Genomic DNA, 70,521 nt, shown 5'->3' with positions numbered 1-70,521 from the left:
GTGTCTGGTGCCCTCATACAGACCAACAGCTCCAGGGAGCCTTCCCAAGCCTGGTCCTGCTCATCAGGAAAACTCGCCTCACACTCAGCTTCCCGGGATGCTGCAGGACATCAGACATCAGGGCTGCGATTGCCTTTTCCCTCTAATCCCCACTGATGTAAAGGTGCTTCACTGATGGATCTAGACCTTCACCCCACCAACCCCATGTTCCCTGCAGTGCCTGACCCACAAGGACCCTGCAGGGCTCACACCCCGAGTAACTCACAGGGGACGGGGCTACCTGAGTACTTAAGCACCTCATTACATGGCTGAGCTAATCCTCAGTGTCAGATGTACCACCCCACATCTGTGCTTTAAGCCAAGTGGCCCCGCTGGCGATCCATGCACCGCATCGCACCAGCTCTCCGGAGCCCAGAAGGAGCCTGCCAGGGGCTTTGGATCAGAGCAGTTCTTGTGCTGGGCTGCTATAATGAAGTGCCTGGGGAGAGGTACATGAAACACGGTGTAGCTCATCCGAGCAGCACTGGGAGTGTCTGTGCAGAGTAATCATGCTGCTGATAGCAGGGCTTTCGAATGAGGGGTTTAACTCAGCAGAGGTGCACAGTGCAATCCAAGAAGCTCTAGGGGACCAGAGACATCTCCATGGGCCTGGCAGATGTGACACAGGATCTACAGGAAACCTGTGACCTTCTGTCGTGACAGATGGTGGCCAGGTGGGGTACCCATGGGTGTCTTGTATGGCACTGGGTGTCAGAGGCACGATGCTAAGGGACACACCTACACACACAGATACCTGATACACATGTGCCTATACATGTGCATGTGCTATAGACATCTGCCTCTCTGTGCCTCAGGTTCAGAGGAGGCCACGGAACTGCTGCGAGGGCTGGAGCAGCTCTGCTCTGGAGCCAGGCTGAGAGAGCTGGGCTGGGGCAGCCTGGAGAAGAGAAGGCTCCTGAAGGGGAGACCTTAGAGCAGCTCCAGTGCCTAAAGGGGCTCCAGGAAACCTGGAGAGGGGCTTTGGACAAGGGCCTGTAGGGACAGGCCAAGGGGAATGGCTTTAACCTGCCAGAGGGGAGATTGAGATGAGCTCTTAGGCAGAAGCTCTTCCCTGTGAGGGTGCTGAGGCGCTGGCACAGGGTGCCCAGAGAAGCTGTGGCTGCCCCATCCCTGGCAGTGTTCAAGGCCAGGTTGGACACAGGGACTTGGAGCAACCTGCTCTAGTGGAAGGTGTCCCTGCCCGTGGCAGGGGTTGGAACTGGATGAGCTTTAAGGTCCCTTCAACCCAAACCAGGCTGGGATTCTGTGATTCTATGAAAATGTGGTGGGAGCTGCTTGCCCTGACTCTGCAAAGGAGCTGGGGCACGTGGGGATCTTCCCAGCTTTGCAATAAGTTACTGTCTCCCCGTAGGTCTCCCCGTGCCTCAGTTTCCCCACCTGCATGAAGCCTGCAATGAACAGTCCCGAGGGAATGGGGGTGGTTCCTGTAGCTGTAAAGTCCTTGTACCAGACAAAGCTGCATTTTCGTGAGCCCAAGGAACTGAATGATGAAGAAGTGGAGGTGAGACAGGGAGATCCATCAGCTGCACAGAAACGCACTTGGTGGAGGAGTCAGCACTCCAGGCACGGGCAAACCCATCACTGGGACTGGACTGATTGAAGCCCCTGAGAAGAGACTCATGTGCAGAGGGATGAGAAAGCCTTGTGGTGAGACCCGCAGTGCCCAGCTTATCAGAGGCAAGACTGAGAAGTGTTTTGATTGCAGCATGTAAGTGCCTTCATGGGGATAAATCCCAGGTACTAAAGGGTCTTTAATCTAGCGGTGAAAGACAGAGCAAGAACCAGCAGCTGGAAACAGGAGCAATGGGAGTTGTATTTAGAAAGGAGGCACATTGTTAATGGAGGTACAGAGAGGGGATGCAGTGCCCAGGGGTGACTTGGACCCAGGCTGGACCCTCCCTGGCAGGGGAGTTTCACTGAGCGTGGGGCCTAAGAGCTCATCTCAATCTCCCCTCTGGCAGGTTAAAGCCATTCCCCTTGGCCTGTCCCTCCAGGCCCTTGTCCAAAGCCCCTCTCCAGGTTTCCTGGAGCCCCTTTAGGCACTGGAGCTGCTCTAAGGTCTCCCCTTCAGGAGCCTTCTCTTCTCCAGGCTGCCCCAGCCCAGCTCTCTCAGCCTGGCTCCAGAGCAGAGCTGCTCCAGCCCTCGCAGCAGCTCCGGGGCCTCCTCTGGCCTCGCTCCAGCAGCTCCACGTCCCTCTTGTGCTGTTGCCCCAGAGCTGGATCAGGACTGCAGGGGGGGTCTCCCCAGAGCGCAGCAGAGGGGCAGGATCCCCTCCATGACCTGCTGCTCTCGATGCATTTGATGCAGCCCAGCACACGGGTATCAATGTTCTTACTTTGTCATTGAACCAATGAGCAAAATATGGTTTTCTTGGAGGAGGGAGAGACTCAGCAATGAGAACCTCTGCCTCTGCCAGCTGCGGGCACAGGAGAAGGGAAAGGCAACGATGGAGGTTGCCTGTCTCCGAAGGAGGGGATGCTGGCCAGGCCCAGGAGGACCACAGACCTCTTCTGCACCTCCTCCTTCCCTCCCCCAGCGCATCCTCCCCCAGGGCAGCCATCACCCACCCTGTCAGACACATCTCAGTGCCTCTCTCCCCGGTGAAGGGTGCCTTGCACGCCGCTGTGTGATTGACTTCTTTAGATATAAGAAGTCAAAACAACCAAAGGCTGCCCATGGAAAGCTGCTTTCCAGCTCCTGACAGCCCGCACAGCCTCCTCCCAGCTCATCAGCAGGGCACAGCTCCCCCTGACATGACACTTCTCTTTCTCTGTCAGTTGGCAGAAGTCACCTCCCCAGGTCCCCGATGGGGAGGGGGACCAGGATGCGAATGGGTTTGTTGCTGCTTCGCAGATGAGCATCAATCTGGATGAGGCTGAGCGTGCCCCTGAGGTGAGAGTGCGCCAATGGCTCAGCATTTGATGGGTGGCTGGGGACGTGCCACCTCTGATGGAGACATGACAGTGTGTGCTGCTGTCACACAGGGGAGAGAAGGAAGGATGCGAGACGAGGGACCATGGGTATCTCCTGCACAAGCATCCCAGGCACTGCAGCCTGCCGGGAAGAAAGGCAGTGAGGGTAATGCACTGGGAGGGGGTCTTGAGGGGATTTGCAGGTTTGGTGGTGCTGGAGGTTGAAGCATGGGGACAGGGAAGCAGTGGGAAGTGAGGATGTATCGACTGAGTGAAATCCACTGCTCCCGGAAAGGGAGATCGCTTGCTTCAAACCCATGGGGTGACCTTAACTCTGCCCCTGGGCCACAGTGGCACAGCCGTGGTTGCCCCTAAGACCACGATCACACTCACAGTGACTGGGGGGCTCAGGCAGGCTGGACACAGCACCTTTCTGCCCCAGGGACATCCCTAACCTCCCCAAACATCCCTTCTCCATGCAGTTTGCTGCAGTGTGTCTCACCAAGGCCAGGATGAGCATCTGATATCCACCTATATTGCCGGGTGAGGAGAGGCTTGTGCAGGAACAGGGAGGACCTAAGCCTACTATCTGCAGAGAGGAGGTCTTGCTTTGGCTACATGATCTTCTGGATGGTCATCCCATACATCTGGTCAGTGTGGGGCCCCAGGGAGTCTTCTGTGCCATGGGCAGAGGTTCATTCTTGTCTCCAGCAGATTAGACCAGAAATAATGGCAGAGCAATTACTGTGAGGAGACAGGTACCAGACACCCTCCAGGCAGAGACCTTGCACCCTGTCTGCAGCCTCAAAGGCAAATGAAGGAGCAACTATTCACAGCAGGTTTTAAAGCAGCTCAGATGTGCTGGAGCAGGGTCAGCAGCTTCTGCATAAACTGTTCTTCATTCTACTCCTACATCAGCCATGTCACAGGGGTGTCAAGCAGGGGGTGACTACCTTGGAAGGGTCTGTGATTGCAGTAGTCACCCTCTAAAGTCACAAAGGTTGCAGCCGGCATCTTTGAAGAGCTGCCAGAGCAAGGAGCCCTCACCTCAAATAGCACAGTGCCTGGGCCAAGAGTTTTCACAGCCCTTTATGCATAGTCAAGAACTGAGAAGCATTTGCGACCCATCGCCTTCACCTCGCCCTGGCAAAATAGCATAAGATTGCCCATGGAGAACTGGCAGCTACCCAACAAGAGGGGACAGATCTTGTTGAGGAAGGTGTTCAGCAATCTCCTCCATAAGACTTTGGTCTGGGAAACTTTGGTTCTGACGTTAGAACAGGTTGCCCAGAGAAGCTGTGGCTGCCCCATCCCTGGCAGTGTTCAAGGCCAGGTTGGATGCGACTTGGAGCAACCTGCTCTAGTGGAAGGAAAGGGCAATGGCCAGGGCTGTTGGAAGAGGTATTTCTGAGCTGCTCAAATACAAGTGACTGAGTGAACCCCCTGAGAAGGCTCATTGACATTGGTAGGAGTTTATTCCTTCCTACATGTGTGTGTACAGCAAATGTCAATGCAAGCAGCATCTCAAGATAAAATCGGTGTTAATAATAATGATTCTGATAATGCTGCCACCAAGAATAACTGTGCAAGCACTGAAAGAGCAAGGGCAGGGAAAGCCCAGGCTCCAAGCAGTGTGCACAAGGAGAGCTGCAGCAGGACAATGGGTTTAGGCTGGGACTGTCTGGCTGGGGGTCCATGCACACACACCTCAGCCACCCAGTATCCACAGCACTTGTGGAGGGCTGGGAACAGGCAGAAGTTGTGTCGGCAGCTCTGGAAACCAATGGGGTTGATCTCAGGGTCCCAGTGCAAGTGCTGAACTGGAGATGGGGTGAAGGCAAGAGTTGTGCTGGGTCACTTGGGGCTGTCTGGGGGTCTTTAGTGCCGGGATGGGGGAGTATGTGCATGTCATGCAGCAAAAGGAGGGGTCTCGCTCCATTTCTTTCTACTGGAGCCCCACTTGCCCTGTTCCTCCCCGTCACGGGTGATGTCCTTGCTGTTGTTTCCCTCTCATTACTACCCAGCGCAGGAGATGGAAGATTTTCTGCCATTGCCTTGGAGCAAGTGTGCTCTTAAGTTTCTTCCAAGACTCACACCAGGGCCGCATCTCTGCATGTGTGGTCTCTTGGACTGCGCAGCGCTCATAAATAAATAAGGAGAAAAGTTCTTAATCTTCATTCGAAAGCTCCTGGTATCACAATGCTGCTGCACAAAAGCCATCTTATTAGCCCCAAGTGCAAAATGCTGCCTTTTCTTGCAGAAGCTCATTAATTGCAGGTCACCATTCAACAAGAAAGATGAGGCACTTGAGTTCTTCAGGCTCTCATTAGCCACAGAGCTGAACAGTATGTGTGAAATTAACAGTCACCTGAGTACCTCTATAATTTCATAATTATTAGGCCTAATGGGTTAGTCTCTGCCAAATGGTTTTAACTCCTTCCCAGCCGGAGCAGGGAATCGCACGCCATGCCAAGGTTGGCGGATTTTGCGAGGTTTCTAACCATTTAACAGCTTTCCTTGTGGAAATAATAATAAGGAGAGGAAGTTTCCAGGATCATGTACTGTTTGCATGGTCTAGCATATGTTTAGCTTTTAATTATTCATATACAGCGCGCCAAGGAAGCAGATAGCCTGTATCCCAGAGAGTGGGTGAAAGAGCTTTCTCTGCAAAGGGATTTTAATTGGTTTTAAAACGTGTTCTGTATGTGTGTGTGTGTTTGTATTTGCGTGTGTGTGTGTGAGAGTTGAGCCTTTGGTTTCTCTTCTCCTTGATGATTACATTACATTATTTCCCGTCTCTTACATTTTTATTTATCTTAGGCTTAAAAAGCAGAATCAGAGCTGAGATTTCGGTCTCTGCTTTTGAACTCAAGGATCTTGGTAAATGGCACTGCTTTTTAATGGGGATTTTCTCCTACTTGAAACCAGCTTAGATGGAGAGCCAGAGGGGAAGGCTGCCTCTCACCTCCAAGTACTTCATTGTTTTCCTTGTTTTTCTCTTGCAGTCCAGGTAGGAATGTGCACAGCATGGCCCCCACCGAATTGGGGTGACCAGGTGGGGGGCTCTGTCCCCTGGCACTCCATGGGGAGGCACTGGGCAGCCCTCCTACCTCCACAGCCTGAGGAAACAGCCCCTGCCCACCCCAGCACTGCCCATGCTGCTGGGACAACCCTGTCCCTTCCCTTTGTCCTGGCAAAGGCTGGATCCAGGCACAGGATGGCCACCCAGGCCAGCTCCAAACACACGGTAGGTTCAGTAGCTATGAATTAAAGTTGCTTCTTAAAATACCTCTGCACCCATCACAGAATGGGTTATATGGGGAATGCTGTGGTCTTCTCCAAGACCCAGGATATAACCCCCTTTCCCGCTGCTGAGCTGAGGCACAGAGTCCAACGTGCTGCAGGAGTAAAACCCTGAGAGCTCTTGTTGGTGAGAAACTGTGACTCCAGCAGCTTCTCTGGCATTAGCAGAGATGGCTGAGCTGCACCAGCCCCGCGCTCTGCCCACCCTCAGCCCGCAGCCTCCCCACTCTTTGCCTCCATCACACTGTACAGGTTTAGGGTTGGTGGTTTTTGGCTGATGCTGCCCTGACATTGGTTTTCGTTGTGCAAGAGCTAAGGAAGGGGGTTTTGGTGCTTGAAGCATCCCTGGGGCTGCAGTGGGGGTGAGCAGTTGATATGTCCTCACAGCGTCTGTGACACAGGGGTGTCCCAGGGCTGGACCAACTTCCACCAGCAGCCCCAGTGCCAGGGTACTTATGGCACCAGTGGGGACCTGAAGATCCCAAAGGTGCTGTCTCCCAGTGAGAGCAGGGACGGGTTCCTCAGGACCCTTTTCAAGACGGGAACCAGTTGAGATACCTGCAGGCCATTGGAAAAGACAGAAGCTTGGATGGAATCCAGCATCAGACCCCATGAGCTAATGTTTTCATGGCAGCGCTCAATTCCCTGCACTGCCTGAGCTGGGAGATCAAGGCTGGGAGGAGGGAGGGTCTTTCTTCACTTAGGTGCTGGAGAAATGTCTCCTTCGATGATATTTCACCTTACCTCTCCTTGCCACATCTGTCAACTTCTGCTAATTACCGAGTTTGCTATCACCCTCTGCACTGATGTGAAGGGTAGGGAAAACAGAAAAAGGAGGTTAAGGGATTCTACAATTATAAATGATGTCTGGCAGGCTAAGGTACCATATAATGCATTATAAGCACTTAAAAAGCTAACCCGTTCTGTCTTCTTTCTTTGGCATAAATAATGGCTTTTTTATGAATAAATCATGCAGCCAAGGTCTCTGAAAATAGCAGGAACCTGGAGCAGAATGTCTCCATCCTCATTTTTGCTAGGACAGCAGAGAAGTCAGCAATCCACTCCATCACAACCGATAAACCAGGGCGAGCGCAACTCGGTAATGAAATAGGGAGATAAAGTTCGGGGAGGGCAAGCGGGGCACGGGGATGTTTCTGCCAAAGCACCGAGTGCACCCGAGCTCCAAATGAAACATAATGGACTCCAAGGAGATAAGCATTTTTTCTTTGCCCCATGAATAAAGCAAGACCTCGTAACTCACAGAGAGGCAAAGCTGCCAGCGACTTGAAAGCGCTCCCTTCTGCTTCTGGTTTGTGTTTCCTTCTAATGAAGCTCCTCCAAAGCCGGGGGGGGGCTCAGAAGTGGGGCTGGAAGCGAGCCCTGCCTTTGCGTGTGTGGAGTCCGGCGCTGCGGGCGGCGGGAGGGCGGCGGGACCCACCCGGACCTCGGCACAAAGGGCTCGCAGATGCGCTGCGCGCCGCGGGGAGCCGGCCCGGCGGAGGGGGAGGTCCCGCTGGCCTCCGGAGCGGCGGGAGCAGGGGGAGCTCTGCCCGCGCTGAGTGCGGGCACAGCGCGACTGCTCCGCTCCTGCACCCGGCTCCCCCCACACCACAGTCATTGAGTCATAGAACCATAGAAGGGTGTTGTTGGAAGGGAGCTTAAAGCTCGTCCAGTTCCAACCCCTGCCACGGGCAGGGACACCTTCCACTAGAGCAGGTTGCTCCAAGCCCCTGTGTCCAACCTGGCCTTGAACACTGCCAGGGATGGGGCAGCCACAGCTTCTCTGGGCACCCTGTGCCAGCGCCTCAGCACCCTCACAGGGAAGAGCTTCTGCCTCAGAGCTCATCTCAATCTCCCCTCTGGCAGGTTAAAGCCATTCCCCTTGGCCTGTCCCTGCAGACTCTCTCCTCCCCGTGGAGTTGGACACCCCTTACAAAGGGTCCTTCCCTGCTCCCTGGTCTGGCTGGAGATATTCCACTCCAGCCACCCAGAGTGACCACATCAGGACACATCTGCAGGTTTGGATGCTGCCTGTCAGGGCACAGGTGGCCCAAGCAGAGCCAAGCACCCAGGGCTGGGACAGGATGCAGAGTGCTGTGCATAAGGAGCCTGGCCCCACAATGCAGGGAAGGACCCTTTGTAGGGGGGTCATCTGTGTGTCCACCTCCACCCCAGAGAGACTCTACAGGGTCAGGCCAAGGGGAATGGCTTTAACCTGCCAGAGGGGAGATTGAGATGGGCTCTGAGGCAGAAGCTCTTCCCTGTGAGGGTGCTGAGGCGCTGGCACAGGGTGCCCAGAGAAGCTGTGGCTGCCCCATCCCTGGCAGTGTTCAAGGCCAGGTAGGACACAGGGGCTTGGAGCAACCTGCTCTAGTGGAAGGTGTCCCTGCCCGTGGCAGGGGGTTGGAACTGGGTGAGCTTTAAGCTCCCTTCCGACACAAACCAGGCTGGGATCTATGATTCTGTGATTATGCCATGCAATGAGCCATCTCCCGTGGGGTAAGCGGCAGCTCCCTGTGCATATGTCCAGCAATCCTCCATCCAGTTATTCTGCGGGACTAGCTCAATGAGAGCTCAGCACACATGGTCACATCCCTGTGCCCACCACTGGGCTGTGGCAGCCACCAGCACGGGTGCCAGCAGGCTCTGTCTGGAGCTCGATTCCCTTTGAGCTGCCTTCGGACCTGGCTGCTCAGCAAAACCCCTTCTTGGGGCTGTGAGATTCAACACAAGAGCCCCCCAGGTGTGTATGTGTGTGTGCAGCTCATTCACACCCCGTTTGCACAACCTCTGCTCCTGTGACACATACCCCAGCAGACCCCAGCCCTCACACCCGCGCTGGGGTCCTGTGCTGCGCTCTTTGATTCTCCTCAGATCTCCATGGCTTTCCCAGCAGATCCTTCCCTTTCCTCTTGCTGCAGGGAGATGAAAGTTTCCTGGGGACAGCACATAAAGGAGGCTTCTCGCTGCTCCTCCTCCTCCTCCTCAGGGTCTCCCTGCACACACTATGCAGTGCAGCCCATGTCGAGGAGGGATGGTGGAGGATGTGGAGCAGGGAAGATGCTCACAGTGCCCTCATGCTGTCTCATCATGCAGGCAGCCCCAGGCCAGGTGGCTGGGCTCCTTCCTTGGGCTTCATTCAGCAAAAGCAGCTTGTGCTGTTTCTCCTTCTCCCTGGGGTGGGCTGCTCATTTTTGCCCTGTAAGACAATGCCCTCTTTCAAAAACAAAGAAATTATAAAGTACATATGAACATATGGTAACATATATTCTGGGCTGCCTATGTGGCCAATTTTCTGTATGTTACCATATGGTGCCGCGTATTTAGCAAAAATATAACTTGACTGTTTCTCTTTCCATATGGGGATTCTTTTGCCTTAATTAATAACATTGAGCAAAAACTCTTTCTAAGGTTTCCAAGATTTCTGCAAGGGAATATCTTATGACAGACACATGCTCCTGAAGGCTTTCCTCCTTGTTTGTCTATAGCCTTCTGTCCTCATCCTCTTCCGTGTGCTCCAAGGGCATCCGTGGATACATCTACCCATGGGACCACAGGGAGGGAGATGCTGCACTCGTCAGATCCCATGGGACCTCCTGTCCCCTCCCTGGGACCTGACCTTCAGCTGGATCCCTCCAGCTCATCCAGGAGCTTTGAGGAGCCGAGTTAGGGAACACAGGGCCGATGGGGACACCGCTGGCGCAGTATTCATGGCCACGCAGGGACTGCTGCCTTCAAAGGAGTAGGAAGCAGCAGCACACTTCCGCAGCTCTCCAATTAAGCCTCTCAAGTGCCTGTTATCTCATAGAACAGCAGAATGTGTCAAAGTGTCCTCTCAGGACAAGCCTGCAGCCAACAGCACTGAGATGAAACCAGCCCTGGCTCTGCTGCGGTGCGATGGAGTGGGAAGGGTCAGAGGCACGGCCCCACTGCTGGGCTCCATCCCGCTCTCCTGGTCAAAGCCTATCAATGGACAAGCCTAAAGACAAACCCAGATGTGCCCCTTGGTCCCACGGGGATGCCCCTGCCCCACAGGCAGGTGAAGGCAGTGGGCAGAGCAGAGCTGGATGGGGACGGAGAGTGGGGACAGCAGGAGAGACGCTGGATTCCCACCTCTTCCCATTCCACGGGTCTCGGTGGGGAAGCTGATCCCTTCTTCCTCCTCCTGCACATGCAGGGGGTGGGAAGGGACACGGGCAGTGCCTGAAGTGGTTCAGCTTTGCTGTGGGATGAACCTGTCCCTCCTCTTGCTCAGCCAGCAACTGCTCTCCATGGGGTTGTCCCTGCTCCCTGCCTCCCACCAGCACACAGGCCCCATAGGATGCTTTGCTTGAGTGGTCTCAGCCTCTCTCAGCCCCAAAATCCTCTTTGTATTATAAATGATGAACTATCTAAAATTGTAAATTATAATACAAAATACTATAAATTATATTACAAATGATGAATTATCTAAAACTGTACATTGTAATGCAAAATACCCATAAATTAAATTACAAATGATGAATTAGCTAAATTATCTAAATTATTATAATTTATATAATTTTTTTATATTTCTATAATATAAATTTACATGTATAGATGATGTCCAAAGGCCTGTGTCCAGGTGGGACTGCACGGACACCCCCACAGCCCAACCGTCCCCATGCTGTGTATAAGACCAACCACCACACCTTCTCCTTGGTGGCTCTCCCCAGCTTCACCCATCCAGCCCTGTCCCTCCCATCTCAGCCCAGAGCCACCCACACAAGCACAGGAGGCGGCGACCCAGCCTTGTAATATTTAAAACAATTTTATTCATGAAAATATGCTGTACAATGCACTATACACAGTTCTTTACATTGCCACATACACAAACTCTAACAGCACAACCAAGAAAGTTACCATTGCCTACGATAGATGCGTGGTGAGAGATGACGCCTGTCAGAGACCCTCCCCCCCAGTCTGTACAGTTATAAATACGAGGGAAAGGACGGAAACTGCTGTATGAAGCCAACCTGTGGGGCCCCTCGCTCCGGGCAGGGCTGGGACTGGGAGCACAGGATGCTCCTTGCCCCCAAAGGCTGCCCTGTGGGGCAGGAGAGAGGGAGCGATGGAGCAGGGAGGTGGGATGTGAGGTGGGGAAGCTGCGTCCAGAGAGGGAACCCGGAGCCTTGCACATGAAATGAAGCCCTGGTTTCCCACCCCGGCCACCCCCAGGGCCTCCCTGCCCCACGGCACGGAGCCCCGACACCCCCTTTCCATCACCACCACCCATCCTGGGTACCCCCACATCCTTCAGCTCCATGGCGGGACCAGCCCGTGTCGCCTCCCCCTCCGGCCACCCCCTTTGCCGGGGTCCCAGCCCGCGGGGGGTGCCTCCCGCCGTCCCTCGCACCGCACGACGACTGCACACACGACGCTGCACCAACACGACTCCACCGCACACACGACAACCCCACGGTCACGGAACCACAAAGACACCTTCGCAATGGGACGTGCCCCGGGGCAGCGGGGCAGGGGGAGGCGAGCAGGATGGGGGGGGGGGCTTCTCTGCTACTGCTGGTGCGGCTTCCCCTGCGCCATGGTGGTCATATCGGTGACACCCAAGAGGGGGGTTTTGGGGGTCCCTGTGCCTGAGCATCCCATCTGCAAATGCTGGTGTGCTGCTGGATGTGTGCCTACAAGAGCCAGGTCCCCTTCCCTTTCTCCCATGCTTGGGGGGCAGAGCCCCCCCTTTTCCTCCCCAGCTGCCCTCCCTGCCTGTATTTCACACCCCACGTGCAGAACTGGGGTGCCGGGGATTTAAATAGCCATTTGCAATCGGTTTCCAACCGTTTTAACTATGCCTGACACGAGAGGTGGTGTATAAAAGGAATGTGGTAATGCTCCTGACCCTAAAGAATAATCCTTTTTAAAAAAGCATTCGAGAAAGATTATATATAATAGAATATATTAAATTCTGTACATGATCAAATAATGTAAACATAATGAATTAACTTGTAAGAACATCTTTAGAGACTCTGCCAAGGGCGAAGGTGAGCGCTGGCACATGGGGCTCCTCTCTCACACCCATGGGTCAGGAGAGGAGCAGGAGGTGCCCACCCATGGGTCCCACCTTGCCCCACTCCGAGCTGTGCTTCCCCTACGGCTCAGTGGGACCCAGCGCCTGCACCGTGGTAGAGGACGGACAGAGGGAGAGAAGATGAGCTGGGCTGGGACAATGTGCTGGTTCAGTGGATTAACCCTTGCTGCAACATAGGGTTAGAGACAGCCCATGGTGTGCAGAGAGCCCCATGGGACAGAGCAGCAGCTCCCACAGCCTCTCCTCCCACCCCTCCATCTCCTCTGGGCCAGCCCACAGAGCAGTGGGGCTGGTTTGGGCTCCTGACACACCACAGGACCATGTGTGGATGGTGGTCCCTGTCCCCACGGAGCACCAGCCCCTGGCAGATGGGTGCAGGGCTGACCCCTCGTGCTGTCATCCCCCCCGGCGAGCAGCTCTCCCAGCATCCCGGGGATGGGCGGGAATGCTGGATGCTGCCTGGAGTCACTCCTGGCACCAGGATTGGCCCCTGGGAGCCCTGTACCACCTCCCTGAGCAGTGTGAGTCACCGCAGGCCTGGCCACCGCATCCCTCTTCCACCCCATCACTCAACACTCAAAGCCGTGGCCAAGCCAAGATGAGACGTGCGATGGGGCGCAGCCATCAGCGTTACCCACAGCCCCTTTTCCTCCTCTCCCTTTCTTCCTTCCAATGCAAAAGCTCAATGGCAAAAGAGTGCATGAAATCAAATAAATACACCCCCTCCCCAACCCTGCAGCTCCCCCCTGAGCCCCCGGCACAGGGGACCCAGCCCAGCAGCACATCACTCCAGCAGGACCACCCTGGCCTCCATCACCAGCCCCTTCCTCACTGCTTGGAGCCATGGAGGTGGCCTGGGCACGTGGGCTTGGCAGAGCTCAGATCTCCATGGGGATCTAGGGGTGAGGAGCCCCCCATGCCCTGGGGCAGGGTCCCCGCTCCTGACACTTCTACTCAGAGGACTCGTTTCCCGAGGGGGCTCAGAGCAAAGGGTCCCTTTGCAGAGCGGGGTTCCCATACCACCAGCCGTCACCACTCCATCACCCAGCCCAAGGACAAACCAAACTGGCACCATCCCAGCGGGGCACTGGGACTGTCTGGAAAGGCTTTCCCTTCCTGCTTCCCCCTCCATGGACCCGCCTGACTCCGGCTGCCTCTCCTGACTGCCTGCCCCTGCATCCTCCAGAGGATGCTCATGGGAGGACCCAGCAGATTGGGCACGTTTTTGGGCTGGGGGCTCAATATTCGACCCTAGGGTTTGTGTTTCGTGTTCGACCTCAAGCTCAGACCGATGGCTCTAAGCCCATCTTAACAAACAAAGGCAGAAGAGAAAAGGAAAAGAAAACCCAAAAGAAGTTAGTCTCAATGTTCCCCTCGTGGCTTCTCGGTGGCGAGCCCCCCACCCCGGGGTGAGCGTCACCCGGGCACCCAGCTCTGGTTCGTGGGCTGCGGGCCCCCGGGCAGCGCGGGCACGTTGAGCCCGTTCTGCGGCGGGAGAGCCGAGTCGAAGTTGAAGTCCATCTCATCACTGTCCATAAAGTCATTCAGGATGATGGACTCCACATCGCACTCCAGGCTCCCATTGAACATGTCCAGGTCCAGGTCTGCTGGGAACCTGTCTTGGCCCAACACGGGGGGGTGGACAGCCCCCGGGTAGGGGCCCTGCAGCGAATCCAGCAAGCTCATGTGTGCCCCTTGGTTATTAGCGTAGGAATGCAGATGCCCGTGGTGCGGCATGGCCGTCATGCTGCACGTGTCACTGGGCAAGCTCATAAGGCTGACAGGATTAGCTAAGGCACTGGTGTTGACCGCAGGGTGGTGACCGGCTGGTGACGGGTGGTACAAAGCGTTGCTCTTCATGAGAGAGCCCGAGTGGGACGGGTAAGAGGACAAACCCTGCTCCCCGCTCCCGCACAGCAGCGGGTTGTGTCTGTGGCCACGGGCCGGCACCATGGGGCTGGCCTGCGGCACGGGCAGGTCCCCCGGGACCATGCTCTCCTTGTGCGCGTAGGAGATGGAGGAGAGCAGGTCCTGCAGCGAGGCGTTCCTGTAGGAGCTGACGGGCGAGAAGGTGGCTTGCTTGTTCTCCTGGATGGTCTGCATGGGCAGGCGGCGCATGAGGCTCATGGCCGGCTGGCTGTAGATAGTCCCGCAGTAGGTGTTGGTGGCAGCACCCATGGTGGAGCACTTGGAGTTGAAGGTGAAACTGGAGCTCCGCTGCCGCAGGGCGGCCGGGGGGAGCTGCTGTGAGGGGCTCATGGTGTACCCATCCTGCAGGTCCTCCAGCATGCTCTCCCCAAGGCTCTCGTTCAGGCTGATGGTGCCGGTCAGGTCGGTCAGCCGGGGCAGCTCCACGGAGCAGCGGGTGTTGAGGGAAGGAGACATGGTGCTGGAGGGGCTGGGGTACATCAGCGGAGAGGAAGGGGTTCCATCATCCTCCTCCAGCTCATCCGGCTCGTGGTTGGACATGATGGGCGAGAGGCGCCCGCTCAGCGTGCTGGCCGTGGAGTTGGCCCGTGTCCTGAAGTCCGCCCAGGCATCGTACTCATCGCTGGCGTGGGATGCAGGGCTCTCCGACCACTTGGCTTGCTGGGACGAGGGACTGTCCTCCCCGCGCTCCTGCGTCACCTGCAGCTGCTTCTTCTTGCTGGCCTTGCCCTTGATGCGCAGGAACTTGCTGTTGTTGTCCATGGAGACCGCCCGCCGGCGCGGCGTCTTCCCCGTCTTGCCGCCCTCGGGGTTCAGCATCCACCAGGAGCTCTTGCCCGTGCCCTCGTTCTGCACGCGGATGAAGCGGGTGTGCAGGGACAGGTTGTGCCGGATGGAGTTCTGCGGGGACAGCAAGGACAGAGGCACGGTCAGCGGCGGCTGCAGAGGCACAGGCAGGAGGGGGATGCCCGCAGGGCTGGGGGGTACATGGGGCATCATGGGGGACCTGGGCTCCATCCCCTGGGATGGGTATAGGGGCTCGGGGGGCTCATCTGCTGGGTCTATCTCACAGCACTGCTGAGCATTTCACTTGCAGGAGCCCACAGGTTATGGACCGTCGCTGCATCTACCAGCTACCTATCGTTAGAGACATTACTGTCATGGCAGGGAGGGAGGGGTCCTTAGCACATGCCCCAAGGCCATGGGAGGCCACGGAGCTGCTGCGAGGGCTGGAGCAGCTCTGCTCTGGAGCCAGGCTGAGAGAGCTGGGCTGGGGCAGCCTGGAGAAGAGAAGGCTCCTGAAGGGGAGACCTTAGAGCAGCTCCAGGGCCTAAAGGGGCTCCAGGAAACATGGAGAGGGGCTTTGGACAAGGGCCTGTAGGGAAAGGACAAGGGGAATGGCTTTAACCTGCCAGAGGGGAGATTGAGATGAGCTCTAAGGCAGAAGCTCTTCCCTGTGAGGGTGCTGAGGCGCTGGCACAGGGTGCCCAGAGAAGCTGTGGCTGCCCCATCCCTGGCAGTGTTCAAGGCCAGGTTGGACACAGGGGCTTGGAGCAACCTGCTCTAGTGGAAGGTGTCCCTGCCCGTGGCAGGGGTTGGAGCTGGGTGAGCTTTAAGCTCCCTTCCAACCCAAACCATGCTGGGATTCTATGACATCTCTTGCTACTGAGCTGCAGCTCATGGGATGCCACCCCAGCTCCCTGCGCCTCAGTTTCCCCAGGGTCCAGGGGGGAAAGACAAACCACAGCGCCCAAAAAGCATCAGTCCTGGGTGTACAGCCCTGATCCCAGCACTGCCCATGGGCTCGGGGCTGGTTGGTGACTACTGGAGGGAGCAGGCAGTTCCTCCTGCCCTGCCACGCTGCAGGAGGGGCTGAGGGACGGGGAAGGGGAAGAAGCCAAGGTTCTGGGGAGAAAGTTTGGTGCTGCTGCCAGTGTACAGCGGAATACTAATGAAGAGGCGAGTGCGCTCCAGCCTCATCTATCATATTATGCAATGGCTTACTTCTCTGCACTTCATTTATTTGGAGATTGCTCCCAGGCTGGCTCCTCGCCAGCAGCCACCAAATCCAAGTCTACAGAAATCAATCTCGCGCTGACTGATTAAGCCGTGTTTAGAACTAATTGCTCCTTCGTGTGTGGGGAGAATAAATTACGGGCTTTAATTTCACATCTTTAAAATGCAACTGCAGGTATGGGCTGGCCGTTAACCCCTTCCTGCTCATGGAACAGGTTGGGATACATGCTGCCCGTGCCGATGCTCAGCGCCTTCAGGCAGAGCACAGCCAAGACTGTCTGGTGGGGAGAGCAATCCCTGACCCCCCAACATCTCTCCCTTGAGCCACAGCACAACCTAAACTCCCTTCTGCACTACCAAGCCATTGGACAGAAGCAGAGCCCGTGGCCATCACCACGTTTGCAGAGCCAGAGCCACCAGCTTTGCACTAGACAGTCACCCAAGGCAGGGTGTACTGGGTGATGGCTGGTCGCTGCTGGGACCCCCGGTATGGTCCCCATCCTTCCCTGCCTGTGCTCCCTGGGTCTGTTCATCCCAGGATGCAGGCAATGCTGCAGCCCTCCACGGCTGGGACCAAGCTGCCATGCAGACTATGGAGAGAGGGAACAGTGTCTGGGGGGTTGGGAATGCCATGGCTGGATGGGGATGACATTCATCACAGTGCTCCCTCCCGCTCCGCAGCTCCAGCACAGGACACCCAGCAGCAACCCCCCAGCCCCAGGGGGTCAGGCTACCCGAGGGAGGGAGAGGAGGGGAGGGGAGGGTGGGCTGCTGCCTCTTGTGCAGCCGAGCTTCATTAAGAGCCAAAAGACAGCAGCAATTAAGAGCAAGGTGCGGTGAGACCGGCTCTCTCCTCATTAGCACCCTGAGGGGCTCGGCTGGCTGCAGCTCAGGGCGCACAGTGCAGGGCAATGGGCTGCACAGAGGCGGGCGAGAAGCTTATTAACACCAGGCAAGCAGGGACCTGCTTCACACACCAGCACCCCAGCAGCCCCACCAGCACCCCAGCAGCCCCACAGCATCCAGCATCCAACAGCACCTGGTATCCTACAGCACCCAGCATCCCACAGCGCCCGGTATCCTACAGCACGCAGCATCCTACAGCACCCAGCATCCCACAGCACCCAGCATCCTACAGCACCCAGTATCCTACAGCACCCAGCATCCCACAGCACCCGGTATCCTACAGCAACAGGCATCCTACAGCATCTGGCACCCCACAGCACCCGGCACCCCACAGCACCCAGCATCCCACAGCACCCGGTATCCTACAGCATCCGGTATCCTACAGCATCCGGTATCCTACAGCAACCGGCATCCTACAGCATCCGGCACCCCACAGCACCCACATCCCACAGCACCCACATCCCACAGCACCCGGTGCCAAGCTGGCAGGGAGCAGTGGATGATCACAGGGCCCAGGATGTGAGGCTCAGCTCCTGGTCAGCCCCTGGCATGGAGTGATGTGCAGGAGACATCAGGGCTTGGCCCAACCTCACTGACAGCAGCTGCCTTGGCAGGGGTCTGGCAGATTTTGGCAGGGTCCAGGGGGAGCAGGTACCAGCCCCAGGGTCTCCATGATGCCTCCAACACTGCTCTGCCCTGTGACCCAAACCCCTGCACCACTTCTCACTGCAACCTGCACCTTTGCTGGGTCTCCTTCCATGTCCCCATCTGTCCCCACGTCACCCCTGCCCTGTTCATCACCCTGCTCCAACAGCTCAGGCCCCCCACCAAAGCAGAGAGACCCTCCAGCATCCCATCCCCACACAGCACTGCAGCCCTGTGGTACCCAAGCAGCACAGGGCAAAGAGCACTGGTCCCCATTGTGCACCCAGATGGTGCCAAGGGACAACATCCACCACTTCAGGTTCTGTAGAGGGGCAGGGGATGCTCTGGGTAGTGGAGACAAGGGCTGGAGGTGGCACCAGGGACCCAAGCCATGGTTGACCCCAATGGAGGATGAGGCTGGACCCCCTGGTCACCCGCTGCTGGAGGCTTTGCCAACCTGGGAGACCCCAGTGCCATCCCAGTGCACACCTACCAGGGCTGGCCCTGCTGCAGGCCCTGGCGTGGGGATGGGGGGGCTGCTGGGAGCTGGGAGCCTCCTCACCCCCCCCAGGAGCCCTTCTCCACGGTGCCTCATTGTCAGGGGAACCGGCAGTGTGAAATCGGTCTGATTAGCAATTAGTCCCATTGTAAAAGGATTAGCCGGACCCCATTGTCTGCATGAGTGACTCGACTATCAATTTGCATCTGGCAGAGGATGATGATGCTGATGATGCTGCTGCTCCCTGGGAGCTCTCCCTGGTTCCCGTGTCCTCCTCCCCGACAGACGCTGTCTGGTGAGGCTGTGACCAAGGGGTGGGTGCTGGTGGAGCCAGACATGGGCATCGACACCAGGCACAAAGGTGCAGAATCCAAGCACTTCACCAGTCCCTGGGGGTCTCTCCTCTGACCTTGGGGTGCCCACGAGCCTTGGGGTGGAAGGGGGGGATTGACATGTGTGCCCTGAGGAGAGCACGGGGTGGTGGAAACAAGCGCGGTTCAAGCAAGAGGGGTTTTGGACAAGGGCCTGTAGGGACAGGACAAGGGGAATGGCTTTAACCTGCCAGAGGGGACATTGAGATGAGCTCTGAGGCAGAAGCTCTTCCCTGTGAGGGTGCTGAGGCGCTGGCACAGGGTGCCCAGAGAAGCTGTGGCTGCCCCATCCCTGGCAGTGTTCAAGGCCAGGTTGGACACAGGGGCTTGGAGCAACCTGCTCTAGTGGAAGGTGTCCCTGCCCGTGGCAGGGGCTTGGAACTGGAGGAGCTTTAAGCGCCCTTCCAACACAAACCAGTCTGATTCTACGATTGAATACAATGTCTTCGACGGGTGCCCCAGTGACTGTCCCATGGCACCACCACCCCTGCACAGCATCCCCCAGGATGAGGCACCATGGAGACTGTTGCAGCCTCTGCCCCCGGGAACGTTTCCTCCATCGCTGCAATTCTTATGTTCGAGCAGTAAATCAGCATCAATTAACCCCGGAGCCATCCCGGTGCTGCCGGAGCCTCGTTAGTGGCCCTGTCGCTGCTGCCTCCTGGTAACAGCGGGTGAATCTCCGCCAGGTAACAGGCTCATTAGCTGGATGGACCAGCAGACACACAGACACCCAGCCCCGACAGACACACCGACACTGCCCTATAGCCCTCCCACCACCAGCCCCCTGCAGCCCCCCCAGCCCCTGGCGCTGTCTCTCTGCCCCCCGGGGCCTGTCTGGCACCTCCCGCTGGGGCAGCCGGGGCTGTGCCCCCCCCAGCACATCCCTCCCGGGGCACCGCGGGGCTGGGGACGCCGCTCGGGGCCCGGCGCGGTGCGTTCGGGTCAGCGCACCGCGGGAGCTGAGCCGCTCCGACGTGCCGCTAATTGACCCAGACGCCCATTAGCGGCGCGTCGGGCCGCGTCCAGCCCAGCCCAGCGCCCTGCCGCCGGCGGCTGACACCGCGGAGCCTGCAGCACGGCCGGGCTGCAGCATCTCCCACCAGCGCGCAGCTCCGCGCCCCTGCGCACCTCATTAGGAACCGCTAATCACCCCCTCGGCGTGCACTGGGGCTAATGGGGGACCCCATGCTGCAGCCCCACACACTGTGCACAGGTGGGGACCAAGCGGCCTTGCCCTGCCCCACAGATCCACGATGCTGTGGGGCAAAGAATGGGGCCAGGCAAGCTCCATGCTCTGCGGTGCGGGAGTGGAGCTGGGAACCCGCACTGTGGGACCTGATGAGCCAGCACGGGGCTGATGCTTGCCCAGCCCTCAGCCTGTGTCCCTCTGCTGATCCCTGGGGCTGAGTCATGGTGTGGCCAAGCCCAGCCACTCCTGAAAGAGGAGGTCCAGGTGGAAACAGCCACTGTGACCCCAACCCACCGCCAGACTCACCAGCCCCATCCCGAGCCCAATCCAGAAGGAGCCTGGCTGTGGTTGCCTGGGCTTTTGGGCTGGTTTCAGGACAAACAGCGGTGCTGCGGCTGCTGGATGGGTCCCCAGGGTGAAACCCATCCTCTGCCTGGCTCCGTGCTGGCCCTGACCCACCTTTGCCATCCAGCTCCTGGCTCGCAGTGGGTCTGACCCCTGTGGACTTGGCAGCTGAGTTTGTTTGGTGTCTCTCCCTTCCTGACCACGAGCTCTGGATGCGATTCCCAAACCCACCAGAGATGTGACTGACACAAATCAAGCCACACTCTGCTCCCCAAACCCCCCCAGGCAGCCACCCATGCCCAGCCCTTGTCCAAGGGATGCCAGTGGGACATCCCCACTCTGCAGCCCCAGAGCTCTCAGCAGAGAGCCCCACATCATGGTGGATGCCAAGCCATGGGTAAGACCCCTGCACACCTCCCAGCCAGGATGGAGCTAACGGAGCGCAGATCAGCCCCATCAGGAGGCTCCTTATGCCTATTCTTGATGTGCAGGGGTCTCACCAATGGCTTGGCACCCACCATGACACCGTACCCCAAAGCAGTGGTGACAGCCACGGCCGAGCATCCCTATCCCGGCTCTGGTTCCGCTGCTGCCAAACAGCTGGTTCCAGCCAAGTTCTGCATTGGGAGTGCTGCCGTTGCCATGGCAGCCCGTTTATTTTAGCCCCTTCCAAAACCAGGAGCATCCTCACTGCCCCGGCGGGTCCTGCCTTGTCCCCATCCCTGGGCACCTTGCTGAGAGCTGAAGGAGCACCCAGAGCACCCATCCCCTGGGTCTGGGATTCTGTGAACACCACAGCCCATGTTTCACCACCCTCCTTGTAAAGACTCTCCCTCTTTTAGTTCAAACCCATCACCCCTCATCCTGTTCAACAGGCCCTGCTGCAAAATCTCTCCCCATCTTTCTTACAGGCCCCTTTTAAGAACCGAGAGGAGGAATCATCTCAGAGCTGCTGGCCCTGGCACTGCTGCCCGCTCACCCCAGGCTGTGGCAGAGCTGGAGGTGCTGGGCCCTGGGCACATGTCACAGTGCTGCTGGGCACAGGGGACCTGTGCCAGACCCCACTGCTCATCCCTGGCTCCATGGGGATGCTGAGGGTGGGCTGTGGGGCTGGCAGCAGCAGGGGAGTGCTGGGCATGGGGTGAGCATGGAGTCAGCGTACCCCCTTTGCAGCACCCTAGGAGAGCTCCAGGCAGCACTGCTGGATACCATGTCCTCCCCCAGAACCCAGAAACACCACAGCACCAAGCCTTGTGCTGAGAAATGCCCCCAGCGCAGCTCCCACTGAGGCTGAGCCCCAAGAGAGCCCCACAGTGTGGTCGTGCCATCCCCACACACAACCACGGGGTGAGGTCTGGAGCCTCCCTGGAAGGTCCCAAGGGTGCCAGTGAGCTGCGAGGTGCCAGCACAGCCAGGGATGCTCTGCATGGTGCCTGTATCCCACTGAGAGACACCAGCATCCCTGCCTCTGGGGATAAAACATCCCAGCACACCCAGACCCCTCTCCAACATGCAGGAGCAGGGGAGGTGTCTTGGAAAGACCCTCTCCACCATCAGCCACTTAGCCAGTAATGCTCTAATTACACCAGAATAGCTGCAGTAAATCACGCGGAGCTGCCATGTCATTTCTGCATGAAATTACAGCATTTTGTCCCCTGGGTTCAATTTCCTCCACACCAGGTTCTCACCGCAGCCAAACACTGCAAGCAGCTGCACTCCCTTCTCCTCGGGTCCCATTTAGCTCCCCAGCCCTGCCCGTCCCCACGCTGAGCACCCCAGAGCTGCTCCACATCAGCATCACTTGGTCCCCAGCCACACACAGACCCTGCTGGGAGACACAGCGAGACACGGGGGGGACAACCAGAGCCTCCTTGTCCCAAGCATCCTGCGTGACATTGCATCATCCCACTGCATCGTGGATCCCCCCCCAGCTCATGAGCTAAAGTCACAGCAAGGTCACCACAGGGTAGGAGGGATGCTGCTCCCAGACAGGGGAAACTGAGGCACGGAGGGGCCAGTGGCAGAGGGAATCACTGGCTCCACAGCCATGGCTCCAGGAGCCAGCTCTGCCCCAACCATCTGCCGCATCCCAGAGTCCCATCCAGCCCCATCCATCCCACCCTGCTGCCTGCCCATGGAGCTTGCAGGACCCACAGGGATGGCCATGGGGGTGATGGCACCCTGGAGTGCTCTGTAGGTCTCCTCAAAGGGGATGCTCTTAGGAGTCACTGGCACGGTGTGAGGGGCTCATGGCTGGGAGTGGTTCTCGAGCAGGAGAGGGTCCTGGAGGGGGAGAGGGATGGGGGCTCCGTCCCTGATGTCCCCCATGTAGCCCCAAGGAGCACCCGCTGCAGCCAGCGAGATCCCGGGGTCTCCCACTGGACGAGAACCAAAAGCAAATGTGCTCTTGGAGGGGAGGTGGAAAAGCTCCATTTTCCCAAGGGGAGGGGTGAAAGAGAATCCACCACCTCAGAGCTGGAGACCCCGACCACAGGTGGGTCAATCACACCACCCTGCCCGGGATGTCACCAGCGGGGTGTCACACACCTCTCCTGTCACACACTCCTGCTGCAAGGCATGGCCAGCACTGGTGACACTGCTGGTGTCACCCCACAGCATTGTACTGATGTGATGGCACCCTGTGGGTGAGCACAGCCACAGCGCTGGGTTTGGAATGGGGGGACCCCCCTTGGGACATCCAGGATCCCCCTTCTCAGCAGGAAAACACTGCTGGACCCCTCTGGTGCAGGGAGCACAGGCAAGGGCACAGCGAGCAGTGGTCACGCAGGAGAGGGGCTGCTTCCAGCCAGGATGTGGCTCCCCAAAACCCCCAGCAGACAGCCCCCGCCTGTGCTCGCCTTCCTGGGCACAGCACACGGGGCACAGCACAGGATCCATGGGCGAATCCTGGCCATAGCCATGCTGCAGGCTCTGAATGCATCCAAATCCAATCCCCCCTCACTCAGTGCCTGGGGCCCAAGTGCTGGCCCTGGCAGGGATGAGGGCTGCTGCATCAGCGTGGGAATCTCCAGGATCCTGACCCACTGCCACCATCCCAAGGGGCTCCTGACCTTCCCTGCCTGGGACCCATCACCTAACCCTGCTACAGGAACTGTAGCAGTGCCCACCCGGAGGTGAACGCCTCCTCCAAGACCCATTGCTCAAAGGTGACCAGGAAAGGGAATTACCAGTTGTCCTGGACACTTCCCAACCTCCCTTGGCTTTTGTCCCATTGGGAACACCAACTCCCCACAAACCCAGCCACAAGCCCTTTGTGCAGGATGGGGTGGGACACAAGGTGGGTGCGTGTCTCCAAGCTGTGCCTCTCCTCCTGCCCCCAAGCACCCATTCGCTGGGGTCCTCAACACCAGCCGGGACCAGGAGGCACCTTAGGGATGGACTGGGCAGTGTGTGACAGGCAGGGCTGCCTGCTCCCCCAAAGCTGCTGGGCTGTTTGTCTCATCTTCCAACCCCACAGCCCATAAAGAGCACCCCCAGGCCCCGCCAGCCTGTCCCCAAGCTTGACCACAGCCACCCAAGACCACCATGGCCCTTCCACTGGTGCTCTGGTTTCTGGTGGCAGGCAGCCGGGCTCAGCAGAAGGCAGTGGGAAGCTGAGGTCCTCCTCTACCTGCCTGCTGGAGCTGGATGCCGGGTTACCCGGGAAACAGCGATGACATCGCAGGGATGCAGGGAAACTCTGCCCGAGGTGTTCGGGATGCCATCGCCGTTGCCAGGGCAACGGTGGGCGACATCCCGCAGGTAACCTGGGGTGATGGAGCGGGGCTGCACCCGGCATGCTCTGCCTCCTCCTCCTGCGCTGGGTGCCCTGGGGTGGGCAATGGGGTTGGCTCGCACCCTGCCACCCCCCCAGGGTCCTGGCAGAGGCAGGAGGAGGGCACATTCCATGGGGGCATTGCCACCCAACCTGGGGCTGCTCTGCTGTCCCCTCCACCGCTGGCTTTGCCTCCCTGCAGCAATACCCAAGGTCGTGTTCCCCTGCCTGCAGCACCCCAGCCCATCCTTCAGGGCTCTATACCATGGGGCTGGCAGCAATCCCACCCTGGGGAGCAGCAGCCTCGGGATGCCTTTGGATTAATCAGAGTCTCTGCTTTTCCCTCCAAGGGCTCGGAAGCACCAGGGATGCCCCAAGATTTCCCTCCAAGCCCCAAATTTTCCTGGGTTTAAATCTCAGCTGCTCGTCCCCACCGGGGATGCACCACCCTGGGCAGGGTGTCCCCCCTCTCTCTAAGCCCTATTTGATCACACAGGGTGGCAGGAAAGCCACAGCCCACAGTGTGTCTGGGCTGCGCTTCAACACACACAAGCTGGCAAGACACAGGCAGGGATGCTTCCAGACTGTATAAAACCAGCAGAAATAGGGAGAATAAGTCAACAGAGCAGCAGTGGGGACCACTGAGCAGTAGGAGATGTGGGATACAGGCTCTGCCTTCTCAGGACAGCGCTGAGCAGGGATCAGCAGCCCCCCACAGCCCGAGCAGGAGGCAGCAGATTCCCTGGAGGATGCTGCAAAGCAACAGGAACAACAATCCCCCTCCTGCTCGCCCCGGGGGAGCGCACAACCCCCGGCAGAGCAGCTTTCCCTCTAATGGCAAAGATTACATCAGCCAGAGCAGCCGGTCCCGGTGCCACTGGAGGGAGGAGCTGGATCGAACCCAGCACCAGCACAGCCCCACGGGCCGCTGACCCACAGCGACGGGTGCCAGCGGGACTGGGAGAGGGGTGGAGATGCCATGGAGCATCCTCAGGATGTTGTTCATAGAATCAGACTCACTGGTTTGGGTTGGAAGGGACCTTAAAGCTCATCCAGCTCCAACCCCCTGCCACGGGCAGGGACACCTTCCACTAGAGCAGGTTGCTCCAAGCCCCTGTGTCCAACCTGGCCTTGAACACTGCCAGGGATGGGGCAGCCACAGCTTCTCTGGGCACCCTGTGCCAGCGCCTCAGCACCCTCACAGGGAAGAGCTTCTGCCTTAGAGCTCATCTCAATCTCCCCTCTGGCAGGCTAAAGCCATTCCCCTTGGCCTGTCCCTCCAACCCTTGTCCAAAGCCCCTCTCCAGGTTTCCTGGAGCCCCTTTAGGCACTGGAGCTGCTCTAAGGTCTCCCCTTCGGGAGCCTTCTCTTCTCCAGGCTGCCCCAGCCCAGCTCTCTCAGCCTGGCTCCAGAGCAGAGCTGCTCCAGCCCTCGCAGCAGCTCCGGGGCCTCCTCTGGCCTCGCTCCAGCAGCTCCACGTCCCTCTTGTGCTGTTGCCCCAGAGCTGGATCAGGACTGCAGGGGGGGTCTCCCCAGAGCGCAGCAGAGGGGCAGGATCCCCTCCATGACCTGCTGCTCACACTCTGAGGGTGCAGCCCAGCACACAGGGGGGTTCTGGGCTCAAGCACGCACTGAAGCCGGGTCATGGGGAGCTTCTCCTCACCCAACACTCCCAAGTCCTTCTCCTCAGGCTGCTCCATCCAGCGCTGATGAGCCTCTGTGGAGCCAAAGACCCTGAACCTCCACCCTGCTGGGCTCAGCCGGTCACTGCTGCAGGTGCCTGTGGCCCCAGGACACTCCTTGTGTCCACGCTGCCCACGAGGTCTGGTCTTGTTGGAGAAGTCACACTTGGAAGCAAAGCCACCAAAAAACTGTTTCTGAGGTCTGGAAGCAGCGGTACAGGGCTTGGAGCAACCTGCTCTAGTGGAAGGTGTCCCTGCCCGTGGCAGGGGCTTGGAACTGGGTGAGCTTTAAGCTCCCTCCCAACCCAAACCAGACTGGGATTCGATGATTCTATGATCACCATGGGAAGCAGCTGCTCCTGATTCCCATCACCTGGAGGGATTCAAGCACCCGGGTCGTGCCTCAATCCCTCCTCATTTAGAAGGAGTGGGGGGACACCTCCAGCAGCTCCATGGGCTCCCTGCACTGTGGGTGCCCCCCTGGGTGTCACTGCATGCCCAGTGTGGGAGGGCTGAGGTGGGGGGTGGGACGGGACCCCCTCATCCCGCTGCCATCCGGGCTGTATCCCAGGGGATCTGGCAGCCCTTCAGCCATCCCCCCCCCGCTCCCCCTGCTCCGTGACACGGAGCTGTAATTGCATTAGGCGCTGCTGCCCAGGCAGAGCAGCCTGAAAACCATCCCCGAATTCCTGGGCACGGCGCCCGCTCGCTGTCTGCAGCCGGTCCCATTCCCCCCCCCCAAAACCCCATCTCCTCCAGCACTGACCCACAGCGAGGAGCCTCTGACCCCCCCTCCCCATAGCAAGCGGGTCCGGCCGGGCTCAGCACAGACACATCACCCCATGTTATTGATGCAGCCAGAGGGTGCAGCATCCCGGGGACTCCCCATTGTCCCCCACCGGGGTCCCCTGCGCTGATGCAGTCCTGAGCCAGCCGGTCCCCGCGCCAGCTTCCTGCGCTACAGAATGTACCGCGGCCCCGCGGCCGCAGCCAGGGACACGATGTGCTCCCTGCTCCAGGCCCTGTTTTTCCTGGCCCCGCTCCTGCTCCGCTGGCGGCCGGGCGCTGCCGCTCAAAGCAGCTTTTGTTCGCTCCCCCCTCGCCTCCCTTCACACCTCCAGCCCACCCCTTCGGACCCTCCAGGAGCCAGCCGGACCATCCCTTGCCCCTGATCATCCCCCGGCTTCTGCCATGGTTCCGCCACCATCTCCAGGGCTTTTTCCATCCCCAATAGCGCAGCAGTGGAGGCAATGCCGTCCTGGTAGGGCAGCCCAGCATCTCCAAAACTGCACATGCTTCCAGCAGCATCTGGGAGCTGGTACCCTCCGGAGCACCAGCTCCCAGATGTCAGCCCCCAGGAGGGAGATGGATATTGTGTCCCTTCTCCTGCCCATGGCCTCATCCTGCTCTATGTACACACTTGCAGCCCAGATCCATCCATAAGTCGCCTGCGTGTGTTCTGGGTACAGCCCATGTGGATATCTCCCCATCGCAGGGCTCAGCACCACGCCAGACCCATTGCTCCCCACTGTCACTGCTGCCCAGCTGGGACACCTGCTGCCACAGGGGTGCGACCCATCTTAGAATCCCAGCCTGGTTTGGGTTGGAAGGGACCTTAAAGTTCATCCAGCTCCAACCCCTGCCACGGGCAGGGACACCTTCCACTGGAGCAGGTTGCTCCAAGCCCTTGTGTCCAACCTGGCCTTGAACACTGCCAGGGATGGGGCAGCCACAGTGTCCTGATACCCCCTGGAAAACAGGAATTTAAGTCCAATACAGCAGCTTGTTTCAACTTCTCATCTTTAAACATCTCCTTACGAACCACAACTGCCCATATGGTTGGTGTTCCAGCCCAGGGAGCCGGCTCCTGCCTGCCCAGCACTGCCCGTCCCCAGCCTTCCCCTTCCAGCCAAGCTTCTATCTGGGCTGTTTGACCCAAATCTGCTTTTCCATTGTGGAAAACCCCTCCTCACCAGCAAACATTGCCCAATGGACTGGCAACCCAGTTCCCCACACCCCAAACCTTCACTGACCCAAACAGCCACCCCCATGCCCGCTGGCTTGGCACAGGGATCCCAACGCCACACACACTGGGAATGGGTACAAATACATTGGGATAAACCCCAAACGCTCGGGCACAGCCGAGCATGAGGCCAGTCCTGCCCCACAACCCAGGCTGTGGGGTGGTGCAGGGTGAGGATGAGCTGTGTCCCCAGGAGCATCCTTAGAGCCATGTGCTGCATCCTGCCCCCGGGAACGGCAGGGAGGCAGAAGGGACGCGCTGAGGTGCAGAGCTGCTGTGGACCCTCATCAACCCCATAATCAGCGCTGGGTCTGGCTGTTGAGTGCTGAGCTGGGCACATGGGGCAGCCACAGGGATGGGACCCCTAAGTCCTGGGGAGCCATCAATGATGCAAACCCTCCCCATGACAGCACCACCATCCCCTGGCATCATGGCAAACACCCAGTGATGCTTCCTTAGCCCCTCCATCCCCCCATTTCTCCACCCCACATCCCTCCATCCTTACATCCCTCCTTCTCTCCATGCCTCCATTCCTCCATCCTTCCATCCCCCCCATCCCTATCCACAGCCAGGGAACAGCCAAACCTGCTCCCACCCCCAGCACCCCACAGATGACGCCTGCTGGCATCGCTCCTGTCTCCCCAGCTCCTTCTTCTTTTGCCCCCCTCTTTCCTGGCAGCATCTTTCCCCCCTGGCAGCGGGAGCAGGGTCTTCCCTGCATCCGTCTGGCAGCTCAGCCCCTGTCGCCGCGGGGGCATTAGCACCAGAGCTGCGGGGAGCTCCCGGGGGAGAAGTAAGTGGATCAAAGGGTTTTAGCAGCAGACGGCTCCCAGACAAATCTGGATCGTCTTCAAGGCGGCCACTTGCGGCTACAAATGCACTTTCTGCCTGCAGCTCCCCAGCCAAAAAGTTTCACACCGGCTTTATTGCATTTAACCCCTCGCTGCTCCCAGCCTGGATCCCGCATGGATGGGGCGCTGGGCAAACCCAGCCCTGCAGGGATGGCTGGAGGGATTGGGGTGCTGGGTGCTTGTGCAGAGACACGTCGTGTGTCCCCCCCCCAAAAAAAAGATGGGGTGTCAAAACGACTCATTGACAGTCCTGCTCATCCTTGGAACCACGACAAGGGGAAACCGAGGCACGCAGCATGGGGGGGATGCTGCTGCTCCCAGGGTCACACACACCAACATGCACCCCCATCGCCACCCCCAAGCTGCAGGTCGCAGGTGACAGACACCCCCCATCCCTCCATCCCTGCATCCCTGCATCCCTGCATCCCTCCATCCCTGCATCCCTGCATCCCTCCATCCCTCCATCCCTCCATCCCTCCATCCCTGCATCCCTCCACCCCCACATCCCACCCTGCGCCCCAGCCAGCCTGGCCCCACTTATGGCCCCCCCAAGCCAGCCGGTACTCTCTGGGCGTGCTGGGAGCTGGGGCAGGGAGAGGATCTGCTGGAGTCGTGCTGCAATGAATTATTCAGTGTGATGATAAGTATAGGAGCCCCTGGTTCTGCTCACTCCCTGCAGGGAGGAGCAGGATTCGTGCCAGGAGCAGAGAGGGGGACCAAGGCCATCACCAGCCCCATCTCACTGGGGCTGTGCCACCATGGGGGTGCCCCAGAGAGGCTGGAGGTGACCCTGAGCATCCTGAGCCAGTTTGGCTGGGGGGCTGCCAGGCCCTGCACTGGACCCCCAGAGCTGGTTAAAGTGGGAGCTCTGGGGTGCCAGGCTTGGCCCCACCACAAGCACTGCCTGCCCCATGTCTCCTCTTGCTGCCCTGTGGTGGCTGCAGCACCCCACACTTCCCAGCCCAGCACCCCACACTGCATAGTCCCATACCCCAAATCTCCCAGCACTGCACCCCACATCTCCCCATCTCACCCCATAAACCCCAGCTGTGGGGTCACCCCCTTGAGCCCCACACACACAGAGATGCATCCCTGCCTCCGGGCGATGGCACAGAGGAACCTGCCAGGACCCCGCTGCACATCCTGGGGGTACCCCCCAATGTCCCCCCTGCCATGTCCCCACCTCCAAGCCCACAGGCACCAACGTGAGCCCAGCACAGAGCTGCTGCTGCCACAAAGCCCAGCGCTGGGGCAGCCGCTCCTTGGCTGGCGCTCAGGCTCCGGGACAGAGGGAAACAAGAGGGGGTCAGCCAAAAAATACACACAGAGCGTGAGCGGATCCTCCCGCCAGGATCCCAGCACTGCCGGGCCAGGAATGGGGTGCGGGAAATCTCGGCCACATGGTCCCAGCACACGGGAAGACACAGAAGGACACGCTGCTGGGAAGGAGGGATGCTCTGTGGGTACCAAACGTGCCTGGTGGGGTGGGGGACACACATATGGCTCTATGGTGCTGTCCAGGCAGTGGTGGGGAGGTGGACGGATCATTTCTGAGCAGGCATTGGCATGGCATGGCACGGCACGGCACAGCATGGCACGATATGGCACACAAGGAGGGGCCCATCCACAGCTCCAAAGGGGTCTGAGGTGGCACCTCCTCGCCCCATCCCCAGGGCGAGGGACCCCATGGCATGGTGGGGTCACCTCCCCTCAGCCCAGCATCTGAAGCACCCCAAAACATGGCATGGTGCCCCTGCCCATGGGTTGGAACTGGAGGAGCTTTAAGGTCTCTTCCAACCCAAACCAGGCTGGGATTCTATGACCAGAGCTGATGATAATAATTGGCACGATAACTGTGTTCCACCTGGGGAAGGGTGTGAGCACAAGGCCCTGCAAAAGAGACTCTTTGTCTTTGCTTTCTTGTTTCCTCTCCAGCTCGCAGGTAATAGCCAGGAATGGGCAAACCCTCTTTTAATGGACTCTTAATAATGCTGTAATTTCCCTTTGCAGAGAAAGTTTTCCAAACAGTCAAAGATTCAAAACAAAGCAATGATTGTTCCTATTAGCATTAAATTCTACTCTGGGAGAGAGAATAAATCAAGCAAGGGGATTCAATTCAAAACAGAACTATAAAAAATCCAATAATGATTTTTTAATATTAATAAGAAAAATATATTGTTATGCACCCTTAGCATTTAAACTTCTAATCCAATCAGCGCAAAGTGCAGAGATAAATCACAGCCACTGAGGAGAAGGGAACAACCATCAAGCAGGCAGCAATAAAACGCTGTCTTACATCCCTGGGACAGGCTCGGGTCTGACAGCCTCAAGAAGAAAAAAAAGCCCAAATTTATGACGCTGTCGCTCCAGAAGCTTGTTAATCCCATCCCTGCATCTTCCCACGCACCCTCCACTCCACCCGGGGCAGGAGCTGAGGGCAGGATGATGCCTGAACCCATCAGCGTGGTGCTGAGGAGCCAGGGACTGGCCCTGCATCATCCTCCTTAAAGCCAGCTCCCAGTGCGGGATGGGATGGATCCCAGGGCCATCATCCTCCTCAAACCCAGCTCTCAGTGCGGGATGGGATGGATCCCAGTGCCATCATCCTCCTTAAACCCCGCTCCCGGCAGTGGGATGGGATAGATCCCAGTGCCATTATCCTCCTTAAACCCAGCTCCCAGTGCAGGATGGGATGGGATGGGATGGACCCCAGGGCCATCATCTTCCTTAAATCCAGCTCCCAGTGCGGGATGAGATGGGATGGATCCCAGGGCCATCATCCTCCTTAAACCCAGATCCTGGCAGTGGGATGGGATGGATCCCAGTGCCATCATCCTCCTTAAACCCAGCTCCCAGTGAGGGATGGGATGGTTCTCAGTGCCCTGCACTCACCAGGGAAAGGAGCCAGAGGACCCACTGCTAAAGGAGGTCCCAGGCATGGCCTCTGAATCTCTGCCATCCTTAGACATTCCCCTTGGCGCTCCCAATCCCATGCTACTAAACACACCCGAGATCCTGGGCAGGCTCCAGGGATGCTCGGAACTGCAGCACACACTGATGCAGTGCCCGCTCCCACCAGCATCCACACACCAGTATGGAGCTGATGGTACCCACCAGGCCCCGGTTCCCTCCCCATGAGCCGAGGGGATGGTGGGCAGCCCCCCACATCCCACAAGCCAGGGTCACAGACCAGGAATAACCTCAGAGAGGCCCCCCTGTGCCATCCTGGTTGAACTCATCACAGTGAATGGCCCCACGATGCTTTGCTGAGGTTGTTCCCTCTGATTTATGGGCTCGGGCAGACGATGCGGGATACAGGGACCAGCAATGAGCCCGGGTGAGTGGAGAAATGCCACTCTTGGGTCCCCCCAGACTCCAAACCTCAGCGCTCCTGCCAAAAGCAGCTCCATCCAAAGGGAAGGGAATGCTGAACCACGGCGGGGAAGGAGGAGCAGCGGAGGGACCGGCCACGCGACAGCAGAGGACAAAAGACATCCGAGGCACACAGGGAGATCCCGGCGTCTGGCATGCTGCTGACGCCACCAACCCGGGCGAGAGGGCGTCTGGGGACAGGGGATGGACACACTGCTCCAGGAGCACCCTGGGGCTTCATTCCTGTGGCTCGAGCTCCTGGAGGATGCTGATGGGGGGGGGCAAAGGATTAATCACGGCTATTACAGATCCCAGCCTGCCATGTGGAGCGTCTCTGCTCCACTTTGGCTTTGGAAGGTTCGGGATGAGGGTTGGGGAGCAGGCTCCAGGCTCAGCCCCGTGCTACCCAGCTTGGGTCCCACACAGTGACATCCCATCTGCGGGTAGCAAAGCTGCTCCTCGAGGAGCACCCAATCCCTCCTGGCACTTTGCAATATGTTTTCAGGGAAACTAATAGTAATAGAGGTGATAGATCCCTGCAACTGGCTTTTGGGCTCTCCCATTGCCAACAGCCAGGGCTGAGGTGGCAGCAGGACCAATGTGGGGCACTGGGCTCAGTGGCTGGTCCAGCCAGAGGCTCAGCCCTGCACTGCAGGGATGCCCAGCAAGCCCAAGGAGCAGGGAACCTGCATCCCACCATCCCCACATCCCTGCCAGTGCGGCTGATGGAGGAGATGCCATCGGTCCCCAGGGTGGCACAGTCACCAGGCCATGGGGATGCAACTGGTGCCCTTGGTGACGGAGCAGTGCCACCGCTCACAGCATTGCAAGGCTTTCCCACTGGATTCCAAGCAGGATTTGGCACTGAGGTGGGCATGGAGCAGGCACAGCCCATAACACCCATCCACTGGCCCTGGCTGCAGCCTCCTCCCAATCGCACAGGATTGGAGCCAGGCTCCCCAGGAGACACAAAGGCTGCTCCGGGCAGGGTGTTGGCAGCAGCACAGCCCATGGGCAAGGGATGTGCCTTTGGGGGAGCACCCGGAGCCCAGCCGGGGGTACTCACATGCGGAGGTTCGGGGAGGGGAATGGGGATGCTGAACTTCTGACCCAGCCGGAGCTCAGAGCATCACCTTCACATGGATAAAAACAAGTGTCTGGTCTGTAAATGAGCCTGTCTGCAATGACAGCCCCGCAGGCTGCTGCGGGCAGCGCGGCACAGCCCCGCGCCAACAGCCCCAACAACAGCCCCATAACAACCCCAAGAACAGCCCCAACAGCCCCATAACAGCCCCAGCAACAGCCCCAGCAACAGCCCTAATAACAGCCCAAAGAGTCCAAACAGCCCTGACAACAGCCCCATAACAGCGTCAAGAGCCTGAACAACAGCCCCAAGAGCAGCCCCGGCCTTTCTGCTCTTCTTGTGGTTGGGCTTTATTTCTTTGGGGTTTGGGGTATTTTTCCCTTCCCAGCAATCAAAGGAGGCTGCTTGTGTCCCACCTCAGCCTTCCCCCACCCACCGCCCCACAACAAGTCCCCCCCCATCCCCAAGGACCCGGGGACACGCTGCCCGCAGCCCCAGGAGAGCCGTGCAGTGGCACAAGCCCAAAACATGCCCAAGGGTCCTGCCCCTCGCTGCCCATGCGCATCCGGCTGCAACGTGCGGGCACGCGTGGGAGCACACGTGGCGAGCCCAGCACACGTGTGTCACACGTGCACAGGCGTGTGAGAGAACACGTGCAAACGCAGCCGTGCATCACTGCCTGCAGCTCCCCGGGCAGCACGGGCAGGGGTTTGCCTGCACTGGGGTACCCGGGGAGTGGAACCCATGCCCAGCTCTGCCCCACAGGCCACATAGGAGCAGCAAGCCAGGCTGCATGACAGAGTGGTTTGGGCTGGAAGGGAACTTAAAGCTCCTCCAGTTCCAACCCCTGCCACGGGCAGGGACACCTTCCACTAGAGCAGGTTGCTCCAAGCCCCTGTGTCCAACCCAGCCTTGAACACTGCCAGGGATGGGGCAGCCACAGCTTCTCTGGGCACCCTGTGCCAGCGCCTCATCGCTGCCACATCCCTGGGTACAAAGTGCCACCAACCCCAGCAGACAGCAAAGCCCAGCAGCCTCCCTGCTGCCATGGAGCATGGCACAGCATGCAGCGGGGTGCTCCAAGGGCAGGGTGATGGGGATGAGACCCTTCCTGAAAGAGCAGGCACCAGCCACATGCACCCCACAATCATCCTGTCCTGCACTGGACACTGGCCAGACCCACAGGTGACAGCTCAGGATGCTCTGGGATGCTGGAGCATCCCTGCTGGGAAGGAGGGGACGAGACAGCTTTAGAGGTCCCCATGCTCCTTCCCAGTGCTGGCTGCCTGCTCCTTCTCATCCCAGCAGTGGGTGAAAACAAACGTTGTGCTCGGGCTTCGAGGTCTCCTGCCTGGCTCCCGGCTGAGGCATCACATCAGGATGATGCCCAAATGGAGCTCCCACGTGTCCTGCCCTAACCCACAGCGCCTTTCACCACAGCACGCAGCAGCCACCTCCAGCAGGAGGCAGGAGCCACAGGAAACGATGGGCTGCTTAAAAGGAATGTGATTGGGAGCAGGAGGGCAGGGAGCTGCCTCTCCACACCCAGCTCCGGAGCATCCCATGGGAGACCCATTGGAATGGCTTTAACCTGCCAGAGGGGAGATTGAGATGAGCTCTGAGGCAGAAGCTCTTCCCTGGGAGGGTGCTGAGGCGCTGGCACAGGGTGCCCAGAGAAGCTGTGGCTGCCCCATCCCTGGCAGTGTTCAAGGCCAGGTTGGACACAGGGGCTTGGAGCAACCTGCTCTAGTGGAAGGTGTCCCTGCCCGTGGCAGGGGAGTGGAGCTGGATGAGCTCTAAGGTCCCTTCCAGCCCAAACCATCCCATGGTTCCATGGCAGCAGTGGGGCTTGGGGTGCACCCCAGGGATGGAGGGTGCTGCCTGGGGCTGGGGGTCTGACTGTGTCCAGATCCCACTGCAGTGGTGGTGAAGGGAGATTCATCCCCTTCCTACATGCTCCCTCTGCAAGGACACGCTGTGAGAGGTGTCCAACCCCACTCCCTAAGCGCAGAGGACACCCCATTCCCACAGCATCCCGATGAGGATCCTAAGGAGCTCCAGCTTGCTCCCACATCTCGCCTGGCCCGACCCCCTGCATCCCCACAAAACATTTACAAGGCTTTTAAAATACAAACCCAAACACCAAGAAACTCATTTCCCAGCCCAGGACACTGGATCTTCCATCCCAGCACCAGGCAGGCGGGAGGGAGGGATGAACACCCGGACCCACACATGGGGATGGATGGACGGAGATAACAACAGGCTGTGAGAGCTCTTCTAGTCCACAGGACTTTAACTGTAGCTTATATTCCAGCGGTTATTAAAAATAAAGGGGGGGATTAGGGAGGGAAGCGAAGAGCAGAGCAAGCTGTTCATTTGGAGCCTTTCCCTTGGGTTTAATAAAGCCCCACTCACTGCTGTAGTATCATTTTTATGCTATCATAAAGCTGGACCATTTAGCAGGTTTGTGTTACTTCAGCAGTTAGCGCTGCATGAAAAGCGATTCCAGAACAAGGGAGGGGGGGAAATAAATTATAAAGAAGAGGAAAACCTCCAAAAGGAGGGAGAAAACTGAGGTGGGAAGGAGGAGAGAGCCTGGGGGTTCCTCACAGCCATGCCACCAGCAGCACCAGAGCACAGCCCGCAGCCTGGGGGCAGCAAGCAGGCTCCCCATCCCTGTGGGAAGTCGGGGATGGATAAGGAATCCCATGCTCCAGCCCTGGGATGATAAAGGGTCATGGACCCCAGCCCAGCATCCCATGGGTGCTGCGGGAAAGGGAAAGGGTCAGAGGGGTCCCCAGAGGCATTGCATGTGCGGGGATAAGAGCTGGGGAGGCTTATCCAGGGATGGAGCAGGGGAGTCCCCTCGAGGACTCCTCCAGCCCTGCTCAGCCCTGGGACATCCAGGATCTCCCGGGCTCTCCCGGCCCCTCCGCAGCTCCCCAGGGAGCACCAGGCTTCTCCGTGCTGCTGGAAAATTCTCCATATATGGAGAGGATGAGAATACGTGAGAGGAGCCAAGCTGAGCCCAAACCCCCCCAGCGGGAGAGCCCTGACCCCGGCCGTGCCCCCCCAGCCAGCCAGCACCCCTCATGCTGATGGGAGCGAGCTGGTTGTACACCCCAGAGCCAGGACACCCCCGGAGCTGTGTCACCCCATCATCCCCCTGAGGCATCACCCGCTGCCCTCTGCACGGGGACAGTCATCCCTGTGAGCCCCAGGCACCGGTTTGGAGCCTCTCCAGCCGCACGGGCAGCATTCCAGCTGGATGCAGGAGCCCCCATCCAAGCGGGATAGGGCAGGGTCTCGGCTTGGGGAGACACCAGTGATGGAGCACGCAGAGCCTGGAGCAGCTCCCCCAAAGGAAGCTCCTGGGGTGCCCATGGGGACAGGGCCATGGTTCTGCTCTCCTGGCCGGGGCTCAGCGTTCTCCACACCCCATGGGGAGGTGAAGCCCCTGGAGCCCCCCAAACCCTTGGGCAACACGATGCTCCCACCCCAACACCCTTCCCACCCCTTTTTCTCCCTCCCTAATTCATGTCCATCCTGCCCTGCAAGGGGATGGTGGCACTTTACGGGGGGGTGTCTCTGCTCCCAGCTCCGTGGGCCCCCCAAGCCAGGAGCAGCCAACCCAGCAACGTAAAAGAGGAGGAGGTGTAGGGGAGGGCTGGGAATTAAGGATTTCAGCGCTGTCAGAGCCGCAGCAGACAGGCATCCACCAGCTGAGTGCTTGATTGTTATATTTTGGATGTCAAACCGGAGCAAGCAGAAACCTTTAGAACGCATCAGCGCCGCTGCCTTTCTGACGGAGGGTGTTGGTTTCCCATTAACAAGTGGGAAGCGTGAGCTGGAGCAGAAAACTTCAAGCGCTTTGGAATTGATAAAATAACAACTCCCTAATTAAGCAGAACTGTCAGTCAATGGGTGCCCGCTGCAGCAGGAAGCAGCAGCAGCGCCCGGAGCACGAGCCCAACGTGCACACACGGGGGGGTGGCCCCTTCACACCCCGTTAGACAGGGCTGGGTCCTGGTCCTGCTGCTGAGCACGGCCGAGGGGTTTAGAGCCTGTGCCTCAGTTTGCCTCGCCATCAAACCATGTCATGCAACATGCACGTTGGTGGGAAGGAGACCCCAAAATGTACCCACCCTGGGCACTATCCTTCCCCTCTGGGATAACTAACCAGCCTGGGGAATGTAACCTGATGGAACACCACACACCACGGCCAGGCACAGCATCCCCATGGCCAGCTGGATGCAGGAAGGGGTCCCAGCAACAGACCCCAGTGCTGGAGCAGAGTTTGGAGAAGTCACCGCACAGCCATGGGATGCCCCGTGGGATGCTGTGCCCTCGGCCAGGCTCCCAGCCCTCCACCACCAGCTCTCCCAGCACAGGGAGGTTGTGGAGCTGCTGATGAAGGGAGCAGCCCATCACACCCAGGACCACGCTGCGACACCGCTGCTCTGGGGAATGAAATGCTCCAAACCCACTGTGCTTCCCCCAGGCCGGGGCAGGAGGGACCCGGCATCTCCAGGGTCTCTTCCATCAGCAGCTCCTTACCACAGAATTGATGCCCATCGCCCCGGTGCTCCCTCGGCTGCCAGCCACCCACAGGGCACCCAAGGGGGACAGCCAGGAGGGACCTGGGGCTGTGGGGAATATATTTAACCCCTGGCATGGTGGTGTCTGATGAGGGCACCAAGCAAAGGAGGCCTCTGCATGCTGCTTCTCGCCCTGCCAGCGTGGCATCGGGCACCACCAGCATCAGGATACCATGGGCACCCGTCCTGGTGTTCCACTGGGCAACCCTTGGCCCCACCAGGCAGGCACTGGGATGGGATGGGAGGTTTGAGCCGAGTGCCAGCACCGCTCCAACTGGGAAATGGGTCAGGAAGGTGGAGAGTGTCCCATCCCAGGGTGCACCCATGCAAATGCACCCATGCACCCTCCTACACGGCTGCTGCAAATGCCCCTTCGTGCCAACATCAGCCAGACCCTGACCCTCTCCCCTTTGCACATCACACACCACGAAGCCTCCAGCGACACACATGGGGCTGCCTGGGAATCCCTTTGCTCCTCATCCCAGCCCTGACAAAACACATCCCCAGATCCCATCAGCACATGTCCCCTGTGGTCCCGAGCCTTGGGGAGCCCGTTCACCCCCAGCACATGCTCGGGGCCACACAGCTCTCGCTCCAGGCGGAGGGTTGAGAGTCCCGCACACACAACAACCACCCCCTGCCACCACCACAGCCCCCAAAACCTGCTCCAGTGACTCTCCACACTGGGGGGACAGTGGCTGCCGCTGCCCCCCCATCAGGAGTGGGGCAGGGCAGAGAGGATGCCCAGCCTCCATGCAAGACCAGCTCCCATGGCCCGGCCACCGGTGCCACGGACAGAGTCCGGGCTTCCTGCCCCGAAATAGCCCCATCTGCAACCGAGGAAGACCCCCAAGGCCAGGACACGCCGTGCCAGGGCCGCGGTTGGTACCAGAGCCTCCAAAGCCTCGTTACACACTAATCACACTGGAGGTGACAGGGCTTAGGGGAGGGCTTAAGAGAAACCGGCTCCTTTTTACTGACACCATCTGGACACAGGGATCTCTTCCCCCTTCCCAGGCGAGCGTTAGGCAGAGGGGCAGGAGCCAGTGTGACCCCCCAGGACCCAGCACCCCCCGTGCCAGGACGATCAGTGCAATGCATCCCCGAGTGAGAGGGGGAATCACTGCCCGCACCAGGGATTTCCAACAAGCCCACGGTGCGGTGCCAACCGGGAACAGAGACGGGAATGCCAGCACAGAGCCGTAGGGGACCGCGTGCTCCCTGCATGGCCCCCGGGATGGTGGGGATGAGACGGGGGGGACACACTGGGGGAAGCCAGCCTGGAGACACGTGTTTGGACACGACACCGGCGCGCAGGGACCTGGCACGGCTCGGGCCACCGCGGGCACAGCCGTGATGGTGGTGGGACCGTCACTCGCCGTCCCCCGGTGCTCGCACACCGCGACCACCCGCCCGCCGCCGTCCCGCGCTCCCGGGGCTCAGCTCGGCCCCAGGCCGGTGGGTTAACCGGGCACCAGCTCACACCAACACACGGTTCCAACACACACCACCACGAGGCACCGGTTCTCCCCAAAACTTAACCTAGCCCTTATTCAAGCGGGGATCCCCCAACCCCACCAGCCAGCAGCAAAGCTCCGGTAGCCCAGGGGGAAGCATCCACGCATTGGGAAGGCGGGAGGAAAGTTGTGCCGGGGATGGGGTGAGAGGGGTCAGGTACCTTCCATCCGGCGGAGCTGTTGCTGTCTCCTTTATCCTTAAAGTAGGGGACGTATCGCACCATCCAGTCGTAGATCTGCGAGAGCGTGAGGCGCTTCTCGGGCGAGCTCTCGATGGCTTTGGTGATGAGGTCGGCGTAGGAGAGGTTGCCCCAGGCGTTCCTCCGGGAGGTCTTGGCCTTGCGGAGCTGCCCCACGTCCGCGCCGGGAGGCGGCAGGGGGGCGGCGGCGGCGGCTCTGCGCTCCGCCGGGGCCGCCGCGTTCTCGGTCCCCTCCGCGCCACCGGCCACCCGCGCCGGGGGCCCCCCCGGGGCCGCGGCCCCATCGTCCTCCTCCGCCGCGAAGTCGGGGTGCGGGAGAGGCCAAGTGCAGGACCGGGGCCGGCTCTGCGGCTCGAAATCCGGGTCGATCTCCACCTGATGCGCCTGGAGCTTCTCTTCCATGGTCCCCTCCCCGCCGCTCCCGCCCCCCCGGCAGCCCCCTCCCCGAGTTACGGTCGGTTTCCACCCAAAAAAAAAAAAAAAAAAAAAAAAGAAAAAAAAGGAAGAAACAACCAAAAACCCCCCAAAACACGGGAGGGAGAAGAGTGCGAAGAAGGCTCCGAGCTCGGGTGGAGCGGAGGAGGGAGGAGGGGCCGCTCCGCGCCGGGTCCCGGCGGGGCCGCAGCCCCGGGTCCGGCCGCTCTCGCCCTACGCGGCGGCTCTGCCCGGCTCCGCGCCGGGGACCGGGAGGTTAACGGGAGCGGCGGGCCGGGGCGGGTGCCGCATGTCCATCGGTCTCTCCAGCAGCGCCGGGCAGGGCGGGGGGGAGCGGGCTGGGTTTGGGTTGGTTTTGGGTCTTTTTTTTTTTCCTTTTTTTTTTTTTTTTCTCGGTTGTTTGTATGATTTTTTTTTTTACCGGCCGCGGAGCTCCGGAGTCGTTCCCGGCACGGCGGCCAGCGGGGCGGCGGCGGGCGGGCAGGGCGCGGGGGCTGCCGCATCCATCGGCGGAGGCTGCACCGGGGTTGTCGGCTCGGTCAAGCAGCAACAGATGCACCGGAGCGACCGGCGGCGGGCGGCATCCTCAGCCGGGAACCGGCGCCCTCCGGGGCCGGGCGGTGCTGGGGGCACCTGGGCGGGGAGAGGCGGAGGGGCGGGCGGCCCGGCGCTAAGTCCGGCGGCGCGGCGGAGCCATGCTGGCGGGCGGCACGCACCTGACAGCGCCGGGCGAGGGCGGCGGCGGCGGCGGCTCCCCGCCCCTACGCCCCCCCGCTCCGCTTCAGCGGCCGCGCACCTGCCCGCCGCCGCCGCCGCCGCCGCGCTGCCGCCACGGCGCGGGCGGGCCACATGCTGGGGCGGCCGCCGCTACGATCGCTCCTTCGCCCGCTCCTGCCTCCTTCTCTCCCTCCTTCCCTCCCTCCCTCCGCCGTGCCCGGCCCCGAATGCGGGCGCCGCCGTGACACCGGGGGGGAGGGCCCGGAGGGGCGGGGGGAGAGCGGCGGAGGGGAGTGCCCCGGCGGGGCGGGACGGAGCGGAGCCGACCGGGCGCCCCGCCTCCCCCCCCCCAACCCTCCAGTCCCGGTCCCCCCCCCGGCCCCCCCCCGGCCCCCTCCGGTCCCGGTCCCGGTCCCCAACCACGGCCCCACGTGCGCCCCGGGCGCCCCCCACCATCGTTGCCCCGAGCCGCGGCCACCGCCTGATTGGCTGGAGGTGCCTTGGGCACGCCCCCCCCGCCCGCCCATTGGCGCGGCGCCGGCGGGACGCCTCGCGGAGCGGGGGGGTGGGGGGGAGCGAAACCCCTCCCCGAGGGTGACGTCACCAAAGACACGCCCCTTTACTACGGGCCACGCCCCCTCCTTGTATAGGCCCCGCCCCTCAGCCCGCGACTACGCGGGGTCTGCCCGGGCGGTGACGCGGTGTGATGTCAGCGGAGCGGTGTGAGGTGGCAGTGACGTCAGAAACACGGTGCCTGCATCCCCGGTACCGGAGGATGCTCCAGGGCCGCCCTGACCTTGTTCACATGCGGTGCTTCTCCTCCGGTCCCGTTCCGTGTCCGAGGAGACGGGCTAAGGGCACCCAAGCGGCTGTGAAGCCCATGGTCCCAGCCTCCAAGTGGTCGCCTGACAGCTCCGATAATGGAATCGAGTCTAATCTAATCGATATCATTTATTATAACAGATGCAATGCAGCACGCAGGAGGGACCCGACACCCAACCTGCCTGCGGGCACCTGGTGTCCCCATGGCACATCTGGCTGCGGGATGAGGCGCTGTATTCCGGTGCTGTATTCCTGGACCCCCGACCTGCTGCCGAGCCCCACATCTGCTGGTGCCGCTGGCCCAGGCAGGATGGAGCTGACCCCAAAACCTCCCCTGACCCTGCAGCCCCCAGCACGGAGCCAGCTCCACACCTCCCTGCGCCTCCCTCCTCCCCGGAGCGTTTCTCCTGGGATCTATCCCAAATTTCCTTGCTATGGTTTACACCCACAGTCCCCTTCCCCCTACCCCAAGGGCCCCAGGGCAGGATCGTTCCCTCCTCTCTCCGCAGCCTTTTGCCCACTTGGAGCCTGGTGGCGTTTCTTCTCTCAGTCTTGCCTTTGAAGCCAAAACCCTCCCACATTTCTCACCCGCTCTTCCAGCCTGGATTGCCCAGCCCAAGCTCAGCTCCCCAGTGCCAAGCCGAGCTGGAGGTCCCAGCCTGCACAACCCTTCCCATGCTGCTCCCGTGGGTCCCTTTCCCTGCCTGGGTTCTCCAGCAGCATGTCTTCTCCTCCGCTACAATAGGTGCATCTCCCTGTGGTCACCCTGAGCCACCTCATCCCTTGAGTGACGGCGCTTGGACCTCCTTGCCCGGTGACCCCAGTGCTTCACCAGTACCCGGTGCTGCACAAACATGGTCTTGCTCACCTGCTGCCTCAGTTTCCCCACCTTAAAGCAGAATTTACCCTTGCAGACAAGGGTATTCTGCCCATGGTGAAGGTGACAGCCTTCTCTCAGCCTGTCTCCAGAGCAGAGATGCTAATGGTCTCAGAATGATGTGAACAGGGGGACCTCCAACATGCACCACACAGAGCCCCACAGCATCTGCTCCCCAGGGCAAACCCCATGTGTGCCCAGCAGTGTGCCAGCCATCTTCTCTGCCTTGCAGAGAGGTAAAGAGAGGCAAAGCCACACGTGCAGCACGTCCTGTGCCATGAAAATCCACCCAAATCCTACTTTGAGCCTTTGGAAGGCCTCATGTGCCCGTCCGCGGGGCGCCGGGGTCCCAAGCAGTGTGGATGCAAACGCACTTCCAGGCAAGATGAAGGGGAAAGTGGAGTGAATGGAACGAGGAAAGTCGAAACGAAACGTTTTTACTTTCCCGAAATGAACTTGGGTGTTTTGACATGAGCGGAATAAACATTTTGACACTGCTGAAACAAGAAAGTCAAAGTGGTTCTGGGAGGCTTCCTGGAGGAAATGGCAGGAAAGTTGACAAGTTCCCAGGGAAGGATTTGATTCCAATAAAATCCTGTTTTCTCATGGAAAACCATCCCAGGCAATGTCTTCCTTCAGCAGGTTTCCAGGAGGGACCTGGGTCCCCTGCTTGCCAGGCACCCCAGTCATTCCCTAGCAGAGAGGGAAAGCAAAGCTGCCTCATCCTGCGTGGAAAAGGGAGGGACGTGGGGGGACAACACACCCCTGTGCTCCTCGGGGTTGGATTCTCTAGTGTCTCGTAAGGGCTGATGCTGAGCCTTCAGCCCATGGAAGGGTCACAGGCAATCCAACAGTAGTCGGGATTGCCCCTTCCTTCGCATCCATGTTCAGGCTCGCATCATGTCAAATCAAGAGCATCAGGGTGGGACTATATTGGTTGTCAAAAGCAAAAACATCTCCTTTTGTTCGGGGACATTTCAGGAAGGAAAGTTTCGAGTTGAAAACCCAAATCGGTGCATTCTGAAGGGCTGGAGTTTTGCTGAAAAACGAAGCAGACACTTGGGAATGGTCTAGGAATAGTCTCATGTAGCTGACGGCTCGATTTCCGATGTGACACGAGATGGGTGGGGAGCTCCTGACCAACCTTTGCTGTATGCTATAGGTCTTAAATATTCCACCGCAATTAGAGTGGAATTTAGGGCATTTAGGGAAAAATCTGATCTTTAATAATAGTAATGCTTAATAATAGTTTCCAGTGCTAATTCCTGGTAGCAATTCCAAGTGATTAAATATCCCTTTGCTTGATAGAAAACGCTGTATGTCATGCAGCAAGTTCATGAACCCTCTAATCTCACCTTCTGGCACAGCTACCATGGCCAGACATGAAGGCAGTAAAATCCCTCCAGCTCAGCGCGCTATTCCCTGTCTCCACACCAAAAGGCTGCATCAGCTCCTCTGGGCTCAGCATCACCCTGACAGCTCTCAGACACTTGTCACCGTCTCTCCTTATGGGGCCTTTTTTGGTGGCCAATGTGGAGGTGAGCAAAAGGGCATCCCAGCCCCAGCATCCCTCTGGGTACCACACAGGAGGGTGCCTAACATCGCTGTTGGGATTCACTCTGCACCATGGCATCTGCACCGAGGGATCCCCAACATCCCTGTTGTGATTCACCATGCACCGTGGCATCTACACCGAAGGATCCCCAGCATCTTTGTTGGGATTCACCCTGCACCATGGCATCTGCACCAAGGGATCCCCAACATCCCTGTTGGGATCCTCCCCACACCATTGCATCCACGCCAGGGCCTTGGTTACCCCTGAATTTGCAAGGCCAATTCCTCAGGCTGGGATCAGTCCCAGCTTCTTCAATAGCTTCAACCTCTATTTGCATTTAGGGGCGAAACCCTTCCTCTCGGAGGTTGCATGCTAATGCAGCACCCAGGAATCCCCGCATGATCGCTTCCTAGTTAGTCTCATCTGCCTGAGTGAACTGCAAACTGTTAACCACATGGAGTGTGTCAGCCCAGATATTATCAGAACTCAGACTACCTTTCGCTGGCACCCACGGCTTGCAGACACACAGCAAAGAGTTATTTAAACCTTTTCCAGCTGTCTCCCATGTTCCCAAAGAGGCTCAGCTCCGACAGGTCCTTTAACCCTTCCCTTCCTCAGGTGATGCGGTTTGGGGTTGCTCTTTCCTCCTCTGGGCTTTGGGAGCCACCATGGTCCAGCCACCCCTGCGCGCTCCTCTCCACCAGCACCAGAGCTGCCTCCCACCACCCTCCGCCTTGCTCAGACACCAGCAGCAGCCCCAGCACCCCGGATACCCACACCCAGCCCCTTCCCCTCCAGGTTTGGATCCCCCAAACTTAACTCTGTGCTTCACATTTCAATTACAAACCCCAAAGCCTCTCAGCCACCAGCCCGCGGCTGCTCCATCCCTCCCCACCCCGGCTTGGCGCTCTTCCTCCCTCCTCCTCCTCCTCCTCGGCTGCCTTCCCGGAGCACATACTGAATGCGCTGTTTCACGAGCCTGCCTTGGAGCAGGAGCAGGAATCAAGAGTAAAACCCCAGTTTGCAGGGCCAGCGTGTTTGAGGAGGGCCATCTGGCTGGGCTCGCGGTCCAAGCTGCGTTTGCTGGATGGTTTTGAAGGTCACTGAGCAGGGGCTGAACACAATTCTCTGTTTCCACATATAAATAACTGGATTTCCAAGGGGGAAAGCAGGAGAACATGCCTGTAGGAAGGGTCCAGGGGCTATCTACGCACACCCTGCCTGTTAAAAGGGGAGGTAGGCAGGACCCTGGAGCAAGGAAACAGGGCTACAGGAGCATGGAGACATGCACATACATGCATGCACACACGTGTGCATACAGACACTTGCTGACGCACCCGTGTGTGCAATCTTGTGTGCACACACATGCATGCCGCATGCACACATCCATACATGCACTCACACACGTGTGCCCATGCTCACGTATGTGTCCATGCATGTGCACGCGTGTGCATGCACTTGCACCATGTAAACAGACATGGGCACCTGCTCAGAGGCCCTGATTCTTCCAGCCAGGACAGGCTCCATCCCTGAGCCAGGCTGCTCCAGCTCTGTCCCGGTCTGAAGCAGAGCCCTCATGTCCCCGGGCTCCAGAGAGCCCCTCGTGTCCCCCAGTATCAGGACAGGAATGACCCAAGATCCCCAGACCCTTCCAGACCTCTTGTTCCAGAGGGAAGATTGGGATGAGCTCTGAGGCAGAAGTTCTTCCCTGTGAGGGTGCTGAGGCGCTGGCACAGGGTGCCCAGAGAAGCTGTGGCTGCCCCATCCCTGGCAGTGTTCAAGGCCAGGTTGGACACAGGGGCTTGGAGCAACCTGCTCTAGTGGAAGGTGTCCCTGCCCGTGGCAGGGGGTTGGAGCTGGATGAGCTTTAAGGCCCCTTCCAACCCAAACCATCCCATGACTCTGATTCTACAATTCCCATGCCCTTCCACAGCCACCCAGCCCTGCTCTGCACTGCACTGACTGGGCTCCAGCACCCAGCACCCCTCCGCAGTGCTCAGGACCTCCTCCCAGCCATGCTGACAGCCACTCCACCAGGAGCCAGGCTCTGCTGATACCCTGGAGAGCCTTGGAGGAGGTCTCAGTGCTCCCGCTGCTCCCCTGTGCCCGTGTCACCGCAGCCCAGCCCCGCCGTGTCCCTTTGCCCCTGGCAGAGCAAACACTCCGGGCTCCTGGGTCATCGGCCAGGAATGAAGCATCCTCTGCGTGTGCAGGGTAGGGAGCCAGCGGCTGCGGGTGGAGGAGGCAGCACTGCCCGTGTCCATCACTGCATGACATGAGGTGTGGGTCTGGGCACAAGTGTGAGCTGACACTCTGCTGGGCTTTGGTGCCAGCACCACGCTGCAGTAAAGAAGTTCCCCCCACCACAGGCACAAACCTGGCTCTTACAGTGATAGTGGGGGTCTCACCCCATCACAGCACCAGATCCAGGTGGGTCCTGCATCCCTGAGGTCACAGGGAGCTGAGAGCATCGCTGCACCGGTCCTGGGAAGCTGGACAAAGGGATGTGCCAGGGCCATTGCCCTACTGGATCTCTGCAATGGGCTTGTGTCCATGCCCTTTTCCACACAGCCCCCCCGCCGGTGCTGTGAGGATCCCATGTCCCCTGTGCAGCCCTGCTTTGGGTGCAAGGAGAGCAGGAGGTCCCAGCAGGACAGGCGTGGATGGGAGAGCCCATCCAGAGGCAAAGATGCAGCCGGTGATGCCACAGCCCCAGGCAAGCCTGGAGAGGAGATGGGGCTGAGTTTGGGAGGCAGAGGAGGCGCAGATGCTGGAGGGATGGGTATCTCCCAGCACCTTGAGACCCTCTGCCATGCCTGGGAGAGGTGGAGAGCTGTGCTCCGCATCAGGGACACACACACATCCTCCCTGGGCATCCCTGTGGCTCTTCCTCTTGCACCCATGCTTGCAGCCCAGGACTGGCTGGCTGGTGCAGGTCCACAAAGTGGGATTGTCCCTGGGGATGCCTCAGCTCATCAGTGGGGTGAGTCCTGCATCCAGAGCCTGGGCACGCAGCCTTCCCCCCTCCATCCGCACCCCATGGGGACTGCGCCCTCCCCCGGTGCTGAGCCGCTGCTTCCCCTCCTTTTCCCGGCTGGATGAGCAGCCTGGTCACACTTTGGGAGTTTCTCACCCATGGCCCCCAGTGCCACGGAGCCCAGCCAGAGCTGTAGTAGGCAGAAGTGGTGCTGGGGGGCATTCCTCCCCTCCAAACCATGCACCCGCACTGGAGCCTCATGCCAAGGAGCATCCTTCACCTGCCAAATTAGTTCCCAGCACCCCAAACCCATGGAACCCATTGCAGCTCTTTCCCATGGGATGGCTGGGAGGGAGCCGGGATGCTGGCACAGGCTTTGCCATCCCAGCTGCAGCACAGGGAGCGGCTGCGAGCAGGAAGGAGCTGGAGCGAGGCGGGAGCGGGGTGCGGACCCACTCCCTGCTCCATGTGCCAGAGCCTTGCCGGGAAGGCTGAGGCGGGTGCTCAGCCTCACCCTATGGGGCTCCAACAGGGGCCCCGCTGGCTGCAAACTCCACATGTGGGCTCCCCGAGACCGCACAATCTGCCCCCATCACTGTGGGAGGTCACAAACACCCTTTTTTGCTGGGTGGGTTTGGGTTCCCCCCCCTGTTTGTGCAGGTATTCGTCAGAGGCTGTTTGGAAGTGCCGGGGCTGAACAGCCTGTGCTCCAGCATTCCTGTGGCTCCGGCCAGCGGGGACCTGCTGACCCGACAGCAGAGGACGTGCAGTTCCCTGCCTCTGCCCATGGGGAGGAAGAAGCACCAAGCATTCCAAGAGCCCAGCTCGCAGCGCAAGGCGCGTCCCTGCTCCTGCATCCCACAGCATCCCACAGCAGCAGTGATCCCACCCGGCAGCAATCCTGGCCCCTGCCCTGGGCCTGAGCTCCTCTCCAGCAGCTCTGCACATAAACAGCCTCAGCCTGCGGGGCCCTCCCTTCATGGAGCAGCCTGATGGATGCGGTCACCGGCTCCCCCATTGCCTTGGGGACATCCACGTCAGTCCCTGACACATGGTTTATGCTCCCAGCCTGCAGCAGTGCGGACCTCCTGCCTTCTGCCCCTGCTTCCCTGCCTGCCTCAGTTTCCCCTGACCCTTGTAAGGGATGTGCTGTGCAAGGGACAATGCAAGGACAGGCAGTGCTGCAGCACAGAGGTGACAGGCGAGCTCCTGGGCACGGGCAGGAAGGGACTGCTGAGACCTCATCCTCACTCCACACATGCACCAACACAGCTCCAAACCCTGGCATGCCCTCGGCCCCTAGGTACATGGAGATGTATCACAGCAGCAGCCTGGGAGAGGTGCAGCATGGGGGCATCGAGCATCTCATAGCCCAGAGAAGGGTTGGGATGGCCCAGGCTTCCCGACCCAACCGTTGGGAAGCACCACTTCCAGCCAGCCTGCGATGGGAGTACTGCATGTTGGGTTTGAGCCCATGTTCGTATAATCCTGGAATCCCAGCCTGGTTTGTGTTGGAAGGGACCTTAAAGCTCATCCAGCTCCAACTCCCTGCCATGGGCAGTGACACCTTCCACTAGAGCAGGTTGCTCCAAGCCCCTGGGTCCAACCTGGACAACTTCAGGCTGCGCTTCACCCTCCAGTTTCACCAGGGAGGGCCTCCTTGCTAAAAGATGCTGGTAAAAGCACCAGCCCTCAGCTCCCCGCACCCCCTGCTCCAAGGAGGTGCCCTGCTTTGCTCCGTGACCCCATCGCCATGCAGTGCTGTCAGCAAGGACAGCTTCCAGCATCCCCTGCCTGCACCAGCCTGCCTGGCTCCCCAGCCCCAGGGCAGCGGTCCAAGCAACAGGCAGACCCCGAGTCAGCCGAACAGATGGGCTTGGGTACGAGCAGCCAAGAGGCCTTGTAAATACATGTCATGTTTGGAGGACAGGGTTCCCACCGGTGAGTATCTGCCTGGCTGGCTGTGCTTGCTCTGTAGGCAGGGGGATGCTCAGCTGCTAATCCACCTAATCCTGCTCTAGGCTGGATTCGCTTTAAAACATAAATAAGTGGCTGCGAGCAGTTTTTGGTCCATCTGACTCAAATACTGGGCTCTGATGGGGAGAGGCAGAACCGCAGGAGCCTTATTTACATTGATTTTCACTGAATGTGCTGCTTGGATCAAGGAATTAAAGGATTACAAGGCAGGAGCAACCTGCAAATCAGACGAGGGCATCCCAGTCGGCACATAGGATGTGAAGATCTGATTAGCCACTTGTCTCTACTTTAACCCCTGTTTAGTGCCCCATTTCCATATTCACAGCCAGTGCCCAGGCATGCATGCAAATGAAACAGGCTGCTGGGCCTCAGTTTTGAAGTTTTGGACAAAGACCAGAGGGATGTTGGAATAAAACACCCGAAGCATCCTGGTGATGCAGCCCTGGGGGTTCGGCAAATCTGCTCAGTGCTGGAGCACCCCATGGGGACAACAGGATCCTCCCGAGCATGCAGAAAGCAGCCATCAAGGACTGCCAGGGACAGTTTTTCTCACCCCCTGAGCTGAAGAGCATCGAATGGATGCTACAATGACCTGGGCAGCAGCTTGCAGAGGTGTCTGCTCTGCTTAGCTGGGGCAGGACCTGCTCTTGTATTGCATGGACCATGTTAAGGTTAGGCTTAGGCTTAGGTTATGGTTATGGTTAGGGTTAGGGTGAGGGTTAGGGTTATGGTTAGGGTTAGGGTTAGGTCTGGTGACACAGCTCTGGTCAACTTCTTCCCCACCCCACAAAAACCTCATGAAGGGCAACACCAAGTCTGGCTGATCTGTGTTGCATTAAAGCAAGCAATGCATCATCTCCAAAGCAGCTTTTGCTTGGCTTCTGGGAGAGAGGCAGCCATGACCTTCAGTGGTGTGCCAGGAGGCCTGAAGGGACCCGCACCCACTGTGCATCAGGCACCTTCAGTCAAGAGCCAGGTCTGTGTGATGGTCTCAGGGCCAGCGGCTCTCAGGATCTCACACATACCCCGATCCTGCTGGCACTGGCAGGACCCAAACAGCCCTTTGTAGGAATTCACCTCTGTTCAGAGACAACCCAACTGCTCTGCCTCGTGTCTCCAGGTTCCCTGGTATGGAGCCGATGCCCACGTCCACCCATCCCCAGTGTGGGAAATGCCTGACCCAGATTCAGGGCTCATTAGCAAGTCAAGTTCCTCATGAAAAGCAGGTTCTTGATGCTGCATCTGACCATGAGTAACTCCACGTGGTTGCACAACACTGGCTTGTGCCATCTCGTTTCCCTTTCCATCCTGATGAAACCTGATGGCTGGGCATCACCTTGAGTTGGTGCTGGCAGGTCCCTGCGGCATGTGGGTAATGCCATACTAAAGACACCTGCAGGACTGGGGCCACCAGGTTTCCCAGGCCAGGAAAACCTGTTTCCCAGGTGAAATATCTTCAGCTTGTAAAGGAAGACCTGACTACAAGAAACCTGGAGAGGGGCTTTGGATAAGGGGGGTAGGGACAGGACATAGAGGTAGGGACAGGACAAGGGGAATGGCTTTAACCTGCCAGAGGGGAGATTGAGCTGAGCTCTGAGGCAGAAGCTCTTCCCTGTGAGGGTGCTGAGGCACTGGCACAGGGTGCCCAGAGAAGCTGTGGCTGCCCCAATCCCTGGCAGTGTTCAAGGCCAGGTTGGACACAGGGGCTTGGAGCAACCTGCTCTAGTGGAAGGTGTCCTGCCCGTGGCAGGGGTTGGAGCTGGATGAGCTTTAAGGTCCCTTCGACCCAAACCAGGCTGGGATCTATGATTCCCTCCCAATGCCCCAGCTTGCTTCAGGTCCGAGATGTTCCTCTGCCTGTGGGGTTTATGGAGAAGCACCCACTGCAGAGCAAACATCCAGGTTAACACCCTCAGCACCGACTCTCCTTCTCTAACCAACTCAGTAGTCATCCATGCTGCAGGTGCTGAACACACCACCCCTGTGTGACAGACCAGTGAGGAGATGTCCCACCAAGGACCAGGGGGCAATACCCTCCATGACATTTATATTCTGCGTGTCAATAACCTGGGACTTCTCATTTTCTCTTTTGCTGCCAGCCCAAACCTGAAGATCGTACAAAGACCCGGGCAGAGTTGAGCCTTTAGGCACAGCCCAGCATGAGCCAATTGAGATTTTTATGTTCATATGAAACATCGATCAGTTCCTTGCTAATGCTGCAAAGTTATATTCTGACACTGGAAAGGGCACCACGTTTTGTTTTAAAAGGGTTCTTTTCATTCACAGGCTGTGTCATTAAAAGCTTCAAATCCTGACAGTGAAGCCCTGTAGCAGATAATACACAGTCTGTGCTGCTCAAAGGCAACTGCTCCTCTTAACCTGCTTTTCCCCAGCCATCTCCCATGGTGTTATCTGAATTGCCCCCAGCCATTCAGGCCTCTGATGAGAGACTCCTGAAGCTGGTACTGTTGACTTCTTAAACAATATCCAGAGCTGCTTATTGATTGTAATGTGCCCCCCCGCTCCTCACCCCAAGGACTCGGGTGTAATCAGTGTCTCTGTGCAGTGTCACACAAGTGCTGCTCAAGCGCCAGCTCCTGCCTCGAGCATCTTGTCATCCACCGTCTGCATCCCATGAACATCCAGATGAAGCCCCATATCCAGCCCTCTCACCCCACAAGCCTTTATCCTCCCTCCACAGCAAGTGGAAGATGCAGAGCATGGAGGAGAGACACTCATTCACTTGCACACCAAACCAGAATCATTTGTTCTATGCCACAGGGACATGAAGGGGTCCCACTGCCACCAGTGGGTTGCGGAGCCATCAACACTGGCTCTGGGCAGGCAGGGCTGAAATGCTGCAGTGCTTCAGCCAGTGGGGCTGTGGGTCTCCTCTAAGGTGGGTAGAAGGACCTGAGTGCAGGGTAATGTGCCCCACACAGCCCAGCAAGGGTGGGAATGTGGGGCACAGGCACCCTGTACTCATCAGTGGTGGCCTGGGAAGGGAAATGTCCTCTGGAAACCACCACCATGAGCTGCTTTGCAAAGATAGGTGTGCAGGAAGCTACCAGCACTGCAATCAAGTCTATATCAAGTAAAGCTGCACAAAGTAGGCTTTTTATTATGAAAAATCACTCAGGCACACAAAGCAGGGACGACCTGCCTGCAGAGCAAGTGTGCAGCTTCACTGCAAAGCTGCAGTTGGTCCCACAACACTGATGACTTTATACCACATCCAAGCTTCCCAGTCAGGGGCCTCCATTGCCGAGTCCTGCTGGTGTGTGACCCCTGGTCCAGGACACACGAGCATCCCTGGATTCTCCTGCATCACCCCGATGTACCGCAGCTCCTAGGCACCAGGTCCCTGCACAGGCTTCCAGGCATCTCTTGTTAGACCCCATCCTTGGGCTCTCTCCATCTCCTTTCTTGTTTCTGGGCTGGGAGAAGGTGACAGCAAGAGCTGGATTTGCCAGGGAGTGACCTGATTCCACAAACTGAAGCTGTAAGAAAAGCATCAAATGTTGCAACAGAATGAAAAGGCTTTGCCCATGTTTTCACCCCAGGAATGCAAGAGCCTGAGGGACATGGGGGACATGGCAGGGACAAGAGGCAGGTTACTGAGACCAGCATGCGCACGTAATGGAGTGGCACGAAGGTTGAGCGAGCTAAATATTAAACCCTGTCAGATCAAGCCAGGAAAGACTTGGAGGAGCAGCTTGCTAATGGTGTAAAAGCTGGTAATAAAAGCTTTTTTCAAATACATCAGAAGCAAAGAGGCTGCCAAAACGTCTGCAGGGCCAAGAGATGGGGAAGATGCAAGAGAAACACTGCGAGGAAAAGGTCACACAGATGAATGATCTGCAGCATCGTTCGCAGGAGGAGCTGTGCGAGGTGCCTGTGCCAGGGCAGCGCTTTGGGGATGGGGCTCTGGGAAGCATTTCGAATGGAAGCATCAATCAGAACCAGGAGCAAGTCACCGGGATCGGGTGGATTTGACTGGGGAGATCCGAGGAAGCCACTGGTAAAATCACTGCTGAGCCGCAGTTATCCTGGTACCACAGGAGTGGGGAGGGCAGATGTGCCACCCTCTGAAAAGGACTTGAAAGGGGGCTGAGGAGGGCTGAGCAGAGCCTGGCTCTGTACTGGGAGTGTACAAGGTTTGTGGGAACATGCTGTATTAATTTATTAGACTGTATGACCGTGGTGGGTAAAACCAGGAGAGTTTTCAGCACACAGAGATGTGCTCTCAGCACTGCAGGGCTTGTACCCCCATCACACTATTCTTCACACCTACCCTCAGCCTGATGCCTTGCTCCCACACCCGTGTGCCTGAGGAGAGGAGGATGTGCTACCAGCCACATCCCCTGCTCCTCAGCCACCAAAACCTCAACCCAAGCTGGTCATTAAGCTCAGCCCCTGGGGTGGCACAGCCGCCTGCCCTGGTTGGGCTCTTCCCTCTGGATGGGGTGAGCTGAGCTGTGCCTCAGACGTGCTGCTCTCTTTTAGGGAAACCGGGATGCCCAGGTATCACATACGCAGCTGCAGCGTCGAGGAATCCAAGAGTGAGGAGCTGAGAAATCAAACTGCAGAGTAAATTCAGGACCAGTGAATACAAGGCAATGTACATGGGAAAGAACAAGGCTACAGAGATGTGTGCAAGGGTGGACTCTCAATCAACTCATGTTACTGAAGGAAGCAGCAGAGAGTGCAACAAAACCATCATTTCCAAACTCAGTGGTGGTCCAGAAGGCAAACTGAAGGAGAGGAGCAGGGAACAAAGCAACACATCATTTTGCAGCCACATGAAACACACAATGCATCCCTGCCACCAAAAAGGGGAATGCAAATGATGAGGGCACCAAAAGGCAGAGCTGAGGATGAGGGTATGGACTATGTTCACCCAGGTGGAAAGAAATCAAGTCCCCTGTGGTGCGGGGAAGGTGCGAACAAGAGGTTTGGCAGCAGTTTGTGAAGCCATCGGCAGCACCGGGAGGGGAGCACTGGTGGTTCTCACACTGCAGGAGCTGAGGTTACCCCATGGAAAGAGCAGATTAAACCAAACCTCCTGTAATCACACTGTGGGATCCATGGCCACCCAGTGCTGTGGAACTCAAAAGGTCTTTGGGCTCAGACTGGGATTAGGAATCACAGACACACAGGATCATTGGAAGATTTAGGCTTGAAGAGTAGAGCAGGGACATCCCAGCTGCCTGGGACCAGAGCACAGGGGTCAGGAGCATGGATGTAACTCGGAGAGCAAAGCTGCTGTGCCAAAGAGCTCAGCTGAAGGATGGTGAGCCTGTGCTGAGAGGCGCCAGTGCAAACCACAAGAAAGCCAGGCTGGGCTCCTTTGTAGCACTCCAAGCTTGACAATTAATGCGTGCAAGCCACTGAATTACAGGCTGGAGACACTGGGAGCCCAAATGGCAGCTAACGAGTGTTGTTGATTGGCTTTCCGGAGGCCATGGAGACACAGACACTTATTCTTAGAGACACGGATCCCAGAGGGACCACGGCGGACACAGGAGTCTCTCCCGCAGCACTCACATCCTCTCTGTCCTGGCGCTGGCAGCAGTCATGTTTCCCTTCCATGGATGTGGAGCAAGGCAAGGATACAGGGAAAAAGTGGCCATCAGCCCTCACCCCCACCTACTTGTTCAGCCTCAAGCATCCCAGCTAACTTTGTCTCCTCTTTTCATGCCATATACCTCCATCCTAACGGGCATGACTTGCCCTGTGAGCGATGCATGAGGCTGAGCAGGTACCAGTCCCCTATGACTGAGGATGCTCTGGTAGCAGTAGCTCTGGGAGGGCAGATAGAGAAGGCTGGATGGGACAGCTGGGTTTCCTTAAGGCAGGTCAATGATGCAGAAAAATAACTCCAGCATCGAGAAATCCTATGAAAGCATCACATCACCAGTGCTGTGCAAACACTCTCGCATGCCTCTGCTTCGAGACACACCATCCAGCGCAGGAATGTTTTTACAGTCAGTGCATGCTTACCGTGACACTACCAATTAATTGCTGGAGGTATCCGAACACTTGGTTCTCTCTCCATCTCACCATGTGCTCCTGTCCTTCCTCTCATCTCCACGCTGGATTTTTCCTCCCTGATTATTTCTGTGTTCATGCTCTCCAAGCACCAGCCAGGCATGAGCCTGGCATCTCCCGCTGCGGGTCAGCTCCAGCACTGACTGGAGCAGCCAAGGGCAACCAGCTGGAAAATCACCAGCACCACTGCTCCAAGGTCAAGGCAGCCCTGTCCAGGGCAGGTCTCTGGCTCTGGGGCGGCTGCATCACCTTGGGAAGCTTGTCTGGTGCACGCAGGATGAACTGGTTCAAGTGCTGGACCGGAGCAGCCTCTCCTGAGGCAGTGCTGGACAGCCCAGGGCACTCGTGTGGGCTCCTGCCGAGGCTGAGAGACAGATCTGGGGCTCTCACAAAGGCAGCGCTAGAGGTGAATAAGCGTGTTTGTAGGGGAGGATTTATTCGGCAATGCAAAAAGCAAACGCCCAAATCCCACCACTGAAACGCATGACTGGACACCTGAGAATGTCGCCAATTGGATGCTACATTTCTCAACGCTTACAAGCTTGGTTAGGGCCCAAAAGGCTGATTTCTGAGGCTGTCATCAGCTTTTTGGGCAAGGAGGATGTTTGTGCCTTTGGCAAGCTCCCCAGGCAGGAGATGAACGTGTCCCTTGTGCCCCTCACCCTTGCTCAGGCACCGGGGGGAGACAGCTCTGATCCTGTCTCAGCTGGATACGCAGCAAGGACCTTCTCCATTCCCAGCTCTCATTGCACCAATGTCCTTGTGTCCTGGTTTCCACGACACCTTATCTGAATCCAGCTCGATGTCTCCAGCTTTAAAAGCAGCAGTCTGAAAGGTGTGAAAGTGCAAGGAGTTTTGGGGGGATTTTTGTGTGTGTTTGGGGTTGTTTTAATTTCCTGGAAATCCACTTTCTGAGCGAGTGCATCAGCAGGAAGCGGAGGAATATCCAGGGTTCCTAGAGCTGAATCGGGCTGATTCACAGCTTGAGGTGTACCCAGCTCTGCATAGAGCTCAGACCTGGACCAGGCTCAGTGGTGGATAGTCTGGCTGGGTACCACTGCATGTCACCACAAAAACATCAGTGGGATTCATGGATGGATCCCACTGACTCGAAGATAAGAGCTTCCCAAACAGGCTTCACTGCCTTCCCAGCACAGCCAGCCTGGGAGAATGAAGTTCCATCTTCTCTGGTTGCCTCTGAGAACAATGCTTTTATCCCAAAAAATTTACAATAAATTCCTTCTTACCAAAACCCATCATTTCACCAAAAGCCCCGATGATTTTCTTCAATTTTCCATTTGCTGTTGTTGAAATGATGATTTCCCTTTTCTTTTCCATTTTCATGGGGGTTTTAGCGTGCTATTTCCCATGTCCTTTTGCCAGACCTTGGTTACCAGAGGTTGAAGAGCATCAGCCTTGTTCCTCGGGGTGGGTGGTGGTGGTGTTGTAACTTTCACCTTGTTAATGCCTAATTTTACAAACTTCTTCCCATTTGAAAAGCAGCAAAAAGGGCTGTGGGTAAAGAATGAAGATGAAAAACTGAAATAAACAGAGTCCATAACAAATCTGGGTATCCCACAGTTGGGCTATAGCAGTGGCAAAATGAGAGCAATGGAGAAGGTGGGAAGGAGGATGAACAACCCAAATCTCACCCAGGTCGTGGCTGTTTTAATCAAGTAATTAAAAGTCTTTCTTCCTGCTGGGGAAAGAACATAAACCACAGACAATTGGGGCATTTCTTCCCCAGTGCTATTGCTTTCTCCTCCATAAATTTCACCCCTGAGCGAGCTTGGTGCTGCCAGGTTCTGGCAGATGTCTCTGAACGTCCCAGGGGCTGCATTGATTTGCTCAGGATGGTGATTTTAGGAGGAAGGCTGCAAGCGATGGAGAAGAGTGGGACATGGACTAGGTGACCTTTAAAGGTCCCTTCCAACCCAAACTGTTCTCTGATTCTATGAAGACACAGAGGGGTGAGGAGGGCACGAGTCCATCCCACAGCCTATGCCAGTGGGCAGCCCACAAGGGCTCGATTTCAGCAGTGTGGAGGGTGTTCATGAGCAAAACCACAACCTCCAGCCACCAGTCATGCAGCACTGGTTAGAAGTAGCCCCAGCGATCCATGCAAAGCCACCAGGATCCTGGATGGAGCAAGTCCAGGCCTGTCAGCAAAGCCAAGGACACGCTCGCTTGCAGAAGTGAAGACCAGCGATGGCCGTGGTCAAACTCCAGCCAGCAGCTCTTCCCCATCATCTACAGAAGCTGCTCAGCTCCGAGGGATCTCATGGGGTGACCCATGTGCTGGGAACAGGAACCCTTTTGTACATGTGCTTGGACCCATCTAGTAAAGACATTCGTCTTCATTTTCGTAGTGAGAGGTTGTCCCCCACCTTCTCCTGGGCATCTCCCTTGACAAGAAACATCTTGCATGCACATGTTAGAAACCTGCTACTTCTCCATATCAGGAGGGGTTGTGTCCAAGGCAGAGTTTCCAAACTCCTTTGAGATAATGATTAGATTATTTTGGGATGACAAAGCTCCCTGGAAAAGTTACAGGGACAGTTCATTGGCACTCGGTCAAAGCTAAATACCACTGGATTCAGCAACGTGGACAAAAGAGAAAGATCCCAGCTAGCACGGATAAATCAGACACGATGGTTATTTCAAAGAAGATGTAATTCAGACAGCCTGACGTTACAGTATTTCTTGGGATAGGCTGACTGAAAGGAGTTCAGGAATCTGAAGTACGGGTGATGAGAAGTTATCTTGGAACCAGCATATTCTCTTTATTGAGAATAGTGGTAAGGTGCCCATAAATCTTCCTAAGAGCATTTCAGGTACTTTTATGACTCTTGCATGGGATTTATTGCATATTTTCAGGAAAAAAACTAAAAAAAAAAAAAAAATAATTTAAAAGAACATTGTCAAGCAGTTTTATAGCTTTTATTTATTTTTTAATCTCCATTGTTTGCAAAGGCCTCCTCAGAGCTGGGAAATGCAATTCTGCCCCCTTACATCCAGCATACAAGGAAATTCTCTCTTCTTCTGGAATAATGAGCAGAGGCAGAGGTAGTGTGTGTCGGGCTCTGATGGGACTGGGGGTGGTGGGTTTGGTGTCTGGCAGCAGAGCCAGAGCAGCACCGGCCATGCTTCCATGCATGGATTCCATGGATTTCAGGACAGGCTGTCGGTGTGCTGAGTTTCACTGTGGGAGGAGAGCAGAGAGTTTTCCCATTGTATTTAAAAGCCCATTTTTCCAGTGGTGTTGAAACACCCGATGCAGGGCTGGCATATCCCAAAGGCTGCCTTGGGAAAGCGAGCCAATAAGGACTGATGCTGCTGGGGGGTGCTCTTCAATTTTGGACACAGCACTTTGGGAGGAGAGGGTCTGATTCTTAACTGGTTCCACCAGGACAACCTCTTCCCTCAGACCCAGCTCATGCCCAGGCTGGATCTTGCCCAGCTCCAGCAGGGATGTCTTCCAAACCTGCAGCACTTTTGGCCAGAAATACAACCCTGGAGCTTTGGCTCCTGCAGCCTTCTTTGGAAAGCCTGAGCTTACTTAGCCTTCCCTGGCCTTCCTGTTAGTAATTGAGATGCTGCCCTTGAGGCCAGTTGTGTTGTGGTGGTGTCTCCTCTGCCTGCTACCACAGTACAGCAATACAGGGACAAGCCTGGACCCAAACCTCCCCGGTGCCACGCACCAAGGGCCAGCAGCGCCTGGCAGGGAAGAGAACAGCACTGTGAGCACTGATGCTGCGCTGGGCAGCAGCGAAGGAGCTGCCTGCATGGCCTCCATCCTCCTGGCAGGCAGGAGAGGTGCTGGGGCCAGAGGATGGAGTGGGAGGATGAACCAGCATCACTTCCAGCCTGACTCCTTCATGGACCTGGACAACCCCTTCCAGCAACACCTTCCTAGGAACAGCCCCTGGAGGCTCTGCAAAGAGGAAAAAGTTAAACACATTAATCAGGCAGCTCTGGCTGTTATCCCCCTTCTCTGTCATCGTCACCAACCCCTCCAGCTTTGTGGGGGTTTTCCCTCCTTCTCTCTCCCATAAAATGCTTTTCATTCAGTCGCTGTTGTTTCTTTAAATACTTCATGAAAACTCATAAAACTACATAGGAAACAAGCAGCAGTTTTCTTCTCAGAAAGAAGCTTGTGCCAGCAATGCAGAAAAAAAACCCTTGCTTGAGCGATGCAGAGAAAAGGAAAGAATAAAGGAAGCACGCGAGCAAGCAGGGAAGCAAGCAAGGAAGGTTGATTTTCATGGGTCCAGAACATTTGCTTTGCCAGAGACAGTGTGACCATGAACATCAGCGTTTTCAAGACTTGTTCCAGACAGCCCATGAAATCTAAATGACAAAAATGGGCTCTTCCATCCCCTGCTGTCAATTAATAAATTAATAAAGATTAAAATGCTGCATGCTCCAAGCAGGAAATGCAGCATGGAAACCAACCACCCTCCTGTGCCAGTACACTTTTCCTATAAGCTGTTCACTGCCAAGGGATTGGGATGGAGAAGGAGCAGGAGGTGCTGAGCATGACATTGCAGCCCTGGAGGAGCCACCTTTCAGTAGGTGAGCTGAAGCCGCTCCCAGGTTTGCCTGCAGCCTCTCTGGAGAGGACGTTTTGGTTGGGATAGTTTGTTATCAGCAGAACTCCTTGGTAGATATTTCTTGGGCCACTCTGTCTTATCATAGAATCATAATGGTTTGGGTTGGAAGGGACCTTAAATCTCATCCAGCTCCAACCCCTGCCACGGGCAGGGACACCTTCCACTAGAGCAGGTTGCTCCAAGCCCCTGTGTCCAACCTGGCCTTGAACACTGCCAGGGATGGGGCAGCCACAGCTTCTCTGGGCACCCTGTGCCAGCGCCTCAGCACCCTCACAGGGAAGAGCTTCTGCCTCAGAGCTCATCTCAATCTCCCCTCTGGCAGGTTAAAGCCATTCCCCTTGTCCTGTCCCTACAGGCCCTTGTCAGATGTTTTCTTGCCAAAGGAAGGTTTTAAACGCCTCTGTCCCAGCCTTCAGGGACTGTGCATCAAAGACGTAAATCACACAAAGAAAATCCAGCCCATGGATTTCTCCTGTCCCAGGGCACTGATCCTCCCCATCTCCTCAGAGAGGGCAGGCTGATAGGGTTTGATCTGCACTGCTTGTGCTGGTGTGAAGCGTCCCTGATGCACTGTCTTTACGTGCAGTTTTCCTTAGCTTGGTCTTGCTCAAACCCTCCTGACCGAAGAGCCATGGGGCTGGTGGCATCAATATCCCGAGCAAGGGAAGTCTCTCCTTGGAGTAAAATCACAGCAGCTAAAAAGCTTCCTTTGCAGGTTCATGAGTTTGTTTATTTCTGTTGCCTTTTATCTAGTAACTGATCTATTTTCTTGCATTTTCCACAGTGTTATTGGAAGCTGAAGCTCACAGTGGGCTCAGCAATTAGTGGTAGCACAGAAATATAAGGCAAAAACAAGTATTGCTAATGAGCTGACACATTAAACAATGAGTCACACTTCCATAAGGAGCCCAAATCGAGTTATAACCCTAAATAAACAAGCTGTGAGAAACAGTTTACAAAATATGAATGTGTTACTTATTTAACTGCTGTTGAGAAGCTGTGATCTGAACCCTGAGATGTAGTTAAATATCTGAAACAAATACTCAATGTGTGCTTCATCAGACCGACACAGTGGAGCCTGGCACAGTTGAGTTGGATGGATCCTGTGCCTGGATGCAGGTATGGACAACACAAGAGGCTTTGGGGTCCTCCATCCTGGGTCCTTCCCCATCTCCATGTGGATTAGCCAGGGGCTGTCCTGCACCAGGGAAAGGAGGCAGCGAAGGCTGAGGGCCAAGGGATGCTGTAGATGGGAATTTGCCTCCTTGCAAAGGCATCTCGGGGCAATGTTGAGATTTCTCTGGCTCCTTGGGAAAGTCCTCACAGGGTCAGGCAGAGGCCCATGACTTTTCATTTGGGGTCTAAAAGGCAAAACTACAGATAAATGATTCATCCTAAATCAAATGAGAAACTTCCTGGGTTTTTTCCCGTGCCAATGGCACAATGAAACATTCCAAGTTAACCTGAAATAACTTACTTCACATAAAGTGAATTCTGGTTTTGTATCTTTTCACCTTTTGGTTTTCCTTTCATCCCCTCAGGTTTAAAATTGGGCAGGTTTAAAATTAAAAGCTTTCTGCAGGTGCAAAATGGAAATCTTACATTTTCCTCCCCACCACTTTGCTTTCAGCCAAAATGATTTGCTGAAGTGCAGCCAAATTCCAGATCTTTCCCCCCAGAATGACACTGAGAATTTATTATCCATGAAAGTGGTCCCTGCAGCTCTTGCACTAAGGGACCACAGGCTTTTGGCAGAGGTTCCTCACTGCTCAGCCATTAAACTTTGGCATTACCTGGATAATGTCCCATACCAGGGGCAAATCCCTCTGCTGCTCAATCTCCATGTGCCAATGTTCCCAATGTGTGAGCTGTATCAGCAGCTGGTTGAAAGCTCAGAGAAGTTCATACCCAAGTGCCCAGCTGACAGTTGTGCCCTGGAGGAAATGGAGAACATCCTCTGGGCATCCTGACATGGCAGGAAAGGAGGAGGGACAGTCATCCCAATGTCAGCTGTGGGCACATCTCCTCCCAAGGGTGTGCACAGCTTCCCCTCAGATTGGCTCTGGGGGAACAACTCAGTCCTCCTGTGATGGTGGGACACCCATGGCAGGTTTATCGATTCATCATCAACCCCCTTATCTGCAAATCTCTCTCCGCCTTTGCAATACCACAAGCCAGGGATTGTTGGTTACTGCCCCTGGGCGCAGACCCAGAGCCTCACAAAGAGGGTTCGGGGGGACCCTGGCACCAGGAGAGCACCATCCCATGTTGTGTGTGAGGAGCATGGAGGTGGCTGACAGACCTCAGACAGGTCTGGGTCAGACACTACTTCCCCTGCTCCAGGGCATCACACGAGGCTGTGATGCTGCACGTAAGCAGGTCCTGCCTGACAGCTCAGCTCAGCTCAGCTAGAAACTGGAGATCCCTCCATCTCTCCTGTTTGAAGTCCCTGGAGGAGCATGGGGACAGGGTGCCCAACTCCAGAGGGATGTGGAGCTGTTGGAGCGAGTCCAGAGGAGGCCATGGAGCTGCTGCGAGGGCTGGAGCAGCTCTGCTCTGGAGCCAGGCTGAGAGAGCTGGGCTGGGGCAGCCTGGAGAAGGCTCCCCAGCCTGTGACTGCCACTAAGGGAGAAGGAGAAGGGTACCGGGGCTGTGGCATGGGGATGCTTCAGCTCTGCCCTGGGAGCAGGAGTGCTCAAACCCTTCCTTGCAGCACCACGCTGCTCCAAGACAGCAGCAGAAACTGACAGATGACCACAGCAGCACAGCAGCAAGTCCCCTCCTCTCTGTGTTCAGTGCCCCAGTGCCACCAGAGCCAGCTTTGGCTCTGTCCCCTTTCCTGTCCCCTTCCAGCACTCATCGCATCCTCCCATCCCTCTCCCAAGGCTCTCCAGACCAGCTCCCTGGGCCAGAAAGTGACAATCCTCAAGTCACAAGTGGCAAAAGTACTGGCGCAAGCTCCTGGGCTGGCAAGGTGAAGAGGTTTTAGAAGTATATTAGGAATGAAATAAATCCCAGTAATGGTAAAGGGTGCTACTACACAGAGATAGTGAAATTGCTCCTAACAAGGGAGGAGGGGCAGACGTGATCAATGAGTATTTCTGTTCCGTGTATTTGGAAGGAACCACTTGCAACACGCAAGGAAAATGAAGTGCTCTTCAGCCTCTTTGTACCTAAGGAGAATGTCAAACAACATCTACATGGGACAAACATTTTCAAATCACCCCAAAAATAATAGTAATCTCAATAATCAGTCTAATTCCATGTGTCAAGAGGCAGCAAAGGGGTGGTTGAGGGTTTCTGCAGCCCTCCAGTGTTAATGCTAAATGATTTTGTGACCAGAGAAATGAGGTGCTTTCTATTGGGCAGGTCCAGAGCTCAGACTCTGCTTGGGCCCATACGCATCAAGAGAGCACAGACGGGTCAGCAGTCGCTGGAGAGATGCAGATGTGGTGAGTTACTCCCTACAACTGATGTCCAAGAGGCTGAACTGCCTTTGTGATGTCTGCCTCCTCTAGTTATCATTCCTCCACTAGGTACCTTCAAAGAGAGACTTGAGGCTGGGTTTGGTGGCTCCAGACCCTAGAAACAACTGGAGAACATCCACGCCATGGGGTTCTGGAGGAGGTCTGTGGTCATAGCACCATCTTGGCTGCTGACTGTTTTTCCCCAACTGTCTGGAGGCAGCTTGTGTTCAGTTCATCATGATCATGGCATTGAGGAATCAAGAGGGGAGGAGGTGATGGGCTGACCACGGCCCCTGTGGAATGGTGCACCCAAGGGACCAGCCTTCTTTCTGGGTGGCAGTGGAGCACCAAGATGGTTCAGGATGGTGTTTCCTTGGAGCTTATGGCCCCCAGACCTGCAGGTCAGCAGCAAGGGGATGCATTGTCTGCCCCATTGCACATGAGTAGCTCAGGACAAGCTAATTCACATCCTGGAAATGCCCTTTTGTCTCCAATGTCTGCAGAGGAGCCATGGGTGAGCAGCGCAGGAGACCCACCTGCATGGAAGAAGCTGGTGTCCATGGTGACCATTTGAAGCCTCTTTCCATGCACACAAGGACATTAGAGTGGCTGCACTGTGCCAGACCCAAGCTCCATTTAACCCCTGGGCCATCTCCAACCAGGTCAGCAGCAAATGCTCAGAGATGCAAGGCCAGCGCTGAGCCATCCCTTCCCATGGTATTTTTCCTGTCTTCTGGCACTCGATGATTCCAGGACTCCCAGAGCTGCACGTAGCACTTGGGTCAGTCCTGCAGGTCCTGTGGCACTCACCGGTGGCCCAATGGTCCAGGAATTTGTCTAACCTGCCTTTCCAGACATTGACATCTTTGGTCTCCATGACATAATGTGGCAATGAGTTCCACACTACAGCCTAATTATACACCGCACAAAGAAAGTGTTGCTGAGGCACGTACTGGAATGCTGGATGTGGTGTTTGGTGTCTGGATTCTCAGGAGGTTGTGGAAAGTTTGAAGATGCTGAGGAAAGAGACACAGAAATGATACAAAAGGCTGGAAAAACCACCTTGCAGGGAAGCACAACTCAACAGGAAGGATAAACACGCTATGAATTGGAAGGGGATTGAATCCCAGGTCTGGCAGAGCTCTTCAGTCTAAGAGGGAGAACCCAGACCAAGTTAGACACCCAGATAGAACCACTATTGTTGGAAACAAGGCACATGTTTTCAGTGCAAGGGAGTTTAACTACAGGAGTGGGAGGCTCCATCTCTTGATGCTCCTGCAAAGATGTTGACCTACAAGCTTTGGGCTCACACTGCAAATCTAGGAGGCAGTAAGGACCAGATCTTGATGTTTCCAGCCAGTGTTAGTAAATGCCACAGGCCCAGCCAGAAAGGTCCTCAAAGGCAATGAAAAACAGCCACAGATTGCCAACAGGTCTAAATGACCTGTCCAAGAACGTGACCAGGGATGGCTCACACCAGAAAAAGCTGAAACCACCAGATCTAGATGGCCCAATAGTTTCTTCTGTCTTTAAGCTCAGTGAATCACGGGCCCTGCCCCATGGCCAGCAGCACTTTCTTCTTCTTTCAGAGCTATCGCATTAAGCACAACTTGCCAAAAGCTTCCACGTCAGGCCCAGGCTGTCATTGTCCCCAGCAATTCAGGTCATTATTGTGCACACAGTGGCCAAGATCCATGTTCAAAGTGCCAGGCTCAACCCAAGCCTCTGCTCCAGGGGTAGGTGGGACATGCATGTAACCTCATGCTGGGCATCCAACCCACAGGCTGGCCTTGGGTGCCACTGCTCCCCATGTAGTGAGAGTATTTCATGCCAGTGATGAGCAGAGACTACTGAGATGGGACTCTGTCTCCTTGGTACAGCAGAAAAGACCCTTTTCTGTCCATCCATCATGCCAACCCATTTCCACACCATCCTTCTATGCACGGTGCTAGGGAGGGATGGGGGGATATTGGGCAAGGAACAACCACATACACCATCACCTCCTGTACCTACAAAAGGGCTGGGGTTCCTGCCAGACGTGTGTTGGGATAAGGCAAATGTGGGAGCATCCAAGACCTGTGAGACTGTTGATGTGCAGACACAACTGCCACATGCAGACTGCTTGTGCTCACCCATCTCCAATCTCTCCCATTATCTCCCATTTGAAGACACTCAGGGCATGTCATTCTGGCCACTGTTTGCCCAGCACAGAACACAGTAGGGATTTTTGGCACCATCCTCCAAGGGCAGAGGTGACCAGAGCTTCAGGCAAACTACATTATGGTGGCTGTGCTCTGGTGTGTAACACTGTGGGTCTTCACCCTGTGCTGGACACACAGCCTATGAAGCCACATTTCTGCCTCTGGGTCAATCACTGCGAATGACAGATGTACTAGAGAAATCCCAGCCAACCTTTGGGAAGCAAATGAAATGGTAAGACTCCCCTGGGAATGATTAGCATCCAGTCCTATCCCTTAGCAGTGGTGAGGAGGATGAGAATGCTAAGAAAGAAAGGAAGGTCACAGTGAGAGGGGGAAAGGTGTGAATCCAGCCCATGGGGCACATCAGAGAGTCGCCCAACCCGCAGGGTACAAATCCTCTCCCACAAGCTGGTAATGGCATCCCAAATCCACTCCTGTCCCCATGCACAGCCCCATCCCAGGACAGGACAGTCCGTGGCTCCCAGGCGCAGGCAGCCCAGGGCAGGCATTGGCAGTGATGGGTGTTTTCATCTGCCTTCCCTAGTCTCAAACCTGTTTCCAAGCTCTCTTTTCCCCTTAGGGCAATCCTCTCTGCTGGCAGTGCTGTGTCAGGGAGGTGTGCAGCTCCTTGGCTGTACCAGGTACCTGGTTCCCCCATCATAAACCATTCTCCATCCCTGAGCAAACAGCACAAAGCTCTCACCATGGGCAGTCTACCTCTGATAATTACTTTAGCATCCACCTTGGGTCTTAAGCACATGGTTAGAAACAGATCAGTGTGAGACATCTCCTTAAGTCTCATGTGGGAATCGCTGCTATCAACGAGTCCTGCTTTCCCAGTCAAAGATGATTTACTCTGATCTGCACTATTGATTTTATTGTGGGAAATGTGGTGATACCTAGAGAGAGAGAGAGAGACAGAGATTTGACTTATGTGAGCATGTGGGGAAGACTCCAGTCCCCACCATCGCGCCTGCCTCTTCTGCATCTGTACCAGAATTATTTGTAGTGTTTTATGCACCCATCTGCTCCCTGCATGCTCTCTATAAATCTCACTGGCTCTCACACACACACACATGTTTGCTTTCCATGTAGATTACTTATGATGAGAGTCTAATTAGAGCCGGGGAAGCCTGCCTGCAGAGCGAGCCTGGGGAGAGCTTAATTAAAGTCAATGGAGAAAATTATAGGGGAAAAAGAAAAAAAAAATTAGGGCAGCAAGGCAAAAATATCAAGAAAGAAACCAAGGGGAAGACAAGGAGCAGGGAAGTAACAGCACCAGAGGGAGAGTGCGGCTGCCAGGCTCCCGAGCATCAGGCATGGAGGCAAGGAGAGCCCATGGGGTGCCCGTGGGTCAGCCGTGCAGGGAATGGGGCAGGACACAGGATGGGTGGCATGCAGGCCCTTGCAAGGGAGTCAAGGCTGAGCAGAGATCCCTCCTCTCTGACACGTGCTCTGCAGAGGGAGGACAGGATGGGCTGGGAGAGCCACAATGGGCTGGGACTCTCCTGTCCATGTGTGCCCTGAGCTCTCCTGGTCTTATCTACATCACACGTCCGTTTGCTGGGCAAGTGGGAGATGTGCAGTGGGTGCATGAGGACAGTTCCTCGTTGTCTGTTCCTCCATTCATTCCCCAGAGGGACACACACTCATTCTTTAGTGCCCCTGTGCAACTTAGCTGTGAGGTGATGGAGAATCCGGCCTGAGACGGCCTCAGGGATTTTGGGGGGTCACCACAGTGCACCCTGTGACTCCCATAGCACAGGGAACTGTTCTTCTCCCCCAGCAGTGTTGAACCCAGTGACTTCTGGCTGAGGGAGAGCATCTCTTTTAGAAAGTCTTGATTTAAAGACCACAAATGATGGAGAATCCGCCACATCTCTTAGCAAATTGCTCCAATGGTTAATTATACTCCCTGTTTAAAAGATGCATTTTATTTCCAATTTAGGTTTTTCTAGTTTCAGTTTCCAGCCATTGAATCTCATTACATTTTTTATCTGCTAGATTAAAAACCCCTCCATTATCAGAAATCTCCTCCCTCCGTAAGTATTTATAGACCATGATCAAGTTGCCTTTTAACCTTGCCTTGATAAACTTAATAGGCTGAGACACTCAGTCAGCCCAGACTTACACACCTCCACCCACTCCTACTGCTCTTCTCTGAGCTCTCCTTGATCCTGCACCATCCTGGACCAAGGGTGGATAGTACCCAGGTCAGGACAGATGAGGAGGTGGTATCCTGGGTGATGTCAAGTACAGATGAAGGAGCAGGGCAGCTGGTTGTGCCACTGTGCTGCTACCAGAGGTCTTGTTGTGGGCAAGATGCACTCTGTGCTGGGTTAAAGCCTCTCAGTTTGGGCTGAAAAGGGGTTTCTGTGGAAAGCAGTGATTCGGATGTGCTTCTACTCACAATGTTGAGCTGTGGCTTCCAGTGCACCAACTTAACCTCATCTTCCCCAGCTCACAGCTGGAGCATCTTGAGGCAGGGGTCTCTTGCTCTTGTGTGATGGAGACCCAGGGATTGGTGTCCAGGGCAATGCAGAGTCTGCTCGGCTCTGGGGAGCTGGGCCTGGGGGTCAGTGAAATCAGGATCCTGCTGTGTCCCAGCCAGCATGCACAGGGGGAGGCTGCTGCTGTCCCTGGAAAGCCTCCTCACACCCACAGCCACAGAGCCTGGCTCCTCTTCCCTGTGTCAGATGCAATAAGGGAGACGAGCTCCCCCAGTGCGGCCAGCACACGCTGTGTGGTCTCCCTCTGGCTTTAGGCTCCCAGAATTTCTTCTTCTCTCTGAGCAATGTCAGGCTGAATAAAAGCAAAGAGCTCCTGATGGAGGAAAACTGCAGCTTCGTTGGCTGGCTGAGCATTTGCCTTCTTTTCATCTTGCTTTCTGACTTGTCGCAGATAGAAAACCACCAGGGAAATGTACTGGCAATGCCTTGGTCATGGTCCCTCACTCTTCCAGCCAGTGTCCCTTGAGCCTGGTTGGAGTTGCCTCCCTGTCAGGACAGGGGGACACTCCAGTGGTGTTGGAGGGTTGGCACATGACAATTATGAAGTGAAACTTGTGTTGCCTTCTGCCTGCAAGATTAGCAAAGAATCCCCCACCCCTGATGGCTCAAAGTCATCAGGGTCCTGCCCACAGCCATCCCCTTCCTGTGTGCTCTTCCAAAGAGGAACAGATGGATGGAATCTCAAGGCAATGAGCTGGTGGGAGGCAGAGACCATCCCATGGGGATGCTCTGCTGATAGCTGAAGGCTGGGAAAGACAAAGATCAGCATTGCAGAGCGACCAGATCTCCTGATCTCAAAGTACATCTTGTGATGTTCGATGCTATATTCACATAGCCTCCAGCCTCAGCATCATGTGAGCAAAGCAGTCTTGGCTCTCCTTCAAATGTGCAAGTTCGGAGGGCACATGATGGTAGATAGTGCTTGCAAACGGGATGATGGAAGCATCCCGAGCAGGCAGGACACACTCCAGCAATTGTTTTCAAGACTTTTGATTTTTGAGCTCTTCTTGTGATTCTAGGGGGATGCCAATGTGTGGTTTTCCTTGTTTGGAAGCTCTCATCCAAATCACTGTCCAGAGCACCTGTTAGGCAGCATGCAGCAGCCATGCTAGTGAAGAAACACTGGCTGAATGCAAAATAGTGGCTAACGGAGAGCTGCTTCAGCACTGGCCTTCCAACTGTCCCTGAAGGGGTTGACAAGGCAGAAGGGCAGACAAAGGTGTTGTATCATGACAACATCCCACACCAGAATTGGATCATTTTGAAGAAAATGCTCCCTGCGAAATGTCTCCCAAGTTGAGCCAAGACCAAGCACAGCTTCTGAGCAGGAATCCAGTTGTGCCATCTTCACCCAGCCTCAAGCACCCAACACAGGTATGCTTGAAGCTCTGGCATTTCCTGTGACCTGGTTTTAGGTGCTCTTCTCTAGCAGTGATGTCTGCTGTGGGAACACTACTAGTCAATAAAACCTCTCCTATGAAAACAGGCTGAGAGAGCTGGGCTGGGGCAGCCTGGAGAAGAGAAGGCTCCTGAAGGGGACACCTTAGAGCAGCTCCAGTGCCTAAAGGGGCTGCAGGAAACCTGGAGAGGGGCTTTGGACAAGGGCCTGTAGGGACAGGCCAAGGGGAATGGCTTTAACCTGCCAGAGGGGAGATTGAGATGAGCTCTGAGGCAGAAGCTCTTCCCTGTGAGGGTGCTGAGGCGCTGGCACAGGGTGTCCAGAGAAGCTGTGGCTGCCCCATCCCTGGCAGTGTTCAAGGCCAGGTTGGACACAGGGGCTTGGAGCAACCTGCTCTAGTGGAAGGTGTCCCTGCCCGTGGCAGGGGTTGGAACTGGATGAACTTTAAGCTTCCTTCCAACACAAACCAGGCTGGGATCCTATGAAATAAAGACCAACCTCTCCCCAGCCCCGCAGCACGTCAGACCATATGGCCACAACGGGGTGGCAGATGATTGTCTTCCTTTCCTTTACAACTGAAGGTTCACTAATGGGGTTTAACAAGCTCAGTTTGTTTTCTGCTGTTACAGGGACATTAGAAAAGTTTGGGCTGGGGCTGACTTTGCAGTTCAAGCATCCGACACCTCGCAGGGGGAGCACTCATGGTAGGGGGCACCTCTTTAGCCATCACCTTGTAACGTGGTCCTGCTGGGAGGCCTCTGCCACTGTTGTTTGGTCATGATTTTTGCATGAGAAATGAATCGCGGCGCTAAGCGGGAGCACGGACGTCTCTGCGGAGCAAGCGCTGGAAATCAAGCCCAAGCAGGGCTGCGGACAGCGGCACCTCCCGCTCCGGCAGCACAGGCTCATCAGCGCTGATTAAACCAGAGCTGGGTTTTCCTAGAGAGGTTTTAAAGACCTGAATATCAATTTGCACTCCCCCGTGTCCCCCCACTCACACCATTAGGCTGAACTTCCGCGAGCTCGTGATCTTCCTAGGGCTGAGCCTATGATGCCTTCGAGCGGGTGTTTCTGGTCACCCTCCAGACGTCTCTGAAGCACTCTGTGCCAGCAGCAGGGGTCTGGACATGTTGGTCTTCACTCTGGGAAAGAAGAGTGGGGAAGGGAAGCTCAACCCCCATGATGGTGAGAGGGAGGGATCCCCCATAGGTGCTGGGCTTTGCTGTCAGACGGGGTGGCTGCTGGGGCTTGTCTCTGACTTATCAGCAGGGACAGTAGGTGTTGTGTTAGGTTAAGTATTAACAGATCTCCTGAGCCTCATTAGCTGTCCCCTCTTCACTTCCCAGCTGAAGAGTTACTGCTCCAAAATCTATAGTGCCTTGGCAGCTGCCTGGCTCATTCCCAGGTTAACCCTCACTCCCTCAGGCTCCCTGCCTGGATCACTGTGCACATCGTGTGTGTCATGGACCACGGGTGGAAAGCATCCCAGAGGTCTCTGCTGGGAACAGGGTCTGCAGGAGGGACCTGTCTGACTGAAGGTGAGCATTGTCCACTGGTGTCTCCATCAGGGTCAACCTT

The 70,521-nt window shown here is 56.9% G+C and overlaps 1 protein-coding gene across 1 annotated transcript; it reads right to left on the bottom strand.

Annotated features, from left to right (window-relative positions):
- Positions 1-11,046: 11,046 nt before the first annotated feature.
- FOXO6 (forkhead box O6) lies at positions 11,047-40,708 on the bottom strand. The gene is made up of 2 exons (XM_030504788.1): positions 39,304-40,708; positions 11,047-15,166 (listed from the first exon to the last, which is right to left on the bottom strand). Exons 1-2 carry the CDS (start codon positions 39,742-39,744, stop codon positions 13,754-13,756), a joined length of 1,854 nt encoding a protein of 617 aa, XP_030360648.1. The 5' UTR covers positions 39,745-40,708; the 3' UTR covers positions 11,047-13,753.
- Positions 40,709-70,521: the final 29,813 nt, after the last annotated feature.

This window comes from Strigops habroptila, chromosome 12 (assembly GCF_004027225.2).
Source record: "Strigops habroptila isolate Jane chromosome 12, bStrHab1.2.pri, whole genome shotgun sequence".
Lineage (NCBI taxonomy): Eukaryota > Metazoa > Chordata > Aves > Psittaciformes > Psittacidae > Strigops > Strigops habroptila.
Note: the sequence above shows the minus strand (reverse complement) of the source record. Positions and strands in the feature narration are given on the sequence as shown.

Excerpts from the sequence above, each read along its gene's own strand:
- FOXO6 (XM_030504788.1), bottom strand. The coding sequence starts at position 39,744 with ATGGAAGAGAAGCTCCAGGCGCATCAGGTGGAGATCGACCCGGATTTC. Across the intron at positions 15,167-39,303 it reads ACAGCTCCGCCGGATGGAAG|AACTCCATCCGGCACAACCT; the intron begins GTACCTGACCCC and ends CTGTCCCCGCAG.